The 72,089-nt window shown below is 39.4% G+C and overlaps 4 protein-coding genes across 6 annotated transcripts in view; 1 reads left to right on the top strand and 3 right to left on the bottom strand.

The window, feature by feature from the left end:
* The window catches only part of LOC137045709 (serine/threonine-protein kinase pim-2-like), a 4,974-nt gene extending 3,809 nt beyond the window's left edge, over positions 1 to 1,165 (bottom strand). The window contains exon 1 of one of the 2 annotated variants that reach the window (XM_067422579.1): positions 564 to 1,165. In XM_067422579.1, the coding sequence (XP_067278680.1) occupies positions 564 to 894 (331 nt within the window). In that variant the 5' untranslated portion in view covers positions 895 to 1,165. The remainder of the gene's footprint in view (positions 1 to 563) is intronic. The other variant, XM_067422578.1, reaches the window with a different exon arrangement.
* A 14,776-nt stretch (positions 1,166 to 15,941) lies between these two features.
* Positions 15,942 to 27,711, bottom strand: LOC137045710 (serine/threonine-protein kinase pim-2-like). Of its 2 annotated transcripts, XM_067422580.1 has the most exons (8): positions 26,932 to 27,709; positions 25,451 to 25,702; positions 24,758 to 24,849; positions 24,563 to 24,613; positions 23,735 to 24,116; positions 23,464 to 23,646; positions 17,515 to 17,662; positions 15,942 to 17,279 (listed from the first exon to the last, which is right to left on the bottom strand). In XM_067422580.1, the coding sequence occupies exons 1-7, from the start codon at positions 27,218 to 27,220 to the stop codon at positions 17,559 to 17,561; spliced, it is 1,353 nt and encodes a 450-aa protein (XP_067278681.1). In that variant the 5' UTR covers positions 27,221 to 27,709; the 3' UTR covers positions 15,942 to 17,279; positions 17,515 to 17,558. The 2 variants fall into 2 exon arrangements, with proteins under 2 accessions (XP_067278681.1, XP_067278682.1); XM_067422581.1 differs by lacking the exon at positions 17,515 to 17,662 and having other exon boundaries at positions 26,932 to 27,711.
* A 1,486-nt stretch (positions 27,712 to 29,197) lies between these two features.
* Positions 29,198 to 39,613, bottom strand: psmb1 (proteasome 20S subunit beta 1). The gene is made up of 6 exons (XM_067420713.1): positions 39,444 to 39,613; positions 38,003 to 38,110; positions 35,299 to 35,380; positions 35,017 to 35,146; positions 31,094 to 31,200; positions 29,198 to 29,494 (listed from the first exon to the last, which is right to left on the bottom strand). Exons 1-6 carry the CDS (start codon positions 39,542 to 39,544, stop codon positions 29,309 to 29,311), a joined length of 714 nt encoding a protein of 237 aa, XP_067276814.1. The 5' UTR covers positions 39,545 to 39,613; the 3' UTR covers positions 29,198 to 29,308.
* Positions 39,614 to 45,454: 5,841 nt separating this feature from the next.
* Positions 45,455 to 52,892, top strand: perp (p53 apoptosis effector related to pmp22). The gene is made up of 3 exons (XM_067420712.1): positions 45,455 to 45,783; positions 47,175 to 47,315; positions 51,789 to 52,892. Exons 1-3 carry the CDS (start codon positions 45,579 to 45,581, stop codon positions 51,998 to 52,000), a joined length of 558 nt encoding a protein of 185 aa, XP_067276813.1. The 5' UTR covers positions 45,455 to 45,578; the 3' UTR covers positions 52,001 to 52,892.
* The last annotated feature ends 19,197 nt before the right edge of the window (positions 52,893 to 72,089 follow it).

Raw genomic sequence — 72,089 nt, 5'->3', positions numbered from 1 at the left:
TTGGAAGTTATAGTTTGAGTTTTGAGAAATGGAGCCATAGTTTCAAAAACTTTAAGCAAAAAACAAAACAAACAAAAAACTGAGTAATAATAGTCATTTTATTTCAGTTTTTATAATTTTACTTGCAATTTTCTTGAAAAGAGAGCAAACATTTCCAGAACGTATTTGGCCAATTCTGGCAATGGCAAAGGTCATATGGGCGATATCTTAAATTATATTTCATATTAAATATATTTAAACAAACATTTATACTTATTAACATATAGCAATGTCTTATCAAAGACAACGGACAGTGTTAACATGAATACTGGCCAGTCATGGCCAGTATTCACATAAACACAGTCAGTTCGGTTTTAAGTGAACTTAGACTGTTGAGAAAGAAAACGGACAGATGTGTGTAATGGATCTGTGTGTCAGCTCTTAAAGTGACAGCAGACCTGCTGCCAAATTATGAGATATTTAGAAAATATATGGCAGTTTTCCCTCATCATATCGATGTCAAAATTTTGACATGTAAACACAAACACGTTATGGTCTCAAGTTGAAAATCATATCAGTCTCACCTGTGGAGCTCTTGTTCACAGGTGAAGCCTCCGTGAAGACAGGTGAAGTCTTCTTAAGGACAGGTGAAGTCTTCTTAAGGACAGGTGAAGTCTTCTTAAGGACAGGTGAAGCCTCTGCTGACTCGACGGGGACTTGTCCTGGCAGCGGAGGGCACATCCACTCTTGGAGGCTGTCGGATTTGGACAATCTGCTGGCGTTGGACAATCTCCTGTCCCTGTCCTGCTTACCCTTATTTGATATATTCAGGCCACTCCACCTCCACTCCACGATGTATGTGCCTGTGCTGCTGAGGCTCAACTCTTCACACAGATTGTCCTCAGAGAGAGACATGATGTCCGCGGAGAAGAGTTCAAAAATCTGGAGACTGTGTGTCTAGACTTTCTCAACACTGTATAATCTGCAGATTTGGACACCGTAAAATCGCTGGATGTGGACGAAACTCACTCGATCAGTAACTCGATACTCTGAAACTCGATGTGTGTGTGTTTGCCATAAACCATCGGAGAGATTTTGCGAGTGTGCGCGAGTATGGAACGCTATGATTATGACATCATAGTGCAGAATGCGAGCTAGTGTCGAAGTGCATCATTTAAATTTAAAACAGAACTGGATAATTTGGCGCCTAATCGATGATCGTCATCTCGCTTTTAAACACATGAAGTTTGAGTTAAATATTACAGTTTAACATGAATGGTTGGTAGTTTATTTAACCCGTAAGTGTGCGATTTTTTTTCTTCAGGTTTGTATTTTTGATCATTTTGCCTGTGTTCCTGCTAACTGCACATAAGTGTGTATTTTTATTGGAATTTTACTATTTCACGCCCAGTTTATTTAATAAATCTATTTTACACTGTTACACTCGGGACCTTAAGGGCATATATAATATATAATACAACTATTATGCTGTCGAATATACGAATCAAGTTCGTATTTAGATATGTGTGTGTGAAAAATTATGGGTAAATACACTCATTCCTGTATAGTTAATATTTGCATTCAAGTACTCGTGTGTGTGTGTGTCTATAATTTAAAATACGTACGTACAGGTATACAGTACACACACATTAATGTAAACAAGAACTTTTATTTTGAATGCAATTAATCGATTTGACAGCACTAACACTTCTATTATTTTTTCACATGTTCGGCCTATAAAGTTAATAATCCCTTTATTCCTGTTTTCTGCTCCTGCACATTATAGAGCCAATTGGATAATGAAAATAAATTGTGTGAGAATGAAATTTTATTTGAGAAAAACAGTACTGCAAATTAGGGATCCACTGATATGAACATTAACCGAAAACTAATATTTTTGATATTTGAAAGCCAATATATTGTCAGATAAATCTAAATCCAAATGTTCGTATCATTTTTGAAAGCCTGATTACAAAAACTAAAAAGTCAGAATTAAAATCCATGTCCCAAGCAGACAATCATGATGCTCTCTTTATAATATTACCTATATTAACTTTACTTTCCTTTGATAATGAATTGATTCCAATCATTTAAATCAATTTAAACCATCATCATGATGAACAGTGCTCCTCTGAAGGAAATAATACATTACTTATACTTTAATATATCAGACACATTTTCTGATCGAGCTGATAAAGACATCATTAAAGATGAACATATATTGGCCGATACCGATCCAGTCATAGGTGGCTGATATATCGCATAGACTGCATTTCTACAGCAAATCACAAATCTAAGCATTGTGTACCAGTGGGGCTTTACTGGCATCTAATGGGGACAAATGGGTACTGTTATTGGTAGACTGTTATAAATGTTATTGGTAGACTGCACGTCTGGCCATATCTTAAATGTAGGTAATTGCGACTTTTTGTCTTGCAATGCACTTTTTTTTCCTCATGATTGCATGATATAAAGTTATAAAGTCACAATAATCTTTTAAATAGTTTTATTCTGCGGCAGAAACAAGCTTCCATACCTTTATAAAAGATGATCTCTTTTAAAATAATATAATGAACTTTAATTATGCATTTATCTGTCAAATAAATAAATTAAGCTTGATCGGTTTATATCTTTTTTTGCAAGATGAAGATAACAAAAAAGGACATTGAGGGTTGCTTTATCTCAAGTTATTTTTAGGAATTCTGAAAATGATATTGCATGGAAGACTTTTGTGGAGCAGCATAAACTATATTGATCTTTATCTCGATATATTGCTTGAAAATAAAAGTTTTCTTTGGAGATTTACTCTGTATGTAAAATTTGGCAAGAGATAGTAATACACTGTACATTTAAAATGGGGTCTTAAAGAAGTGTCTACTTTCAGAGTCCCCAAAAACTTTAAAATATTTGCATCGTTTTACAATAAGGTTCCTTTCGTTAACATGAACAGAAATGTTAACATTCTGAAGCATTTATTAATATTAGTTGATATTATCAAATCAAATTTGTATCTGATATCATGTAATGCACCTCAGTATGTCAAGCCGTTTTGACTTTTACTCATTCACAGGATATTAATTCTTGATATCAGCAATTTAATTTTCTCTAGTTAAAACGCTTTCTTGATATCTGTAGTTGTATTTTCACTAGTGAAATCTCACCATAGGCTGCCGTTCAAATTCAGTTGTTGATATCAGGAATTGATTTCTTAATTATTCCAATTTCACATCAGGAATACAAATCTCAACCTCCGTGAAGTTGGCACCCCATAAAACGAAATAATCCCCGAAACTATGTCATTTGTTTGTGCTACGCTTGTGGTTTTGTGTTTGAGATATTAAACATAATTGTTTTGGTTGTGTGACGTCACTCTCCACCCCACGTCCAATCAGGTGCCAATCGTTTGTGCTCGATTTGTGCCGTTACAACGAACACAAACCAGCACAAACGTTCGTTTTGCGGCACAAATCAACACAAATGTAGCACAAACGAATGACATAGTTTCGGGGATTATATTGTTTTATGGGGTGCCAACTTCACGGAGGTCAAATACCTCTAGTAAAATCAACCTTTTTTATATCAATAATTACTTTGTTACTAATAAAAATATAGATTCCTGATGATAGCCAGAATTAAATTGTCACTAGTTAAAGGTGCACTGTGGAACTTTCCGTCCACTGGAGGGCGCCTATTCAAAACAAATGCGTAGTTTGATGACGCAAAGTGTGAGCGCAGCATCTTGGGAAATGTGGTCTTCTCATCACAGCCGGTGGAAAATAGGACTCGGGCAGAAATCACGTTCATGCATGTGTAACCCATGTTACCAAGAGCCCTGTTAATATAAAAGGGAATAAAAACTAGCACTCAAATATGTAAAGTCAGTACTTTATTTTAATAGCAATTGAGAAATAGAAAAATAAATAAAAATAAAATTCATTTGAAAAGTTGATGTTTAAATAAAACAGTGCAGTTTAGACCAATGAGGAGAGTGTAGATTTAGCCCCGCCCTATGATCGGGACTTTGCGGGAGAGATGTACAGGAGAGAATGCTCGATGCATGAGAGAAGCTGCAGTTCCAACGCGGTCCTGAAAAAGAAAGGAGAAACCGAGTAAAAAATACATAAATTAGTGAGTGTGTAAAGAGAAACAGATTTTGAGTGTGCATTGAACGTCGTCAGTCGATCGTCACGGCTGGTGCTAATTCAACTGTTACTGAGGAGAGAGAAACTTCCAGAGGTTGGAGTTTGCCTGATTAGAAGCTTCATAACTAGAACATTTGAATTCTCTTGGTAAGTGAAGTGATTAAATCCTCAACTGCGGATATTTTCTTGTATACATGTTCTGAAAATGGTGTTATATTATCAGATGTGTTATATTATGTCCAGTAGTGCATAAAAGATGCATAGAAGCTAATCCTCTGTTTAAAACGGAGGAATATAGAGTGAATTAGTTAAAATAACTAATGTTCAAGTTTAAAAACCACTTTAAGCAGTTAAAAGTGTTATTTTAATGTCTTTTGTCGTGTATTTGAGTTATGTGAACTGACGGGTGATGACGCACATGTGATACGAGCAAACAAGGCCTAAGCGCGCCATTTTAAAAAATGCTCTTAGCATGTCTATGCAATTTCGATGTATTAATATTAAATGAACATGGAGTTAAATATGTTAAAATGTTGTTAATTTGCAGATTAGCTGCAGTGATGATGTATATCTTGAACAGAGTTGTCTAACTGTATTTTTGGCCTTGCCTTTTGCAAGGTTGGGTTTTTTCCTTTGCTTCCCTTTTCCCTTTTCTTCTCTTCTATTCTGCTATTTTCCTAATCGCTTCCTGAGTCGGATGCTGCACGTTTGCTGCATGCCCATATAAGGATCGTTTGAGGGACACTAGACGAACTCTAAAGAAGATTTTTGAACCTGTGTTGTCCCTGCTTCACTCCGAGAGTAACTCTTGCAAGCAGGAACTGGCGAGCCATGCCCATATAAGGATCGAGCTACGAGAACCAAGAAATGAATGGTATGATTGTGCACACGTCTTTTCTTCGCTTTTCTGACCTGAACTGTGTTGCTCAGAACTAAGTTGCGGAAGAAGGATCTCGTGTAAACAGCATCGAACGTGAGCTGAACTCCAGTGAAACCCTAATCCACATTGGGACTGTATCGTGAGCATTAAGATTTATCCATTGTGATTTTTTTTTTTGTTGTCTACTGATTTTCCACTTTTATTATCACTGTCCTTTTGTTTTATATTTTGTTTTTATATATATTTTGTTTCATTTTATTTCTGTTGTTGTTTTCTGAAGAGCCAGAGTGAAAGAGTATTTCCAATGTAATTTGGGGTAAATTGTATTCATACTCAAATCCAAAGTTGTTCTTTATATTAAGCTAATTAGAAACAAATTGAATTAATAGGTGAAAATAAGATTCAGTTAATTTTATTAGCTTGAACCTAAATAGGTCAAAAATAAATATACAAATAATAAGTAGACTAAATAGAAATTTAAAAATATAGGGATTATAAGAATACATTCATTCCTATATTTATTTTATTATCCATTACCCCCTTTTTGGTCACTATTTCTTTTTTTTCTTTTCTTTATTGTTTCTGATGCATTGAACCTCCGATATTATCATCATTATTGCATTATTAATATCTTCCTAATACAACTTGCCTGTTTCTAATGCAGCCAGTGTTGTCGTCATTCCTTCTACCATTGTTGCTGACACAGTCTCTTGAGCGAATCTGATTCTTCTGATCGCTGGTCCAAATTTAGAGATAGTGTGTTCCTTTTCTGCTCATTTCCGTTATTCACTGTTGGGAGGGAGGGTCGTACTTGTGCCGCGACGCGCGTTACAGAAAGTTGGCGAGCCAGCCAGGAGACTGTTGCTTAGCAACAAGGACGGTGGTAGGAAAGGCAGAAAATTAGACCATTTGAAAAAAAAACAAAGTGCTGACCTTACATCGCAATAATGGAAATCATAGAGAGAGAAAACGTCAACGTGGATAATGCGCTTATAATCAAAGGTCTCACGTTAACTGAGACAGATAGCGAGCTAGAGACATTCTTGCAAAAGTATGGATCAATTAGACGCAATTTGATAATTGATGACCAAACTTCTGAGTTCCATCACCATGGTATTGTAGAATATGCTCACGGCACTCCAATGCTGAATTTAACACCCTTGCTACCCTTAACCCTGGGAAGCCTCTCAAACCCGAGTGTTACATTCCAAGTACGAACTCTGGCTAGCGTCTGTAAACCGACAGCTTGTAGTAAGGTCACTGAAGAGTATCTTGAAACATTGAAGGCCGTTGCTAGGGGAAGTGGGAAGCCTTTCTCAGATGTGCTTCAGGAGGAGTTAGAAAAACTTCAGGGAGCCCACTCCGCTAACCATACTCCAGAAAGAGCACAAAATGCAAGCTTTGATTCTCAGAGTGTAGAAGCGATCGTTCCAGAACCTGTGTTTTGTTCCCCGATGCCCTTGTCGACCTCTGCTGGAACATTAGAAATGCGAACCCCAGAATCAAAAGACCCAACCAAGAGACGAGAGGTCTCTATATCCTTCCCAAATTCAGAAACCGTTGTTGATGGTGTTACCGTGACTACTAACCCTACTTTTGCTGCGAGCATTGCTGACCCACCGGGTATTCAGAGAATGGTAGTAGAGCACATAGTGAAGACGGCTGATGCCACAATGGTACAGCAAACCTCAGTTCGACTTAGGGTTTTCTCAGGGAGGAGCCCGCGTCCTCCAAATGAACCTGATTTTGATACATGGCGAGCAAGTGTAGATCTCCTGTTAAGTGACCCGTCGGTTTCAGACTTGCATAGAGCGCGAAGGATCTTAGATAGCTTGTTGCCTCCAGCTGCAGATGTAGTAAAGCACGTACGACCCCCAGCTTTGCCGGCGGTATATCTTGAGTTGCTTGAGTCAGTCTATGGCTCTGTAGAGGATGGTGATGAACTGTTAGCCAAGTTCATGGGCACTTTACAGAATCAGGGAGAAAGGTCATCAGACTTCTTGCATAGGTTGCACGTTATTTTGAGTACAACGATTAGGAGGGGAGGCATTGCGGAGAGAGATCACGATCGTTGTCTCTTGAAACAGTTCATGAGAGGATGTTGGGAAGATGGTCTCATAACCAGCCTTCAGTTAGGAAGGAGGGAGGCTCACCCACCCACCTTTGCTGAGTTGGTTGTATTAATCCGAACAGAGGAGAGTAAGCATGCCTCCAAAGAAGAACGCATGAAAAGGTACCTTGGGTTGTCAAAAGCTCCTAATACCTACCCGAGACCACGAATTGCCACTCAGCAAGTCTCAGCTTGTTCACATGAGATACCAAATTCTGACGCATTTGAAACTGACCGCCTTAGGGCACAACTTGCTGAAGTACAGGCTCAAGTTGCCACCTTAGGTCAACCCCCAGGCCAGAAACGCTTGAGTGGGTGCTCTGAGAAGGCAGAGTTGAGCACTTTAAGGAAAGTAGTGGAAGAGTTGCGCACTCAGGTAGCCAATATGAAAGCATCCATGGTCCAAGAAGTGAGACATGAAAATTCAGAGGATTCAGAAATCATTAAGCTGCGACGACAAGTTGCTGAGCTGCAGGCTCAGAGTGTTGCTCAAAAGAGTTATAGAGAATACTCCCGTGAGACTGCTAATCCCAGAGATTTTCCACCTCAGAATGTGTTAGAGACAGACACTGGTAAAAGTGCTAGAAGGGCCCAACCAATGACCAATCGGCCTCGCCCTGGATATTGTTTCAGATGCGGAGAGGACGGGCATTTGGCCGTTGCTTGTGATAATGCTGCGAACCCCGCAAAGGTTGAGGAGAAGAGGCGTAAGTTGAGGGAGCAACAGGCTCAATGGGACTCGCTGCGTGGTCATTCTTCTTTGGCTTTAAACTAAGGGAAGTCTCTGTAGCAGGGCATACAGAGACGAGGTGTAAAAGCATCCGCCCTAAATGTTATAGGCAAGAGCCTGTCACGAGCAGCTGTCACAAGACACCGCTAAAAAGCCTGCCCAAGGGATTGGTAGGAGTTAAGTGCACTGCGCAGATCATTATTGATGGAAAAGAAGTGGATTGCCTCCTAGACACAGGGTCCCAGGTTACCACAGTTCCCCAATCGTTCTACGAGGCACATTTGTCTGATTACCCGCTGAAGTCCTTAGAAAATTTGTTGGAAGTGGAGGGAGCCAATGGGCAAACCGTACCATACTTGGGGTACACTGAACTGACTTTAAAGTTTCCTAGAGAGTTCATAGGCATTGAAGTCGAGGTCCCCACGTTAGCTTTAATAGTTCCCGATCTAAAGAGTCTGTCGCAAGTTCTTGTCGGAACCAACTCCCTGGACGTGCTTTACAGCCATTGCATTAAGGAAAAAGAGAGTAGCCCTCGTTCGAGCCTCCACGGATATCAGGCAGTGCTTAAAGTCCTTGAGGCAAGGTGGAGGCAAACCAGCAGTGAAACATTGGGACAGGTGAAGCTGGTAGGGAATTTTCATGAAGTTGTGCCTGCTGGAAGCACAGTAGTTCTGAATGGATACGTTCAGCTTCGGGAACCCTGTATGGAGAAGTGGGTAATTCTTGAGCCACCTTCAGCTCCATTTCCAAGCGGCCTCATGGTTGCGAGCTGTGTGCACACATTGCCTTCTAAACGCTCCTCTCAGCTGTCAGTTCTGCTTAAAAATAGTACTCAGACAGACTTGACTATCCCTCCTAAAGCCGTATTGGCTGAGATCCATGCTATACAAAGCGTTATAGAGAAAACAGCCCAGGATTTTAGCAAAGATGAGTCACCAGCACATAACCATGCCAATCTTACCTTTGATTTCGGAGACTCTCCCTTGTCATCAGACTGGAAAGAGAGGATATCAAAATTGCTGAACTCCATGCCTGAAGTCTTCTCCCTGCACGACCTTGACTACGGCCACACTGAGAGAATCAAACATCAGATAAAGTTGAATGATGAAACACCGTTCAAACACAGAGCCCGACCTATCCATCCCCAAGACGTTGACGCTGTGAGAAAACACCTTCAGGAACTATTAGAGGCTGGTGTAATCCGTGAGTCTGAGTCCCCTTTTTCTTCGCCCATAGTGGTAGTCCGGAAGAAAGATGGTTCGGTACGGCTCTGTATCGACTTTCGGAAGTTGAATCATCAGACGATCAAAGACGCATACGCTTTGCCCAATCTGGAAGACGTCTTTTCTGTACTCACAGGCTCAAAGTGGTTCTCGGTGCTTGATTTAAAGTCTGGGTTCTACCAAATTGAGATGGATGAGGTTGATAAGTGCAAGACTGCTTTCGTATGTCCTCTTGGATTCTGGGAATTCAATAGAATGCCCCAGGGAATTACGAATGCGCCAAGTACGTTCCAAAGATTGATGGAGCGGTGCATGGGTGATCTTCACCGGAAACAGGTACTAGTCTTTGTTGATGACCTCATTGTTTTTTCAAAGACTCTAGAAGAGCATGAATCCCGGTTGTTGCAAGTTCTTAACCGACTTAAGGAGTACGGGCTGAAATTATCACCCGAAAAATGTCGATTCTTCCAGACATCAGTGAGGTATCTGGGCCATATAGTCTCACAATATGGGGTAGAAACTGACCCGGCGAAAGTTGAGGCCTTAAAGACTTGGCCGAGGCCGACAAACCTAAAAGAGTTGAGGTCTTTTTTAGGTTTTGCCGGGTACTACCGGAGATTTGTGCGTGATTACTCCAAGATCACTAAACCTCTCACCGACCTCACGGCAGGATATCCTCCACTCCGAAAGAGTAGTAATAGGAAACAGAAGGGTGCGGAATACTTCAACCCCAAAGAAGAGTTTGGTGATCGATGGACTCCAGATTGTCAGAGTGCTTTTGACTTTATAATTGGCAAGCTTACATCTGCACCTGTTTTGGGTTTTGCTAACCCCAAGTGTCCCTACATACTTCACACTGACGCCAGCACCACCGGGCTTGGTGCAGCTTTATATCAGGAGCAGGAGGGGCAAATGCGTGTCATAGCCTTTGCCAGTAGAGGATTGACCAAAGGAGAAAGTAGGTACCCTGCCCACAAACTAGAGTTTTTGGCCCTAAAATGGGCAGTCACCTCCAAATTTAGCGACTACCTCTACGGTGCAGAGTTTACTGTCATAACGGATAGCAATCCCTTGACATATATTCTAACTTCAGCCAAGCTTGATGCCACCAGTTACCGTTGGTTGTCTAGTTTGTCAACGTATACATTTAAGCTCCAATATAGGGCTGGGAGTCAAAACCAAGACGCAGACGGGCTTTCCCGGCGTCCACATGGTGAGCCTTTGGATGATCTCATTTCTCAGAAAGAAAGAGAACGGATCAAGCAGTTTACACTTCACCACCTGGCGGAGCCTGAAACCGGGTCTGAGGTTCTCATGGCGGATGTGGTGAATGCCATTTGTCAGAGGCATCAGGTGATTGGTTTGCCCGGCTTGGCACACTCCCCAGTTGCGTTGGTTGAATCGCTCACTCATAGCGTTGATGCTTTGCCGAATGAGTTTCAACACGAGGTTGAGCATGGTCTTCCTGATCTCTCTAACATCTCAGAGGCCACGTTAGCAGAATGGCAAGAAAAAGATCCAGAGCTTGAAGTAGTGATTGAATGGATGAAGAACGGGACTAGGCCAGGTACTCTGAGGGGTCAGCCACCCGATATGGTATTGTGGTTGAGGGAGTGGAGTCGGCTTGAACTGAGGAATGGGGTGCTGTATAGGAGGAAACAAGAACAAGGGGCTCTTCATTATCAATTAGTGCTACCAGCTAGGCTAAGGGAGATAGTGTTGCGCAGCCTCCACGATGATATGGGGCACTTAGGTATTGAGAGGACCCTGGACTTAGTGAGGTCCAGGTTCTTCTGGCCTAAAATGTCTCAAACGGTTGAAAAAAAGATCAAAACTTGTGAACGCTGCGTACGCAGAAAAACGCCTCCAGACAGAGCTGCTCCTCTGGTTAACATTCAAACCAGTAGGCCTTTGGAGTTGGTCTGTATGGACTTTTTGTCGTTAGAACCGGACCACAGCAATACCAAGAACATATTAGTCATCACCGACCATTTCACGAAGTACGCCGTTGCGATACCGACCCAGAACCAAACAGCTCGTACGGTCGCAAAATGTCTGTGGGAAAATTTCTTGGTACATTATGGGTTTCCTGAGAAGCTGCATAGTGACCAAGGGCCAGATTTCGAACCCCACACAATCAAGGAATTGTGTCATATTGCGGGTATTCAAAAGACTCGTACCACACCTTACCACCCTAGAGGCAACCCGGTTGAACGTTTCAATCGGACGCTTCTCCAAATGTTAGGAACTTTGGAGAATGAGAAAAAGTCCAAGTGGAAAGAATTTGTAAAGCCCTTAGTACACGCATACAATTGTACGCGCAACGATACAACTGGGTATGCTCCTTATGAGCTTATGTTTGGGCGGCTGCCTCGCTTGCCAGTGGATTTGGCTTTCGGATTGCCAATAGAACCTCCTGCGAAATCCCACTCTCAGTACGTGAAAGATTTAAAAGACCGGTTGCGAGAGAGCTACGAGATAGCTAAGAGGAACGCTGCTAAGTTAGCAGAGCGTAACAAAAGAAGGTTTGATGAACGTGTAGTTGCTTCTACCTTGGAGGAGGGTGATAGAGTTCTCGTGCGTAATGTTAGGTTGCGGGGAAAGCATAAGCTCGCTGACAAGTGGGAGCAAGGTGTCCAAGTAGTAGTTAAGAGAGCGGGAGATTTACCAGTGTACACAGTTCGGCCAGTTGGACAGAGCGGCCCTCTCAGGACGTTGCATCGTGATTTGTTGTTGCCCTGTGGATTTTTGCAGTCAGATCAACATGGGCACCAGCCTAAGCAGAGAGTTTGCAGGCCTAGGACTAGAGCTTGTACAAATAATGAGTTACAAGAGCCAGAGTCTTTGTGTGAGGGCTCTGGGTCTGAGGATGATCAGTTTCTTAGTCCTCTGTTTAGGGATAGGCCGAACTTTGAAACTCGAGTTTTAGTGAATCCTGAGCCATTACCCTGCCCAAGACCCCAGAGCGTCAAAATTGGCCTACCTGTTGTAGAGAGTTTACCTACCTGTAGGTTTTCAAGGGATAGTCTAGAAGAACCTGTAAAGGAAATCTTACCTGATTGCAGACATGTAGAGGAAAGCTTACCTGAGTCAGGTGGAGTAGGAACGTCTTCAGATGAGTTAGAGCTAGGTCACGTCGATACAGGATTGGATCTCTGCTCTGAATCAGTAGGTGAGTTACCTGCTCAAGAGACTGAGATAGAACCATATTGTGAGGGTGAGAACAGGAATAGGGAGAGTCCAGTTCTGAGCGAAACTATGAATGCTGTAGATGATCAGAGTGAACAAGTGAATGACACCGAGTTTGAGCAAGGAGTGTTTCCCAGGCGTTCACAAAGGGATAGACAGCCTGCAAAAAGACTTGAGTATCCCCAATTGGGGAACCCTCTTACCGTGGTGATTCAATCTCTGTTGCAAGGTCTGAGTGCTGCATTCAGCACTTCTTTAGAGGCAGATGTTGCTTCTGCTGATATTGTGCCTGTGGTTGTAACTCAACCCCAAAAATATGCAGATGCAGCGGGACGTGCATGTATTCAGGAGGGGAGGGTGTAACCCATGTTACCAAGAGCCCTGTTAATATAAAAGGGAATAAAAACTAGCACTCAAATATGTAAAGTCAGTACTTTATTTTAATAGCAATTGAGAAATAGAAAAATAAATAAAAATAAAATTCATTTGAAAAGTTGATGTTTAAATAAAACAGTGCAGTTTAGACCAATGAGGAGAGTGTAGATTTAGCCCCGCCCTATGATCGGGACTTTGCGGGAGAGATGTACAGGAGAGAATGCTCGATGCATGAGAGAAGCTGCAGTTCCAACGCGGTCCTGAAAAAGAAAGGAGAAACCGAGTAAAAAATACATAAATTAGTGAGTGTGTAAAGAGAAACAGATTTTGAGTGTGCATTGAACGTCGTCAGTCGATCGTCACGGCTGGTGCTAATTCAACTGTTACTGAGGAGAGAGAAACTTCCAGAGGTTGGAGTTTCGCCTGATTAGAAGCTTCATAACTAGAACATTTGAATTCTCTTGGTAAGTGAAGTGATTAAATCCTCAACTGCGGATATTTTCTTGTATACATGTTCTGAAAATGGTGTTATATTATCAGATGTGTTATATTATGTCCAGTAGTGCATAAAAGATGCATAGAAGCTAATCCTCTGTTTAAAACGGAGGAATATAGAGTGAATTAGTTAAAATAACTAATGTTCAAGTTTAAAAACCACTTTAAGCAGTTAAAAGTGTTATTTTAATGTCTTTTGTCGTGTATTTGAGTTATGTGAACTGACGGGTGATGACGCACATGTGATACGAGCAAACAAGGCCTAAGCGCGCCATTTTAAAAAATGCTCTTAGCATGTCTATGCAATTTCGATGTATTAATATTAAATGAACATGGAGTTAAATATGTTAAAATGTTGTTAATTTGCAGATTAGCTGTAGTGATGATGTATATCTTGAACAGAGTTGTCTAACTGTATTTTTGGCCTTGCCTTTTGCAAGGTTGGGTTTTTTCCTTTGCTTCCCTTTTCCCTTTTCTTCTCTTCTATTCTGCTATTTTCCTAATCGCTTCCTGAGTCGGATGCTGCACGTTTGCTGCATGCCCATATAAGGATCGTTTGAGGGACACTAGACGAACTCTAAAGAAGATTTTTGAACCTGTGTTGTCCCTGCTTCACTCCGAGAGTAACTCTTGCAAGCAGGAACTGGCGAGCCATGCCCATATAAGGATCGAGCTACGAGAACCAAGAAATGAATGGTATGATTGTGCACACGTCTTTTCTTCGCTTTTCTGACCTGAACTGTGTTGCTCAGAACTAAGTTGCGGAAGAAGGATCTCGTGTAAACAGCATCGAACGTGAGCTGAACTCCAGTGAAACCCTAATCCACATTGGGACTGTATCGTGAGCATTAAGATTTATCCATTGTGATTTTTTTTTTTGTTGTCTACTGATTTTCCACTTTTATTATCACTGTCCTTTTGTTTTATATTTTGTTTTTATATATATTTTGTTTCATTTTATTTCTGTTGTTGTTTTCTGAAGAGCCAGAGTGAAAGAGTATTTCCAATGTAATTTGGGGTAAATTGTATTCATACTCAAATCCAAAGTTGTTCTTTATATTAAGCTAATTAGAAACAAATTGAATTAATAGGTGAAAATAAGATTCAGTTAATTTTATTAGCTTGAACCTAAATAGGTCAAAAATAAATATACAAATAATAAGTAGACTAAATAGAAATTTAAAAATATAGGGATTATAAGAATACATTCATTCCTATATTTATTTTATTATCCATTACCCCCTTTTTGGTCACTATTTCTTTTTTTTCTTTTCTTTATTGTTTCTGATGCATTGAACCTCCGATATTATCATCATTATTGCATTATTAATATCTTCCTAATACAACTTGCCTGTTTCTAATGCAGCCAGTGTTGTCGTCATTCCTTCTACCATTGTTGCTGACACAGTCTCTTGAGCGAATCTGATTCTTCTGATCGCTGGTCCAAATTTAGAGATAGTGTGTTCCTTTTCTGCTCATTTCCGTTATTCACTGTTGGGAGGGAGGGTCGTACTTGTGCCGCGACGCGCGTTACACATGCGGTTATTAACGTTACTGTAGTCTAAAGCAGAGCAGGACCGAGTGTTGTGGAGCTGAGCACGGCTGGTGGAGCGATTGTTAAACAAATACCCGCCTCGCGAGCACCGGGACTTTTATTATGACGGGACGGGACACAGTCGCCGGGCGCCTGCACAGATCCGCTCTTCCGGTTATGATTTTGAGGTAATGCTGCTCTGTTTATCATATTAGATACATTTAAGTGTGTTTAAAACGATGTTATGACGTTACTCCGTGCGTTCACTTGTTCACACTGCTAAGAGTAAAGCGCTCCTGCCAAATAAAAGCCGAAACCGAGGGTATAGCGCAGATATGACGCGATTGACAGGCGACTCCCTCAGACGCAATGCTGAAACGTCCCGGTCCTTAGTTAAAATACCAATTTTCTCACAATTTACAAATAGTTGGAAACATTTGGGATATTGTAAGTACTCAATTGAACAAAATATATAACACTGGCCTAGTGGTTTTTGGATATTTTACTGCAAAAATACTACATAGTGCACCTTTAAAATGTTAAATATTGAGATCTATACATGCATTTCAACATATTAATATTACATTTGTTATTTCTGATATCTGTAAATTAATTTCTGTTATTAATAATTAGGAGAGTACTTTCAGATATCTAAAATGGCTTTTAATAACAAACCCATTCATGATATCAGAAATTAACATCTCTGCCAGTGTCAATTAAATTATTGATATAAAAAAAATAATTATTTTTACTAGTAAGATTTGTATTCCTGATGTGAAATTGGAATTAGAAAGAAATCAATTATTGATATCAACAATTCAATTTGATTGGAAGCCTACACTCTAAAACATGCTGGGTTAAAAACATCAATTAAAAAAAAGGTGGGTTGAAAATGGACAAACCCAGCAGTTGGGTTAAATGTTTGCCCCTTGTGCATCCTTATGGACATTTTGTGTTAATGTGTTAATATGTTAACGCTAACTGCATAAAATTTGCCACAGGTTTGTATTTTTATTGGTAAATGGTCAATTGACTGCATGTATATAGCGATTTTCAAGACTTATGGCCATCCAAAGCGATTTAAATCTTGCCTCACATTCACCCATTCACTCTCTCATTCACACACCGACGGCGGTGTCAGGCATGCAAGGCTTCATCCAGACCGTCAGGAGCAGCATATATATATTCCACTAGGTACATACAAACTCGATTCTAAAAAAATGTTGGGACACTACAAATTGTATTTCAAATTTCAATATTTTATTCAGAATAAAAATAGGGAAAATAAGTTGATTTTAAATTTCAAGGCATCAACAAAAGTTGGGACATGGCCATGTTTCCCCCTGTGTGGCATCCCCTCTTCTTTTTATAACCGTCTGCAAACGTCTGGGGACTGAGGAGACGAGTTGCTCAAGTTTAGGAATAGGAATGTTGTCCCATTCTTCTCTAATACAGGCTTCTAGTTGCGCAACTGTCTTAGGTCTTCTTTGTCGCATCTTCCTCTTTATGATGCGCCAAATGTTTTCTATGGGTGAAAGATCTGGACTTTAGGCTGGCCATTTCAGTGCCGGATCCTTCTTCTACACAGCCGTGATGTTGTAATTGATGCAGTATGTGGTCTGGCGTTGTCATGTTGGAAAATGCAAGGTCTTCTGACCTGTAAGGTCAGACTATAATGGACGGCGTCTGGATGGGAGCATATGTTAACTTGTTCTAGAACTTGGATAAACCTTTCAGCATTGATGATCTTTCCAGATGTGTAAGCTGCTCATGCCACACACACTCATGAACCCCACACCATCAGAGACGCAGCTTCTGAACTGAGCGCTGAGAACTTGGCTTGTCCTTGTCCTCATTAGTCCGGATGACATGGTGTCCTAGTTTTCCAAAAAGAACTTCAAATGTTGATTCGTCTGACCACAGAACTTAGTCTCAGCCGATTAATAACCCATAACAGGATCTGAAATGGACCAAAACCAGTTTTAATATTGGTACAGATTCACAGCTTTAAGTAAAGCACATCAACAGTCTTTGACCAGAAACAGCAAAACTGAGCCACACCTGAGCCTTAAATAATCCAATAGGCTATTGCCAATACAGATTCTTAATATTCGCTCTTGTTATTGTATATTTCTCTTATTTGCCATTATTGGCAATACGGTATTTAAACATAGTCACGACAGTTAAGTACAAAATTGCAACTCAGCCATCATTTACCCGTAGAATTAAACAAATCTAAACAAAAGATATATATTTTTGTAAATTCATACAAACTTTGAGATCTTTGATTGAAATGATTTTTAATGAAGTAAATCACTCGTGTGCCTTAAACTGCACTTCATTATTCTGTTATCAATCATCATTTAATGATCAATTCTTCTCAACTAGTCTCTTTCTAACAAGAAAGGCGTATAGCTGCTCTAAAACAATCTGAACTCAATCTGAATCTTTTAAAGCACGAAACAAATAAAGCAAATTGCTTTTAAAACAAAGCAAATGTGTGTGTGTGTGATGGCGTGACGACTTCCCAGGGTCTCTCCTGTTCTCACTCAGACTGATATCCATCCAATCCTGCGTTCAATCCAGTGTGTTTTCTGTAGACTGGATGGTGTGTGTCTAACCCTGAGGAAGAAAAGCAAAAGCATTCTTCACACTGACAGTCGATCACATCTCAGTCTTTAGGGCTGGACTTCTGTTCATTTCCTGATTATTCCTGTGAAGCTGATTTAAAACGATCTGGATAGTATAAAGCGCTGTATAAATGAAGATAACTTGACTATAACACATTTGAAAATCTCACTACAGAACTGCAGATCAGTGATAATAACCCTTCTCTGCCTGTCACACTTCCTCAAACCTGAAATCACTGATCGAGAGACTCTGCTGCTGAGCTCCTCCGATCTACAGTCCTTCATTTCTAATCCAGTCGTGTTGCTGCAGCTGCGCTAATGTTGGCCGTTTGGTGGGATCCCGGGTTAGGCACTGTCTAATCAGATCCCTGCATTCTGTACACATTTCATGAAGGAGAGGCTGGTTAGTCATGACCATCATGTGACACGAAAGTTGGCATCTATGAAAACTGCATCTGAAAGATGATTAATACAAGTCAAGTGTTCTTTATTGTCCTTTAAAGGTGAAGTATGTCATTTTCACTCTTACTGGTTCTTGTTTCAGGTCCTTCATTTCAGGAACACATTTATCTGTTACATTTCTCTTCATTAACTTTTAGCGTGTGTGTAGCATCGCAGTGAAAGTCTGTTCGCTTTGACGTGTTTATGACCTGTTTGAGCTTTGAAGGTATAAATGCAGCGAATTTTAGCTTTCACTTCTGTGACTCAGGACCCTATCCGTATCACACACCCGTCCCGACACAGTTCTCATTTTCACGTCCAGCTCCACGTTGTTTAAAGGGCAGGTGAAATGCTGTTTCATGCATACTGATCTTTTTACACTGCTAAAGACTTGGAATCCCATCCTAAACATAGACAAAGTTTCAAAAGTTAAGGTGGACGTTTGATGGGAGTATTTCTTTGTCAAAAATACTACTTCCGGTTAGTCATAAGTTTCGGCAAGTTTTTTGCGATCATGCGTCCCCTTTGAGGTTAATGGGGGCGGAATTTCCTTGTATGGGCCTTACGGACAATTCTACCGGAAGCGCGTGAGAAAGAGAGAGAGGGAGAGAGCGAAAGCAACAGGCTACGCCCATCAAAGCGCTGGCTCGTAGGCTGCTGCACAGGTGATGTGCACAATTAACAATGACATCAAAAAGTGCGTTTTTGGTTGCCAGACCAAGACAGTCCTGCACAGATTCCCCAAAAACCCCGCGGTAAGGCAACAGTGGATGGAATTTGCTTTTCCGGATCAGCAACTGAGTTGCGCGAATGTTTATATCTGTTTGCTGCATTTCGGTGCCGACTGTTTCATAAACAAGGCCCAGCTCGACGCCGGATTTTCCAATCGCCTAATGCTGAAGGATGGAGCAGTCCCAACGATAAAGGTCCCAACGTTAGAACCGGAGGCGGTGAGTGAGACTGCTTCAAATGTCTGTGTTTTTGCCTATGCTCATCAAGTAGCCAAACATGATCACGTATAGCTAATTGATCAATGGAGCATGCGATGTGTAGTGCGTGCACATTTGTTTAGCTGGCCACTATATGTGTAACTTTATGTTTGTGTATTGTAAAAGCACTCCAAACAACAATACACAAAGAGTGGGGAAATATGTTGAATTAAATAAGCGAGCTTCTTCATTCAAATGCGCTACTATTCCGTGTCTTTCTATGTAAACACTAACTTAACCTGCCGTGCAAAACCAGTCCGCTTAATAACGTTACAATTGTCTACACAAACCACGCGTAAACACACAAACACACGTCCACAACTGCACTTCTCACACGTACACCTTCAAAGACAAAAATACGACGATATAATTCAAGCATAAATATGTAAATAACACAAGCCGCTAAGCATATTATATAGTTAGTGTATAACTTGTACCACATACAGACGTCCTGCTCTAGTCGTTTTTGCTGCTGCTCCTGTTCAACTGCAGCCTCTGGGTCTGATTCCGGATCATAGATGTATGGCTGTATCTGATTAAAAGCCATATTTTTATTTTGAATAAAGTTTTTTCCCGCTGTTAGGGATGACACAGCTTTACAACGCACTCGACTCAACACAATAGCAGCAGCGAGCACACGTCATTATTTAGCTCCGCTCACACGACACGCCCCCACCCGCTCGGCTTTTTTCGGAAAGACTCGGAACAGCGCATCTTTCTTATATAATTATAAAAAAAAAAAGAATTTTCGGAGATATGCAGGATGCAATGCTACTCTATAGGTACTCAAGATTGACATGACACTGACTGAAACTGAGTGTTTCACCCCCCCTTTAAATATCCAGTGCACTGGTGTATCTGTTCCCTCGTGGGCTTCTGGTCTAAGCCAGGTGTGTTCAGGAGCACTGTTGGCGTGTTGTTATTTTGAGGAACTGAAGACGACTGACCATTGAGCAACAAAAACCTGCTCTCAAGTCAAAAGTGCAATATTTGTTTGTGTTATTTAAAGGTGTGTTAGTAATGTGTGCATATAGGCGGTGCACAACTCAGCATAGATGTAGCAGCACACACACATTTAAATTAGGGGTTGAACGACTTCCAATTTTTTAAGTTGACATTTATGCGATGAAAGTCGGCGTCGACTAGTCGCTGATGACGTCATCAAAGAACAAATAAGCCTGATCCTCGAGCTGAGAGCATAGACTGTACAAAAATATGGACGTAGTGTCCGTGACGTCCCCCATAGGATTCCGATAAGCCGTTCTGATTCTGAAGCTTAAAGTAAGGGCGAGCTGGGCGTCGGGGGCAGGTGCCCCCCCATTCCAGAGCCTTGCCCCCCCCAGCTGCCCCCCTAACTTTGATGTTCCAAAAACTGTAGTCCTACTTGTAAAAACAACCCGAACTGCCAGTATGTCCAATACATTTACCAAAAGTAAACCATTTAATTTTTAATTTTAAATGTATTAAAATTAAAATACATAAAATACCCCTCCCCCGTGGCCCCGCCCCTCAAATACGTCCCTGATTCAAACGTGCAGAGAGGCGTTCCTTCGCTCAGTCTGGCTCTCTCTCACACACACACACACACACACACACACACATAGCGAGTCTGGGAGCGGTGCAAAGCCAACAAACCCACTGGAGAGACTGAGCTGTCCCAGAGCCCCTGAAGGTGAAGTGAGTTTCCCCAGGTGTAGTTTAAACACACGTTTAACCTAAAATTGAATTTGTAATGAATGTGTGCTAAAGACGATTCAGCATCAGCAAAAACAGCGAGGCAATTGCGTTAGCCAAAATCAGCGCCGGTGTTAGAGCAAGTTAACTTACTTTTGAGTTTTGATATTTAAAAAAAAATCTCAGCTCTCAGATTCTGTCACTTTTATTACGAAATTCAAACAATAAATGCCGTTTTGGCGCTTGTAAATGTTACGTGACAGATCCCTAGCTAGCTGCACTTGGACCGATCATTTCTAACTTAACTTTAGCTAATAGTAAATAAACACGAATGAACAATGTTGAAAGAAACAGTAGCCTACAACTTACCTAAATATATATTCCTCATATATAATATCGACCAATCAATCTAACAAATGGGTCAATAAAACAACTGGAGAACAATTGTCACATAACATTTACCTCAGGAACGCCATTAAATGATCATGATAGGCTATAGCACATTAGTTGGCTAGAAAAAAAAGAGCTAGAGTATTTTGCTAAATATGTATAGTGTACCATATTGCATATTTATTATAGCCTATTTGTATTCATATCATTAAATAAAGTTGTTATTACAGTATTTTTGTTGTTGTTGTTGTTGTTTACCTTAAATAACACTGCCAGCTGATAGGGCTTTCTGTATGTTTACAGCATTTAGGTGAGTTGTTTTTTCTTGAGATTAGGGACATCTTGTGTGCCTAATATTTATCCAAATGAGTCAATATTAAATCAAAATCACAATAATTTAACTGAATTGAAATAACAAAAAGCATAGCTTACCAGAAATTGTACCATGTAAACACTGTAACACGTTTATGGACTAAACCTAATAAATTCAGTTGTTGCTAAAATGTTAGTGACAATCACAATGCACTTATTGTGATGCTATAATTTTTTATTTTTTACATTTGATTTAGCTAAGCAGTCCTATTAAATCCAATTCCTCTTAGATATCACAGCAATGAAACCAGGTTAAAACTGGGGAAATAAATACAATAGGATTAAGTAGTCTAAACATAACTGGTGTGTGCATGTGATAAATCTTTCTGATTTTATATTTGTTATATAGGCTACTTATTAGCTTCATGGCCCTACAGTGTAATGTAATACAAGGATAATCAGAGGTTTTCACATATTGACTTTTGCAGGCAAGAGTAGTTGAAGAAAGTAGCTGGAGCCTAACCATGAAAAGGAAGGCTAAAAGTGGGGATATTACTAGCTTTTTTTGCTAAAAAAAAAAAAAAAAAAAATCCTAGAAGTACACAGGAGGAAGAGCATGAGGGAAATGAAGGAGAAGGCAGTCAGCTGGAGAGACCAGGAGGGTCAGAGCAGGAGAAGACAGAAGGAGACAAGGAAATAAGTGACAGAGAAGAGGAAATAAGTGAAGGAGACAAGAAAATAAGTGAAGGAGACGAGAAAAAAGAAGAATCAGTTAGAGATGAAGAGGAGGCTCCAGATTCAGATAGAGGGACAGAGGTAGGGAGTGATCAGGAGGAGGAAGATGACGGAGAGGAAGAGAGTAGACTTTCAATTCCCACAATTCTTGTACTTTTTATTTTATTTTCATTTAGCTTTTTATACTGTTTTGTTTTGTTTGAACACTGGGCTTATTACTGAATTAAACACCGTTGTAGTATGTAAGGGCATGATTAAACAATAAGTACTGTAGTTTAAAAGTGGTTTTGTGTTTGTTTTGTTAAAGCAATTCACATAAAGGGATTTCCATGTGCCGTCTACCCCTGCCACCCTGCCAAGACCTCTTGCCCCCCCATGTAAAATTTTCTAGATCCGCCACTGGCGGATCATGAGCGCGCCTGCGGATTATTGAGCGGAGTCAAGTCAACTTTATTTATAGCCTATAGCGCTTTTACAATGATGATTGTTTCAAAGCAGCTTCAAAGTGTTAAACATAAAAATATTGCCACAAAATGTTATTCGGCTGTACAGTCGCTGTGGAGAAAACTGAAAACTAAATGTAGTTTTATCATGAGCCTCACCAGTCCGCTTCGCTGCACTTTGCTCATTACAGGCTCGTTCTCGTCAAAACGCCCATGTATTGAACAATGGTCGGGTTTAAATCGGGCTCGGGCTCATAATTAAAGTTAATGTGTCGGGCCGGGCCGGGCTCGGACACAACGTGCACGGGCTCGGGTAGGGTCGGGCTTGATTTTTTGAGCCCGCTCTAACCTCTAATGTGGGCGGAGCCGAGGTGACGCAATGACTATAGACGGCGGATTAATGGCTATCCACCTGTCACTCAAAGTAACCACGCCCTTAATTATGCAGAACTTTAAGGCTTTATATAACGTAAACGAATGAGTTATAAAAAAATGTACCCCCTCACAGTTGTCATAAAGGGCAAAATTAGCCGTATAGACCAAAACCGCAATTTGTCCCAGGCTGTAAACATGTTTTTTTCTGCTGTAAAGTTGGGAATTTTAACATGAGGCTCAATGAGATTCTGCTCCTTCTGGAGCCGGTCCCTAGTGGCCAGTCGAGGAACTGCAGTTTACATTACTTCCGTGTTGGCTTCAAGAGAGATCGCGGGAGGTTGCCGCTTGGCTGACACGGGTCTTCTTGTGCACAGGACAGCTATGGCAAATGACACAGCACTGCCCATAAGGTTATTGCTCCTTCATAACAGCTTCTGTATCAGTTCTTTTGTCTTATGGTCGTTATATTTCTCACAGATTTCTGCTCTTCTGAATAAGATACAGATAAAGTAGCACAATAAAGATTACATGTGACTGCATTAGTGAGTGGTTGCGTTGTGTGTGTGTCAGGACATTCACAGACAGCTCATGTTCTCTTTTGTCTTGTTACACTTGAATGGTTTAAAAGCATTTGCATGAATAAGAGCGTGATCATATAGTGTAACGCCAGCCCGAGGCAGAACGGATGCTGTGTTAACTGCATTAAAACGTGTTAAACTACAAAAATCTTACATACTTCACCTTTAGCTACTGTTTCTCTACAGATCCATGCTTTACGTGTGTGTGTTCATCAGTGTTATCAATATTATTCACTCACCTTCAGATATGCTGGAGTTCTTAAATGTCACTTTGGCTTGTGTGATATCTGTTGAAGTGAGGAAAGGAAGAGCGCAGTCGTTCATTATCTCGTACAGCAACACCCCTAGAGACCAGACATTGGTTGGGACGGCGTGGTATAGAGGGTCAGTGAAGACTTCAGGCGGGCAGTAATCCGCCATTCCTGGAAGCAAGACATTTGGGCATTGAGCAGTTTTTTCAAAAGCGTCAAATAATCCGTCACCACATCCACACACTCCAGAAATGCTCACCAATGTATGATTTGCTATCATAGCCATCGCTGCTGAGCAGGTGACCGGAGCCGAAGTCGATCAGCTTGAGCTGTAATGTGTTTGTCGTCAACAGGAAGTTGTTTGCATGAACGTCGTTGTGAAAAACGTCCCGATCGATGCAGTGTTGAACCGCCAGCACAGCCTGTCTCATGATGACCCGAGCGGTGCTTTCGTCCAGTTGAGGGTTATCAAGGATGTACTGCAGCAAACTCTCGCAGGGCTCAGGGAACTCCATTATGAGGGTGAATTTTCGCGGATGCTCAAACCAGTCATAAAGTCGTATGGCGTAGGGGCTCATGGGTTCCTGCCTCATCTTTAGCAGGAGCGCCACTTCTGTGATGAGAGGTTTGGGATGGCCGGGCTGGAGAAAAGTAGTGGACAGAAGGTTAGCTGGGTAAAAATCCTATCATTTATAAATATAAGTTTCTTTGATCTTTGTAGATATGATCAACAGAGCCTTCATTTGCACCTAATGCTTCCTCTACAGGTGTATTGACTACAGTCATCAGCACAACACACACACACACACGTCTGGTTCACTATGTTTTTGAGGAATCTCCATAGGCGTAATGGTTTTTACACTGTACAAACCGTAGTTTCTATCCCCCACTACCCCTGCCCCTAAACCTACACTCAATGTAGGTGATCTCAGGATTTACTATCCTTATGGGGACATTTGGTCCCCACAATGTAATATCAACAAGGGCACACATACATACACACACACACACACACACACACACACAGTTGTATTGACTACAGTCATCAGCACAACACACACACACATTCAGCTTTTGACCAACTCACAATGGAAAGATAAACATCGCTGTCTTCCTTGCGCATCCGCTTAATTGCAACCTGTAAAAGAAAACCGTGCTCAATAACAGTAACATTATTTCAGCGTCTGACCTAGCAAATAACGTATGATTTGAGCATCTGAACCATCTGTATCAAACATGTTTGGATGCACGCAAGAGCAAAATGTTCAATTTTTAGCTTTACCCTTTTGCCATCAAATTTCCGCGTTCCCTCGTACACTTTGCCGAATCCTCCGGATCCTAACATCTCTCCAGCGTCATAGAGAGCCTCAAAGTCTGAAAAACAGACAGAAAAATATTGAGAATATATACAGAATACGTTTATTAGATCCTTTGTTGTATATTAAAAATATCAGTGCTGGTTGTGTCGAGAAAATTATATTGATATTCTCCAAAAACAAGCCTTAAAATCCATTACAAGCCATTATTGTTATTTTAAAGAGGGATGTTTTTCTGGGGGAAAAATGAGGAAATGTGTCGAATATGTATCAGAAAGAAGGGCTGATTTTGCTTCTATATAAAAGAGGAAGATTAATACAGATGTAATATATATTTAGTGCTGACAAACTGATTAAACGCATTCAAAATAAAAGTTTGTGTTTACAAAATTCATTTGTGTATGTGTATTTATATATACATTATAATTACACAATACACACACGTATATTATGCAAACACAAACTTTTATTTTGGATGTGATTAATCACGATATAGCACTAAATATATTCATATAATATATCAACATATTAATATAATGTATATTTGCAAATATATATTCATGTGGAAACATGTAATCAGGTTGAATATCTACATACATATGTACGTATGTTTATTTTCAAAATAGTAACATATTTGACAAAACATGTTAATAACACACCTGTAGATTCACCGTTACTGGTGTTGAGGGCGCAGTGACCCGGCACAGGGGGCTCCGGCTCCGGCTCCGGCTCCGGCTCCGGCTCCGGCTCCGGCTCCGGCTCCAGCTCCGGCTCCGCTGGAGGAACAAACGGCTCCACCACATCCACAGCTCCACCCCGACTACAGCAGAGGAAGGGATACTTCACAGCCTTCCACAGCATCTTCATGAAGGAACCGAAGCCTTTCGCCTTCTTACATTTTTTTGTTTTTTCTGAAACAAAGAGAAATAATTAGAATGATCTCAAAATCAGACATTGATATAATGATGATATTACTTATATTTTACTGTTAAATTCTTATCTGTAATGTTACAAATCCAAAATAATGCAAATATTCCCTCAGATATCCGCCTGACGGCAGCCCTGCTTCTTCTTAATACCTGCGCTAATGTACGGAAGCTCGTTTCCGCCACAGAATAAAAAAATAATTCTGACTTTTTATCTCACAATTCTGACTTTTTTCTCCTCAGAATTAGACTTTATAACTAGCAATTTTGAATTGGAAGTTATAGTTTGAGTTTTGAGAAATGGAGCCATAGTTTCAAAAACTTTAAGCAAAAAACAAAACAAACAAAAAACTGAGTAATAATAGTCATTTTATTTCTGTTTTTATAATTTTACTTGCAATTTTCTTGAAAAGAGAGCAAACATTTCCAGAACGTATTTGGCCAATTCTGGCAATGGCAAAGGTCATATGGGCGATATCTTAAATTATATTTCATATTAAATATATTTAAACAAACATTTATACTTATTAACATATAGCAATGTCTTATCAAAGACAACGGACAGTGTTAACATGAATACTGGCACACAACAGCCATTTTGACATCCTTTTGTGTGCATTTCCGCAATAAGTCGTGAAATAGAGCTCTAGGTTTGAGAAGAATATGATATTTTTTCCAAGTGTAGTCTTTTAAAAAGGCGTCTGAAATAATAAATTACAAGTACAATGTAGTGTTATGTACCGATGCGGAAATATCTGAAACACTTCCAACCTCATTTTCTGCTGAATAGACACACAATACCAGCGTCTCTTTCTCTCTCTCTCTCGTTTCATTTGCTCTGGATGAATATTGTACATCATTTTACTCATTCCTGCAGATTTTGTTGTCACACTGTACTAAATTGAGTTATTTTTTGCTGTTGAGCTAAAATGTCAAACACACACAAAATAATGTCAAAACGCCAGTCATGGCCAGTATTCACATAAACACAGTCAGTTCTGTTTTAAGTGAACTTAGACTGTTGAGAAAGAAAACGGACAGATGTGTGTAATGGATCTGTGTGTCAGCTCTTAAAGTGACAGCAGACCTGCTGCCAAATTATGAGATATTTAGAAAATATATGGCAGTTTTCCCTCATCATATTGATGTCAAAATTTTGACATGTAAACACAAACACGTTATGGTCTCAAGTTGAAAATCCATATCAGTCTCACCTGTGGAGCTCTTGTTCACAGGTGAAGCCTCCGTGAAGACAGGTGAAGTCTTCTTAAGGACAGGTGAAGCCTCTGCTGACTCGACGGGGACTTGTCCTGGCAGCGGAGGGCACATCCACTCTTGGAGGCTGTCGGATTTGGACAATCTGCTGGCGTTGGACAACCTCCTGTCCCTGTCCTGCTTACCCTTATTTGATATATTCAGGCCACTCCACCTCCACTCCACGATGTATGTGCCTGTGCTGCTGAGGCTCAACTCTTCACACAGATTGTCCTCAGAGAGAGACATGATGTCCGCGGAGAAGAGTTCAAAAATCTGGAGACTGTGTGTCTAGACTTTCTCAACACTGTATAATCTGCAGATTTGGACACCGTAAAATCGCTGGATGTGGACGAAACTCACTCGATCAGTAACTCGATACTCTGAAACTCGATGTGTGTGTTTGCCATAAACCATCGGAGAGATTTTGCGAGTGTGCGCGAGTATGGAACGCGATGATTATGACATCATAGTGCAGAATGCGAGCTAGTGTCGAAGTGCATCATTTAAATTTAAAACAAAACTGGATAATTTGGCGCCTAATCGAAGATCGTCATCTCGCTTTTAAACACATGAAGTTTGAGTTAAATATTACAGTTTAACATGAATGGTTGGTAGTTTATTCAACCCGTAAGTGTGCGATTTTTTTTCTTCAGGTTTGTATTTTTGATCATTTTGCCTGTGTTCCTGCTAACTGCACATAAGTGTGTATTTTTATCGGAATTTTACTATTTCACGCCCAGTTTATTTAATAAATCTATTTTACACTGTTACACTCGGGATCTTAAGGGCATATATAATACAACTATTATGCTGTCGAATATACGAATCAAAAATAAAAGTTCGTATTTAGATATGTGTGTGTGAAAAATTATGGATAAATACACTCATTCCTGTATAGTTAATATTTGCATTCATGTAGGCTACTCGTGTGTGTGTGTCTATAATTTAAAATACGTACGTACAGGTATACAGTACACACACATTAATGTAAACAAGAACTTTTATTTTGAATGCAATTCATCGATTTGACAGCACTAACACTTCTATTATTTTTTCACAGGTTTGGCCTATAAAGTAAATAATCCCTTTATTCCTGTTTTCTGCTCCTGCACATTATAGAGCCAATTGGATAATGAAAATAAATTGTGTGAGAATGAAATTTTATTTGAGAAAAACAGTACTGCAAATTAGGGATCCACTGATATGAACATTAACCGAAAACTAATATTTTTGATATTTGAAAGCCAATATATTGTCAGATAAATCTAAATCCAAATGTTTGTATCATTTTTGAAAGCCTGATTACAAAAACTAAAAAGTCAGAATTAAAATCCATGTCCCAAGCAGACAATCATGATGCTCTCTTTATAATATTACCTATATTAACTTTACTTTCCTGTGATAATGAATTGATTCCAATCATTTAAATCAATTCAAACCATCATCATGATGAACAGTGCTCCTCTGAAGGAAATAATACATTACTTATACTTTAATATATCAGACACATTTTCTGATCGAGCTGATAAAGACATCATTAAAGATGAACATATATTGGCCGATACCGATCCAGTCATGTGTACCAGTGGGGCTTTACTGGCATCTAATGGGGACAAATGGGTACTGCTCCTGCATTGACAAATAAAAAAAAACACTGGATGCGTTTGAGAATAGACCTGTAAAAACTGAGCTTTTTTCTCTAGTAGTGACTGAGTGTTTTAAAGCAACAGCCAGTTTTCAACATCAGAGAACAGTAATAGCTGGAAATCAGACCTTTAAAGGGATAGTTCACTTTAAAATAAAAATTCTGTCATCCTTTACTCACCCTAAAGTTGTTTCAAACCTGTATGAATTTCTTTCTTCAGCTGAACACAAGGAAAGATATTTTGAAGAATGTCAGTAATCAATCAACTGGAGCAATTGACTTCCATAGGAGAAAAAAAAAATACTATGGAAGTCAATGGCTCCAGTTAACTGTTTGGTTACTGACATTCTTCAAAATATCTTCCCTTGTGTTCAGCTGAAGAAAGAAACTCATACAGGTTTGAAACAACTTGAGGGTGAGTAAAGGATGACAATTTTCATTTTGAAGTGAACTATCCCTTTAACATCTATCCCTATCAATTAGCAAATGTGAATTTGTTTTGCTCAACAGTTTCTAATAAATGCAGTTCTCAAAGCGACAAAATTCTGAATTAAAAGACAAAAGAAAGACACTAGTGATATTGTTAACGCATTTATTCTTGAGAAGGAATATAAAAAGAACATCAGATTAGAGGATGCAACTGGAGAAGAACAGAAACAGGCTAATTTTGGCGTGGCAGAGAAGACGTCTCAGTCCTTCCTGAGTGGCACGATCTCTTCTCGAATGCCTTCCTTGGTGATGATGCAGATCTTGAGAGCATCTCCGGTGTAGACGTCCCTCTCGGCGGCCGAGATGAAGACGTCCTTCACCAGCTGCACGGCCTTCTCCTGGCTCAGGGGCAGATGCTCCACGTTCTCCATGTTCTTGAATCCGATCTGAGAACAAAAGAAACTAGTTGAAGCCTTTAAGAAGGAACTAAACTTCAAGAAGTTTTCTCGAGAAGAAAACATCCTGCAATGACGCTCCATGAGTGATTATGTAGTACTTTCATTTTATGTTCGAAAAAGAGGGAAAGGTGTCCAGCATACAATTCTGTATTCAACAAATCTGTATTTTGCTCAATGAAAATGAAGCCCATTTTAAGACCATTACGACTTTTTGAATTGTGAAATTTCCACGACAAATAAGCATTTTACAAATACTGACATGATATATAAATAAAGGTCATTTCAACCTGCAACAAAAAAAAAAATGTCAAAACACAAAAAATGCTGAATAATCCTGGAAACAATCTTTATTTTGTTTTTTTTTAATTTGGTAATTTTAGTATTTGCTTTAAAATAGTAAGCAATCGGTTGACTCTAGGTTTAGCGTGTAATGTTTGTACTTGAATCCTTAATGTTCAGCATAGCCTGCATAGGTTCATTAGCTGTATTTGTTTTCATGGGCTTTATATTAAACATTGATTTGGTGGAGATCATTGGGCAAGATGCGGAAAAACATGGTTTAAAATAATGGATTAAAACTGAGTTCTAATAAAAAAAAATTAAAAAAAATCCAACTAAGCAAGAAAAAGAAAATCAACAGGTTAATTGATTATCAAAATAATCATTAGTTGCAGCCCTACATCTTTTGTAACACGGACGCTATTTTCTCAATTTATTAGCCACTACAGGAAGGGAGCTAAATGAATAAAGTGCAGTAAACGCTAAAATGATTTGTGCTACAAATCAGTGTTTTTAATTACAAAAACAATAAAATATTATGATAAGAAATTCCTGTTTGCATTGCTATATCAAGCAGCATATTGAGCCGTAACGTGCAGCTAAAATGCCTGGAAGCGAGTGGAGGACTCAGTAAAAATAAGGTGGACAGAGACTGAACTAACCTAACCTGAACAGTCTTACCTATAGGCGGCAAAAAAAATATGGACAACTCAACATCATCCGTTTTCCGCTTGCCCGAGTTGAAGCTTTCAGGCGGCCTGCACAGCGCTGACATCTCGGGACCGAGTCTGCGCAGTAGCGATCTTGGGACCGGAGTTGCGCAGTAGAGCAGGAAGTACAGTCGCTATATCAAAAGCCCGCCCACACTCTCACAGATGCAGAACAATTAATTATGTTGGTGTGAAATAAACAGTTATTGAAATGGAGAAATTAAAGCTAAAGCGCCAATCTGCTCCCAAAAATCCTGAAAAAAGCCCGTTAGTGCCTCAGTGACAACTTCACTCAGAGAAGATGTCGAGCTCAGCTGTCAATCATGACGTCACCCCCCCCCGTTTTTATAGCATCAAATAACTAACTAAACTAAACTTATTTTAAACATGAACACTTGAAATGAAATCATCGTGATGATAACTGCCTTCAATGACATTAACTTTGGGGAAAAAATATTTGAGGTGTAATTTTATTGTTTAGTTTGCCTCGCCTCCTTTAGAAAACACAGAGGGGCGGTCAGGTGGGACCGGTCACCGGGGGGCGATCGAGGCGCGAAAGCTTCAGTATCTGAGAGGGGTGCTGCAGGCCTGGTCTTACCTGGTTGTCCAGAAGAGGCTGCAGCATTGCACTCGCTGATCCTCCGGCTTTGTAAGAGTCTCTCTGGTAGGAACCAACTGGATCGAAACTATAAACGGCACCTCGACCTGGAACGAGAAAAAAACAGACCGGCTATTGAAAGACAATAATGTTTATTACAGCAAAAGCATTCCTTTTCATGCACTGGCTAAATTGGCTTTTCATTTCATGTAGTGTTAAACAAGTGGAAGTAAAACATCCAAATTACACTTTAAACTTTCTATATTCTGTATTTATAATGCATCATAAGGGTATTCTTAATGCCTTTTAAACAACCTTATAATATGTTGTATCATCTGATAAATAATCATAATTTACATGCACTTACCTATTTGTGGCTATAACTTTTAAAAGTACAATGCATTGTTTGTAACACCAGAAGCAGCCTGCATTCATAATGCATCATAACAGTATTCGTAATGCATTATAATGCATGCATGAATAATACAACCATATAATGTGTTGTCATCTCATGAATAATAATTACAACAGTAATTATATTTACCTACTTTTTAGATTTAGCAAAGCCTTGTAAATTTAGTTTATTACGAATAAAACATAACTTACATTGTGAACGTATTGTTCTTTTCCACATAATTGCTCTTTGATTTAACCCTAAGGAAAATGTCTTATCACTTCATGATATCTTATAGCTGTTAAAAAGATGACAACTTTTGTTACTTTACTTAATATAAATATAATGAGCACATTATAAAGCTTTTTAAAAAAGACTTTGTTTTTGTCCCTTACTTTAAGCAGTAAAAGACACTCATAAGATGTAGTCAGTCAATCAATCAATCAATCAATCAACTTTATTTATATAGCACTTTTACAATGACGAATGTTTCAAAGCAGCTTCACAGTATTGCAACAAAATTTGATTTGGCAGTACAGTCGTTCTGGAGAAAACGGTGAAGTTATCAGCTTATATGAATTTATCATACAGCGACAATGTTGGCAGATCAGTATTATAGTGTATAGAATGAAATAAGACCTCATTAATTAATTTTACTTGTATATTTAGTTGAATAATTTGGATCATAATTTTTGTGTCCCCTGTAGTGTGTAAAGCCTTTTCTCGACGCGTCCGCATGAGCAAAAATGACGTCGACGCGGAGGGGGCGGTCGTTTGCGTTGGATTTTTTGTAACTCCGCATCCGAAGCTGAACGAGTTTTCGGCGAATCTAGCCGAGCATGACATCTCATCACACCGGCACCAGTTTGCACATACAAATTAGGTGCTTATATTTACAAAGCCTACAAAAGCAGAAATAAGCAATCTTAAATAAAGATCCAGGTTTAACCAAATAAATCACGACACTAAAGTTTAGTGAAATTAGGAAATATTTAAGAGATCATTAATTTAGTGCATATTTTGTTCTCATGTCACAAGTAATAATATCAAGCTAAGGTTTACTGAGTTTTACACGATTCTTTTGTAGTGTGGTTTTTGGTGAAATGTACTAAAATAAATATCATCACCTGTGTGCATTAGCCCACTTCTTCTCAATGCTTTTTCCTGTTGGTTTATAGAACAATTACCCTGAGTCGCCCTCTGTTGTTTCAAAGAAGAGCACAACCGCGAGCGCGGCGAGTATAAACACCTCGTCCGTTTGGGGAGGAGAACGCGCACAGTCAGTGGAGGCTCGCACCGCGGAGACAGGCGATAGTATAAACAAGCCTTAAATGTAGTGTGATACTGATGTCAAGATATGAAACTATGGGATATACAATCAATTATAACTTGAGTGGATACAATTATCTTAATTCTGTGTTATAAATCATCATACTCTTAATAGTTATAACCCCAAATAGGTGAATACAGCAATCAGACATAACATTATGACCTGAAGAACACTGATGATCTCTTCATCATGGCACCTGTCAGTGGGTGGGATATATTAGGCAGCAAGTGAACATTTTGTCCTCAAAGTTGGTGTGTTAGAAGCAGAAAAAAATGGGCAAGTGTAAGGATTTGAGCGAGTTTGACAAGGGCCAAATTGTGATGGCTAGACGACTGGGTCAGAGCATCTCCAAAACTGCAGCTCTTGTGGGCTGTTCCCGGTCTGCAGTGGTCAGTATCTATCAAAAGTGCTCCAAGAGGAACAGTGGAGAACCGGCCACAGGGTCATGGGCGGCCAAGGCTCATTGATGCACGTGGGGAGCGAAGGCTGGCTGTATTTTTAGCTACTGTAGCTCAAATTGCTCAAGAAGTTAATGCTGGTCCTAATTGAAAGGTGCCGGGTCTGACCCCTGTCCACAGCTAAAAGCACCAACAATGGGCACGGGAGCATCAGAACTGGACTTCACTATTGAAAATTTAACAGTGACGCACTGAGCTTGAATTAAATATGCAAATAAAATGTACTTTTACTAACAACAAATTTGGTGCAAAATCCAAATTTTTATAGGGATTTTTTTATCATTCTCTTATAAAATGTAGGGATGCACGATATTGGATTTTTGCCGATATCCGATATGCCGATATTTTTCAGCTCATTTTGGCCGATGCCGATATATGTTTATTTTTTCCCTTTGTTTGGAAACAACACCATTTTGAGCAAAAACTATTTTTTTTCATTCTGGTTTCAGATTTCTGAGGTATCCTTACTAAAAGGATTCTTGTTGAAGATAAATAAATGTTAATAAAGTTCTTTTTATGATAAGAGTATATTAAAAGCTCTGAAAATAACAATAATAAAGTCATTAATTTTTCACCCCAGATGCAGCTGTAACCTAAATATTGTATTTTTGGATTTAACGTTTGTGCACATGAAGTGGGGGTGGCATGACATCCATTGATGCTGTCTATTAATTCTACAATTATTGTAGAGCTCCTTGGATTATTTTTCATCATCCATTTCGTAAAATTTTATTACAGATTAATACACTGTATATAAAAGTATTTAATTTACAAGTGTCATGCTTGTGATTTATGACATCATTACTGATTTGTTTATTCAGAACAAGAAGTAACTTCAATTTATTTGTGTATTCTACTTTTCATTGTATTACTGTAACAACAGCGCCCCCACTACATGTATAAATATATAGCGGACTAGCTGGAGGGCACGAGGACCTGGAGGAGCTTCTGCTGCTGTGGAGGCTGCCGCACCCGCTAGAGAGTGGGGAGACGCGATTGGGCTTGTTTTGGGCTAGTTTTATTGTGAAAACGTGGCAAATCTGCTGCTGACGGTCACGTCCTTCTGTACGTGCATTCAGAAATTCAAGGCAGCATTTAAAAACAGTCAATATAAATCACTGTACATGCAATGTATTTTCTTGTTTTCGCTTGAAGAAAGACCGCAGTGCTGACATGGTCTTATCGCTGTAGCACTCCTTGCACACGTGAGTTATTGCAGGCGCATATCAACACGTTATCATATCGGCAAGGCATATCGGCATAATGTTTTCATATCGGCCGATGCCGATTTTTATATTTTAAGCGTTTATCGGCCGATTGCGATGTCGTGCCGATAATATCGTGCATCCCTAATAAAATGTTCACTTGTTATAGTCTCAAATTGAACTGACCGACAGCTTTAGTGATTATAAAAGGAGAGCTTGTTTTCTGTGTCATTTAAAGAAAAGATTTTGTTTTTCATAAGACTTCCCACATTTTTCCATTTATTAAGGAGTGGAAATGGCTTAATAAGTGCTCCTCTGCTGGCTATAGTGGTCATTTCATGTATTTTTAAAATAAAAATGCTTGTTTGCCACAAAGTCATAGGGACTATTTCTTCCACGATACCATGTGGCGTTACTACAAAAGCTTTCTCACAGGATCTATCAGCACTGTTTAGTAACTGTTTTAAGCTTTAACAAACTCGATCACACGTTTTGGAGAAAGAAAACTGTACAAGCAATCCCGTTGCCAAACTCACCCTCCTCATCGAGACCGCCGATGATGTTGTACACATAGTAAGGGAAGAAACGCCTGCCGTACAGAATGGTCGACAGCATGGCTGCGATGGCTCCACTGGTCATGCTCTTATTATTTGAATGCTTGTACATCTGTAAGGGAAAGAAACCCACCGCTCATACAAAATGTCATGATGCATGTAAACATTTCTGAGCCATACTGTTAGTGCTGCCCGAACATGATCTGACCAGTAAATGCTATGACACTTTCCATTTTCCTCTCTAAGTTCTGTTGTCAAACACACCTTCAGTCTGGCCTCAATGATTTTGGTTAGCGTCAAGCAGTCGCCATGGAAACCACTGCAGCCGATCACCGTAGTGTCTGTCCTGTATGGGAAAGAGCGAGAGATCAGGTTCAGCCATCTTGTCTTTCTCTTGATATACTCCTTACAGCTACAGTTCAATCAGAGCACTGTAGCCACATATTGTCGCGGTCAAAAACTACAGAAAAAAATTCAGCACCCACATACTGTAGCTACAATAAACTTTGTAACCGTTAAGTTGATAAAAGCATAATGTTATGCACTTACTGCTTCAGATGTAGGGCTGTCATGGTTCCTTGATTCAATTAGATTACTTGATTTAGAAAAATCCAGCAAAATCCCGGAAGTGGTGCATTATAAGATCATTTTCTAAGCCTGCACAATATACTAAAACAATTTAAAAATCATAACATAGCAATGCTATTGTGATTTAACAAAGGCTGCGATTAAATGAAACGTATGCGCTCCAGGTTTAATAGCCTATGCACTTTAAAGGGGTCATGAATTGAGAAATCAACTGTCCCTTGAGTTTTTGATAACAGTCATGGTAATAAAGGAATACACTGTAAGTTTCAGAGCTGAAAACTTTGGTAAAAGAAAAGCTTTTATAGACACCAGGCCCAGAAAACGAGAGATCTCAGAATGCCTTGGTCATCGTGTGATGAAACGCCGCCTCAACAGAAGATGATCAACGCCTGATTCTGTAGCTCCGCCCACCCGGCCGTGCTTGGCATGACACAGGCCTACATAAAGCTAAACCGGATCCAACTTCTAAGCAATAAAAATACGGCATAAGCTTCATTCTGATTCAAGTATTACAAATGAATGGATGAACTTTATTTTTAATGAATATCCAGCTCACTTGGGGAAGACATTGCACGTTTCTTCATTTCACCACGGATTTGTTTGTAAACAAGAGACTAGATTTGCAGACAGGATGAGATTACATGAATGAATGAAGCAACATGCTAATCTGAGTAAAAATGTTTTATGTGATAGTATTGCATTGTTACAGATCGTTTGACATCTATTGTGTGTACGTGCCTAACAGAACACACCTTAGCACGCTGTCACAGCCTGAAGAATCCTTTATTTGTGGTGTTGTTGGTTTATTGCGATTTGGGATCAGACTCGGACATGTATGGGCCAGGGTTTGCAAAGCCCAGCACCCCAGGGCTGTGTGTGTGTGTGTGGTTTGCGGTTATATTCACCGATCGGGCGGGCCAAGTAATAAAAACATAACATTCCAATCAATTGCGGGAGGATGAGAAAAATAAATTGTGTTTGTTTGATAAAGACGTTTTGCGAGCTGGGCGAATCTTTCCGGTTGCCGTTTCCCACACACTTTCAAAACAATCCCTCACATTTACTCAAAGGGGAGCTGAAGCTCATTAAATACGCAAAACTTATCCAATCCAATCGTTTACTTCCAAATCTCCAGTGCAGCACACCCATCAAAACCCAGCGTTCAGGAGAGAGCCTCAAAGCCAGTGTAGAAAATAGCCTATTACTTATTAGTGTACACACAAATATCATTAGTTGGCCTCAGACAACAGTATGACATTTTTTTTAAAGTCAGTTCATGACACCTTTAATTAAGGCATGCAGGTTACGTGCATCTCAGAGCGGCCTAAATATTCACTATATTTGCTTACTAAAGGCAGTGTAATCCATCAGTATCACGGTTCTTCCTTGTCTTGCAACGTACAGCTACAAGAACATCGAAACAGAGATGGTTTATTAAATATATCTCTGATATCAACTCCAGCAGAGTTGGTAAGTCGTTTGGTTGGTTAACTCAGTCCCCACCATTTAAAAGAATAGATTCAAAACACTGATATAAATATATAAATGTCGCTCTAGAGAAAACTGTGATGTTATCCAGCCCATTTCAATTATCATATAGTGTCAATGTGGGCAGATCGGTAATATAGTTGAAATTTAAGTGTCCTCAACTGAGCAAGCCAAAAGCCAAAGGCGAAGTGTCATTGTTGATGTTGATGTCATTGCTCGTGATGGACTTTAAAAAGGAAAGCAGTCTAATAAGAGCAGAATTTTTGATGTGAGACAACAGGAGTGAGGATGTGTGTGAGCTCTGCTTCCACTGTTCACTAATCATTGGAAGTAGAAGAGTTTAATATATACGTGCAGTGAATGGCAAAGAAAGCAACAGAAATATGCGCACATGAGAGAATAAAGTGCGGTGCGGGACGAGCTCGTGTTGCACTGTTTTTATCATATTGTTTGTCATTTGCATTTGTTGCCAACCTGTTGAGAATAGTTAAAGGTTAGTGAATGTTAGTAGGATTGATTGATCACGTGATTGTTGCAAACATCTCTGTAAGGATGTTCACACTGGCAAGTGATTATTACTGCAATAAGAGGAGTGATGGTCAAAAACCAGGGCAAGATGAGTTTTTAGTTTTAAAAAAAATATAAAAATGAATAATAAGTTCTGTTGTCCTATTAATCAATTACTTTAACTGGGGTTTTTTGGCCATGGTATCGATTTAGTATCGGTATCGAGGTATTTTCGTCTGGTATCGTATCGAAGTCATAATTTTGGTATAGTGACAACAAAGTACGTATTATAAATTACATTTTATATACATTAAATGTGCTCAAAAAGCTAAAAAAAAAAAATTATAGATGTCATTTTATGTGAATAATTGAAGTGATAACTTACAGTTTGTAGCATTTCGGGGAGTCTCTGCTGTGGATACTGTATCCCTCGCTTAAACGTGTGTCTGAAGCCACGAGAGCAAAGTCTTCACCAGCCACCGCCAGCACAGTCCTGAGGAGAGATCCAGAAAAACACTTTAACTCTTTACAATTTATAGCAAGGACAACAAATGGCATGTATATCAGGGCTGTCAAACGATTAAATCACATACAAAATAAAAGTTTATGTTGTTTACATTTATACATATGCCTATACACGTGTCATTATTATATATATATATATATATATATATATATATATATATATATATATATATATATATATATAGATAAATGCATGTATATATTTAATATATATTTGCAAGTGTGTGTGTGTGTGTGTGTGTATATATATATATATATAGCTGTGATTTTCAGCATCATTACTCCAGTGTCACATGATCCTTCAGAAATCATTCTCAAATGATGATTTATTATTAATGATAGAAACATTCGTGCTGATTAATGTTTTTGTTTTGTTTTTTTGGAACCTGTAACACTTTTTTTTAGGATTCATTAATAATTAAGAAGCTCAAAAGAACTAGATAGAAATATTTGCTAATAATATAAGTCTTCCCTTCACTTGCTAATGAGTATTTGTCTTATTTAAAAAAAAAAACTTTTGAATGGTAGTGAAGGTTGTGAATATATATTAAATATATTTTGTTACAAAATATTTCTATTTTAAATAAATGCTGTTTCTTTATATTAACTTTTTTATTCATCAAATCATCTTGGAAAAAAGTATCACAGGTAATAAAAACATGATAAATCATCATATTAAAATGATTTCTGAAAGATTGTATGACACTGAAGAATGAAAATTCACCTTAAAATCACAGAAATAAATGATAGTTTAAAGTATATTAACATAGAAAACACATTATATTAAATTATATATTTTCTGTATCTTTTATCAAATAAATGCAGCATTGGTGAGATTACAAGGCTACTTTCAAAAACATTAAAAATAGTAATGTTTCCAACTTTTGACTGGTAACGTTAACGTTACTGTCTGTGTAGCCCAAATTATTTCTAATTTCACAAATTAATCTGCAGAAATCAAACAGCAACATCAATACACCATTCATTAAATATATCATATTGTTAGAGCAGATATTTCGACTTTGAGAAAGTTATTTTATTGTCATTCATATGCTGCAGCTATGATAGTGAAAGTAAAAAAGCACACCGTTCATAGCAACTTATTTTATACTTACTGAATTTATACCAGACTGAATTTAACTCCAGAATGGGAAGCTTATTATATGTAGAAACTTACAAAAGCAGGAATCAGTAAATAGACTTAATAAAGAGTTTCTGAGTGCATTTCTGCTGTGAAGTGAACTGTCATGTTCGGCGCGTGAGGAAAATGAAGACAAGGCAGAAAATCCTGCGCTTCTTACCCTCCGTTGAACGCATAAGGAGAGAATTTGTGCTCCACCGGCCCTGAGTAGTGATATTCCTTCATCTTTCCATTATCACCATACGCTTGAGAAGAAATCATGATGGAGCTCCCTCACCAAAACTCGCTGTATCACCGCAATATGGCCGCCGGAAGTTGACAGTCCTTTGTTTCCTGCTCGCTTACGTCACATGGCTGTAGTAGCGTACACCGCCGCCTGCAGGACGCCGCGTTTATTCACCGAAGCTGCTGTGCAATGCAATGGGTTTCGTCGTAAATGTGCGGGCAGTTGTGTATTTACGGTCTATGGTATAACCCAAAATATTGATACGTAAACCAAGTTCCCAGTGTATTTCATTGCGCCCAAGTGAAAAGGGACAGGGAAAGTAAAGGCCACTATATCTGGATAAAAAACTTTTTGATAGATAGATAGATAGATAGATAGATAGATAGATAGATAGATAGATAGATAGATAGATAGATAGATAGATAGATAGATAGATAGATAGATAGATAGATAGATAGATAGATGGACAGATAGACAGAAGTAACATAACATTATTAAGTAAACTACACATATATAAATATTATGTACAGTGACAAATTCTAATTTTTTAAATTTCTTTTGTTCATATAACTAAATTTTTATTTTTATTTGTAAAACTTGCTCAATATAGTTGTGTGCGACCATTGGCGCATCTTTTTAAAAGTAAATTCAACAAGTCATTTGAGTGTACCTGTAATTATTCTTGCTGTTAATGATTATTTAGGCTTTTTATGTAAACTTGTGATAAACGTATAAACTTCAGTCACTCCAGCCTGCTCAAAATGTTGAACTATAATAAATTACAAGATTTAAAGGGTTACTTTAACCAAAAATGAAAATTATTTTATCTCTCATTAAGTTTAATTTCAATTCCCATTCATCATATAAAGCAATATTGTCTCTTCAGAAAAGCTCTTTATGAATTTTTTTGAAGCATCAAAGTGGTAAAGTGTAGCTGGAGGGACAGAAATGTCTCAGATTTCATCAAAAAGATCTTCATTTGTGTTCCAAAGATGAACAAAAGGGATGAGCTGAACAAACAAGTCAGATCCGTGAATGCCCTACCTCACAACTTACAGGACTTAAAGGATCTGCTGCTAACATATTGGTGCCAGATACCACAGCACACCTTCAGGAGTCTAGAAGAGTCCATGCCTCCACGCGTCAGGGCTGTTTTGGAAGGAAGAGGGGGACCAACACAATATTAGGAAGGTGTCACAATGTTATGTCTCATTGGTGTATGAAAATATCAAAGATAACATTTCTGAGGGAACAAAAGGGACATGGTGATGGAAAAAAATACATGAGATGGGATGGAAATTTCAATGCTTTTGCATCCAAAACTTTTTTTTGGGGGGGGGGGGGGGGTAACGCAAAGTTACTTATAATGAATGCAAAACATTTGTAAGAAACTGCAAAAAGCATTGAAATAGTATATTTTTCCCAACCATGTCATATTTTTTTTCATATTTTTGTTGTGTTATAATGGCATCAGAATATGCAACAGACAACAAAAGAGAACACAAGCAATAATAAGCCAAGGAAGATGCCGTCGCAAATGATAATTGAATAGATCAGCACTGGCGCCGTGGTCTGGTCTTTGTTGTAAGATAAAGAAGGCTGTGTCATTAGTGAGTCGTGAGTGAGCTATAAACAATTCCTACCAGTTTGCATGAATGCTATTATTCTGAAACGTGCATGCTAAATTCTGATGAAAACACTCTTGCCAACATGAGATGAAATTCAGGGTTGGGTGTGACTGACACCTGCAGGCAGGGCCGTCCCCTTCCTCTCACACCGAGACCCGCCCTGTGGCTTCAAAACCTGTCTATCCAGGGAGTGTGAGGTGATATTTTCTCCACCACCTTGCCGAAATGGTAATGTGTCTTGAGTCATTTGAAAATTCGGTCTGTAAGAATTAGCTAGAGCCGTGTCTCATCAGCTGGCAGTGAGAAAAAACACACCCACCAATGCGCCCTATTGGTCATCTCTGAGTCACGTGAAGTCGTGAGCACGGGAATCAGACATGTTTCATCATGGATGTATGAAAAGGGTGGACGTATGAGTTCCCTTGAATTACTCTGATTAGGCAGTTTCAGGACTTAATGAGCACGCCCTTTGATTCATGCAAAGACTGCAAAAATCACTAGATTAGGCGATTAGACGTCTCAGAAAAGAAAGCATGCAAGATTATAAAGTTAGAACGTTTTTCACGCTAGTCATGTTTTGTTCATTCACACAGTGCATCTGTTTTTACACAGACTATATATATTTTAGGGAGAGCTGAAGGTAAGGCCAATAACGATAAAGATATAGTAAAAAGTGTCCTACGATAAAGAGTAGGGGTGTAACCTCGGCATCCTGGCCAAATTTGCCCATTGGCCTCTGTCCATCATGGCCTCCTAATCTTCCCCCTATCCTGATTGGCTTCATCACTCGGTCTCCTCTCCATCAATCAGCTGGTGTGTGGTGAGCGTTCTGGCGCAATATGGCTGCCGTCGCATCATCCAGGTGGATGCTGCACATTGGTGGTGGTTGAGGAGATTCCCCCTTCTATTTGAGAGCCTATATAAATGTAACAAATTATTATTCTTATGATTAAAAATTATTCTAAATATAAAAGAATACCACAACTATAACGATAACGGCACAGATGAATGATATCGTTGAATCACTTTCAAGCGTTTTTATCCCGCCGACGAACGAGCCGATGATTTATCCAGCCGATGATCAGAATCCATCCTGCTTTTAAGAGTTTGAGCATTTAAAGTGGCAGACCACAAAACTGTCAACAGAACAATATCATTCATTAGTGTGTGATGGGCCTTTAGAAACACCTGCATTCTTGCAATCAACAGCACTCTAAAAAAATAATAAAATTGTACACTGTAAAGCTGATAAACTACAGTTGAGTTATAAAATTCCCAAATTTAAAGGGTCCATAACACAGTTTCTGCCAATCTCATGTTAATCTTGAGTAGACTACCTATAGAGTAATATTGCATCCTTCATATCTCAGAAGAGTCTTTAGTTTTATCATATTTATAAAAGACATATATGCTGTATACCAATTTGTTCTGAAAGCAGCTGAACTCGTGTAGAAATAAAGTGGGCGGAGCTAAAGAGTCATGGACACACATACACACACACACTCCCTGGATAACTTTTGATTCACAATTCTGAATGTTATTATTTAAAATTCTGCCGCTCGTGTGCTCACTCAAACTTCTCCTGGTGAACAAATTACACCGGTTCTTTCACAATTGCACTGGCTTCCCATAAATGTGAGAATTGATTTTAAAATTCTTATTTTAGCATACAACTCTCTAAAAAATGCTGGGTTAAAAACAACCCAAGATGGGTTGAAAATGGACAAACCCAGAAAATGAGTTGTTTAAATGGGTCCACTGACTGGGTTTAAATAACCCAATTTCTGGGTTTGTCCATTTTCAAGCCAACTTGGGTTGTTTTTAACCCAGCATTTTTTTTAGAGTGAAGGCACTTCATGGGACTGCACCTGAGTATCTTTGTGACCTCATCAGTCCTTATACTCCATCACACTCTCTTCGCTCCGCTAACTCTCTTTCACTTCATCAGCCTTCATGTAAGCTAAAGACCAAGGGGGAAAGAGCCTTTTCATACAAAGCCCCCAAGCTATGGAATGTGCTGGATCTGGATCAGTTTCTCACCGCATTCATTTTCACAAAATCAGTTCCGTTAGAGAACAGACACTACAATTAAAAACTGAACGTGTCTGTTTCTATATAATGTGAGTGAGCCGCTGAGCAAAAGTCACAGCACAAACGCTGCAGGAGTCAGATTACATTTACCGTGATGAATGAGCTCTCGTGATGAGAGCTGAGGTAAATGCGACCGCGACCGCGCTCGCGGCAGTAGTTCTCAGTGTTCAGTCTGACGCGTTTTCAGTTCATGCCTTTGGAAGCTTAACTTTCATAGAAATTAATTAGAGAAGTTGAAACACTTACATTGGTCAGCATAGCTCCGTTTACATGAATGCCTGCAGCTGCGAGCTGAGCTGAGCTGTGAGTGCGATCTCCCATCCCCCATGGAAATCTCTAAATACTAATAGTTTAACTGAACTCATTAGTCGCTATTTTTATTAATCTCACTCCCCCCACACTTTTGAACAGGGCCGTGCCCACCATTGAGGTCCCCGAGGTCCGGATCTCGGTAATTCTTCGTGGTGTACATAATAGTAGTTGCAAAATAATAGCCTATTAAGGCGGCGTATACAAACAGGTGTTCTCGCCTCGACCGGCGTATGTTTTCAATTGTTTCCAATGGATGCGCCGCACTATTCAATAGCACCAATGGAGGAGAGGCGGGACAAATGCCACAACCACCAACCAGCGCTTCGAACACCGACTGATGTTTGACATCACAACACCGCGAGAGCGCTTTGTAATCAGGGATGCAAACTTATAACGTTTTTTTGACTTGGTTTTCTTGGAAGCCTTCAGTAAATTTACATTTACAATTTTGTTTGTCAATCATAATGTAAATCACAAACATTAACTTTAGCTAGGTTTTCAAAGACAGAGTCGCACATTTGTCGTCTTTGGCTCAATTTAACAACAAAACAGATTTTCTGATTTTCTAATTTGGAGTCAAATTTTTTGGCAACATTTAACCAGATTCTCATTTATAAAAATCTGTTGTCTTCTTAAAATAATTTATACTGCACACTGACATGGTTTTAAAGCTACAGTTAGCTGATTCTTTGATTTTCTTATGTTCTAAAATGCATATGTAAAAGAGGGAAATGTTTTTTTTTTCAAACCCTCCAAAAATCATATTTGGACCTCGGTATTTAGAAAATCCTGGGTACGGCCCTACTTTTGAATAAAACATTTCTGTAAAATTATTGTTTTTGCACTTTATTCGAAATAAGATATTTTACTTTAATTTTAAGTTTTTAGATTGGCAGCCGTAGCTGCCAGTCATTTACCATGTTTTTATGTTGTTGTTTTTTACAGTGTGCTCAAGAAACATTTATGATTATTAATGTTAAAGGTGTGATTTTTTTCCAGGATTCTTTGACCAATTTATTATAAATATAACTTTTTTTAAAAAAAATATTTATTACTTTTCATCCTTTTTAACACTTACCAAACAGTTGAATGGCAGTGTATCATGATTTAAAATAAATAAAACAATTAAAAATTAAGTTTTCAACATTAATAATAATTCTGAAGGAAATTCTGAAGGATTTCAACATTAATGTCTGAAGGATCGTGTGACACAAGACTGGGGTAATGATGCTGAAAATTCAGGAATAGGCTACACTTCATTTTAAAACATATTCAAGTAGAAAACAGTGAATTTTAGATCACACGAATAGATTACAATATATTATATGACAACAGTAATACAACATTAACAGTAATAATATTTCACAGTATTACTGTTTTTGCTGTATTTTTGACCAAGTGAGTTTAAGAGACTAAAAAACATTTAAAAACCTTAATGTTTCCAAACTTTTGACCCCGTCACCTAAAATACACTATTATCCTAGTAAAAGAGCCTAATGCATTTAGATGTTTACTATAAAATAAACTCATATCAACACATTAATGTAAAAAACAAAACAAACAAAAAAGAAATAGGACAAACTATAAACGCAGGGCTATGTCGCATGTAAATAGATGTTATTTTAGTTGATTTTCACACAAATTATTTGTTGACGATATAAAAACGTAGAAGTCAAGGCTAATTCTTTCAGACTAATCTGTTGATATTAAGAAAGCCAATCTTTGTGATTACAGAAATTCACAGTAGCCTACTACGCAGATGTCATGTATCGCATCACTACATAAAGTATTGCAAAAGTATTACCAATTAAAAGTGAATGTCTTCTACCATGTTAAAAAGACAGCATGACTGATGAAGTGTTCAGGCCCAGCCCTGAGAGGATCCATTCAAACAGGTCGAGCCTCTCCAGCAGATCAGGTTTCACTGAAGGGTGGAGCTCTGGGAAACTTTCGGATAAAGAGTGGCACGGAAACATTCAGAGAGCTTCTTCACACTCGGTCAGGATTCAGGAGACACAAAACAGCGCAACTATCCACGATGTTTCGTTGCGGAATCGCCTATCCAAGATGCAGATGGATCCTGCCTCTCCTTCTGCTGTTCGCCGTCATTTTTGACATTATCGCCATCGCGGCGCAGTCCGGATGGGTCGAGGACGAGAACGCCAAAACACACTACGCCAGCATGTGGAAGCAGTGCCGAGGCCGCAACGACCAGTGGGACTGTAAATCTCTCATGGAGTTTCGTAAGTTTTGACTTCTAGTCCTGTTTTACATTAAAGCGTTCACCAAAAACACATCTGAGAGCCTTTCTCTCAAAGTTAAAAAAATGTTTGCAGAATGGAGCGTTACTTTTTTAAAGGGATAACGTTAGTTCACCTAAAAATGAAAGTTCTGTCATTGTTTACTCACGCTGTAGTTGTTCCAACCCTGTTTGAATGTCTTCCTTTTACCGAACACAAAAGAAGATATTTTGAAAAATGTTTGTTAACCAAACAGTCAATGGGTGATTGGTTCCCAGTGTTTGGAACAACACGAGTAACTGATGACATAATCTTCTTTTTTCGGTGAACTAGCACTTGCATAACCAAGAAAACGTTTTATATGTTCAGTCTCAGAGAACATTCAGAAATAATGTTTTCATAACGCTGTTCTTAGAACATATTTGGGTTACACTTTATTTTTAGATGTCATTGTTACAATGTAATTATATATTTAAGTACTCACTCATGTACTTACTGTAGGGTTAAGGTTGGATTGTTGCACGTCTTTACTGTTATTACTATGGTAAGTAGGCTACATATAACAATAACACTGTAAAATAATAGGTGTTTTATATTTTTATGTTAGCTCAGCTTGGTTGTAACGCTCTTAGTAAAGTTGATTGATCGGAAATAAAAGCTCATGGACGAATGCCATTTATATAATTGTTTTAATTCTCTGGGCAAATGAAAATAGTTTCTCTAAGTTTGCAAATGGAGCCACATATAACCAGTTGAACCAGCTTTTAGCCTCCAGGCAAAACCTGCCGTTTTTTTGTTGTGTGTGCAGTCCTGCACCTCAGCTGTTATTTTCATTATTTTGCCAATAGCGCATGTCTAAACTAAGGCCTGTTGGTAAAGATCTCCCCATTACTGGAGGGGTTTAAATGCACAACAACTAGGTTATTCATAGGCAGGAATATTGCCCAATTCCTCGGTTTGCACTTCATATTTATAATGCTTTTGTGTCGTACGTCAAGTATGTGTCATAAAAAATAATATTGTATTCTGAGGAAATTCCGAAGATCACTTTAGTTTAGTGATGAATTGATTAGATATGGAGGCAGACCAAATAATAATACCAGTTGCATCAATCATAGTTTTGCTGAGCCACCACACCCTTCCAGCGGTCTCTGGGTGTGACTGTATTGAGACTTCTGGAGCAAAAACACATTCCTCTGCTGAGTGTTAGGAAGCCAGTCAGTGTCTCTACAAGTCCGGCGCTGATTCACGGCTGAGCTAAACTAGGAGTTAAGCATTGCTGGAGATCTGTTAATGTGCAACCATACACACTGCCTTATCACTGAAATTCACCTCATGTTGAATAATAAAAGGAAAGTGACGAAAGCATGTCTTGTTCCCTGTTCTCCCTCCAGCTTGGGCTCAGGCGGTCGCTGCTCTGATGATCATAGGCCTCATCATCCTCATCATCGCCTTCATCATCTCATTCGTGGCTCTCTGCTGTTCCCTCAACATCCCTCTGCTGCCTTTCATTGGAGGCCTGCTTATTTTGGCTGGTAAGAGACTTTGCTTTTTGGTCTGTTCGGAAATCAGGGAGTAAGCGCTGCGGACGCGTTCATATTCACACTGGCCAAAACTCAAAATCGTCCCCGCCCCAAGCCCCTCCATTGTCCCATTAAATCAAACCCTTTTCTGAGGAAGTTCAACAATACGATCATTTCCTGCACTTTATCTGTGACGAACTGAAGGGTTCGTGGATGTCGGGCTGAGCGGTGTGATGGTGTCACATGTGACTTATTTTAGGATCTTTGAGAGAGATTTTATTAATATTTAGAGTTTTTTTATTTTAATGTTTTCCATTTAATTTGAATAATTTAGTTGGCAAAGTTATTTTAAATTAATTATTTTATTTTAATGTTATTTTAAAATAATGTTCTCTTTTCCATTTCATAAAAATGATTGATAATTTTATTTTTTATGTTTTTCATTGTAAATTGTTTAATTGCCATTTCTATTAGTGTTTTTCTTAATATATCTATGTAGTTATTATGTTTTATTTCTATAGTTTTAGTTTAGTCTTAGTTTTAGTTATTTAATGGCAAGTTAAACTAAATGAAAATGAGAAAATTGCCTTAATTTAATTGTTTATTTTGCATTATATTTTATTTTTTGGTAACACTTTACCTAAAGGCCTTATGTATAATGCATTATACAAGTATTTTAATGCATTAATTATGCATTATATGGTCTCATTAATAATTGCAACCTTGGTTACAATTATGAAAATGTATAATGTACATCATAAATACCTTTCATGCATTATGCATAAGGGCTTACATTTTTTTAAAATATATTTTTAGTTAACTGAGTCATGGAAATGTCTGTAACTCTTTATTTTGATAGTCTTAGACATATTCTACCAACTAAGTAACTTTAAACTACACGTCAACTTCAAACCTAAACTAACTAGTACTCTACTGAGGTCAGTTGACATGTTGGTGCAACATAACTTATAGTTAGTAGTCTGGACTATAGAAATAAACTAACTGAAATGTCAACAAGTAGAGATTGTGCTAAACTGAGGTTAGTTTAGGTCATTAATACAGAATTTAAAACAGTACAGTGCTGTAACCTCATTCAAACAAGTCGAGACACCCTCAGGGGTGTAGAGTTTAAAGATAAACCATTGCTTTGTACAAGATATGCGATTTTGGTCTTTCCGCCCTCTACTTAGTGCCTTTTGTTTTGCTGTTGCTATGGGATGGAGTGTCAGTGTGTTGCGATCACAAACCGCGCCCCCCCCCCCCACCCCACACACACTACACACACACACACACACACACACACAATCCTCTTGTGTTCAGGTGAAATTTAAGAGCTGCCGTCGGGACTGCGTCACTTATTCATCACAAACTTCTCTTAGGAATGTTTTCTGATCTGATCTTACTATTAGATGCTTATTGCTGACTTGGAATTACAGAATGTATTATTATAAATGTTTTTTTTAATGTTATTTAAATCAGGATTATTATAGTTCACTAAAACTTAAAACACTTTTACTCAAATATTTTTTTTAAAAGAATATATTTTATTTCAGCTAACCGCCAAGGCAAGTGATTTGTTGATGTACTAAAATTAAAACAAATAACAAAAACACACAACAAAAGTATTAACTTTAACTACAATTAAAATTATAAAATAAAAATAAAAGCTAATTTAAATTAATGATATAACATATGTGACCCTGGATCATAAAACCAGATATAAGGGCATTGATATGTATACATAATCTAAAAGCTGGATTAATAACCTTTCCATTTGGATTATGGTTTGTTAGGATATGACAATATTTGAAATGAATGAAAATCTGGAATCGGAGGGTGCAAAAAAAAAAAAAACAATTTTTTTTTTAAATGAAATATTTATATAGTTTCCTTAAAAGTAGTCCAAAGGAAGTCTTTAGCAATACATATTACTGCTATTAAAGAGATAATTTTAATTTTTGGGTGAACTTTGTCATCATTTACTCACTCTCATGTTGTTCCAAACCTGTATGAGTTTCTTTGATCTGCTGAACACAAAAGCAGATATTTTGAAGAATGTTTATAGCCAAGCAGATAGAGCAACCATTAGTAGGGGAAAAATACTGTGGTAGTCAATGGTTGTTCTATCTACTTTGTTACAAACATTCTTAAAAATATCTTCATGGAACATGATCTTTACTTAATATCCTAATGATTTTTGGCATAAAAGAAAAAAAATGATCATTTAGAGCCATGCGATGTATTGTTGGCTATTGCCACAGATATACCCGTGAGACTTATGACTGGTGTTGTGCGGGTCTTATATTATCTCAGTGCTGTGGAAATGGCTGTGAGCCAGCAGCCTCTGTGACCTCTGTGAGCAACAGTGTGTTCTGTTTCAGATTAGAGTATTACAGTGTTGTCACTTGAAGCGTCAGACTCAGCTCTGTGTGAAAGTTCTCCACACCCAAACAGGGCTTGGCTTCACTTGCATGTCTCCGCAACGCTCTCAGTCACGCCCGTCCCTCCCACAGGGCATGATGGGTTTATTGAGCTGTGCTGTACACTACTGATTAATCATGTTTATGACAGAAACCGATTGCTGCCAAGTTTACAATAGTGCAGTTGATCAAGAACCTGTTGGACCATTTAGCCGAATGCAAACTTTTATATTTTTATATGTAATTACCCTTAAAACATATTTAATCCATATTGTGTGAATGTCATTGCATAAAATGATAACATATTAGACCACACGGACGGATTTTTTTTCAGTAGCACATGATTTAACATAAACAGGTTTGAAATGATAAAAATCCTTAACTCTTTTCCCTGCCAGCATTTAAAAAAAAAAGTTTCCAGCCACCACCAGAGTTTTTGACCATTTTCATAAAAGTTTCAAAAGTTTTGTTGTATAAGTGTGTGAACATGCAATATATCAAAAGAAAGAACGGTGCCTCTGTTTTTAAACAAAAAACGTTTTATTCTAGCTTCATGCATTATTATGTTTTAGCAACACTTTAATATGGGTACGTTTCATTAAAAAAAGCAACGCTTTGAACAAAAAGCTGTGAAAATCATGTTTTTGTGAAGGACTGTATCCAGATCAGATTCAGAGCGATGATCAAATGCAGATGGTGTAGATCGAGTCCATCAACATCAGTCCTATAGCTCGTCTTGGTCCACATTTCATTCAGTAACATTAGATAGTTTTGATTTATATTATGTTTAATGTTGATGATCGCGTTATTTTACATATGCATCTGCTTCCATATGATATGGCTTGTTTCTGCTTCTTCTTCACCTGTGTTTTGGTCAGGAGTTTCTGTACTTGTTCTGAAGATGTGTAATAGTGCTGCCTACCGTATAACAGTGAAAAATGGAAAGCTGGAAATTTCCATCAATACCGGGGTAGTGTTTTCTATCAGGGAAAGAGTTAAACATGCTAATTTCACATTCTTCGCTTTGGAATTGTGTTCCTGTTGGTCAAACAGTATAATGAGGCCTTAACAATATTCGCGGGTTTGATTTCTTGGGAATTTAGCCCTATGTGTTTTCCGCATATAGATGTCAATGTTATCAAAACGATCCCGTTCACATGGATCTGTGAAAACGACTAAAACACTCTAATAATCATGCCAGGCCAGTAGATGGCACTGTCACTATATAATGAAACACTACACGCAATATAGACTAGACCCTTAATATGCATGACACCTCTGTTTTTGTAGTTTACACACGACAATAACAGTATAGTAAAAAAAAGAAGCATTTTCATGCCCCCAAAACGACGTTACGGTGCTTGCAAAATGCATAAAAATTTTCCTTTTTAGTTGAAAACAGCCTCTGAATCATGATTTGAATTGCGATCTACTCATCCTTCCTGAATTTCATGAATAAATGCCTGTAAATGGTTATTTCTGTTCATACCAGTGGGTAAATGAAATACACACTACCACACCCGATCAATCTAATAAATGCAGCAACAACAATCTAACCTATAAGCACCGCACAATGACACCGCTTTATATTCTCGGAAAAATTGTGAATTTGGCAGAGTCCGTCTGACTGACATATGAACATGTTAAGTCAGAGACCGGCATGCATGAATAATAAATCATTCATTCAAGAACATCATGCAAGTTTAGTGCAAACTTCACATACTTTCTTCAAAGCTTTCTTCTTCCAGCTTTGTCTCCAAGCGGGCCGTTAAAAGAACAAGACACACACGTTTCCCAGAAAATCCAGGAAACTGTTCCCAAAGTGTTTCCCATTATGTATGTTTTGTGTCCAAATACTTTTTGGGCCACTGGAATATGCCTGATGAAGGTCATGAGACCGAAACATTGCCGATAAAAAGTTTCTGATTTTTGCAAGTATTGATAGTGTGCAGGATTTCCTTTTGTTTGTTTATTGAGGGCCACTGGAATTGAAATAAATTGTGTTGTAAACTGTGCAGTGCATATCTGTTGTGCCATCGAGTGACAGTGCTTTCTCTCATTACAGTAATCGTGCAGATAATCGCTCTGATCATCTACCCCGTCAAGTTCAACGAGCAGATCTACGAAGGTTATTACAACTACACATGGGCGTACGGCTTCGGCTGGGGCGCAACCATCCTCATGCTGGGGTGCGGCATCCTCTTCTGCTGCCTTCCTCGCTACGAGGATGAGATTTCTGGGATGGCCAAGACAAAATACATCTACACCTCTAACTGAAAGCCCCAAACCTCTCATAAAGGACAATATTAAGCCACCCAAGACTAAAGGTCAATGCTCGCAGATCTCCAGAAGCATTGTCATTTTCCCAAAGCAACCGTAGGACTATATTGACTTTGATAAGGGCTGTGATGTGCAGCCAAACTGTGGTCATTTTTATAACCTTTGTGGTTATTGCAAATACCTGTTATTTTGATTTTGTTTTCTTTCACAAACCGATTGGGTTTTGATGCTTATTTTTAATGTCACTCAACACAACTTCTTGTAAACGTAATTAATTATAGACGTAATCGCATTAATACCGCTCAGAAAAGAATTGAAAGTAGTTTGCTTTCTTATGAATTTTACACTGTAACATGAACACTGTAATGTAAAGTGTGATATTTGTATATTTCTTGAACATCTCTACATATCAACACTAAGTAAACATTTTTACGATGTATATAAATGTGTCATTCCATGTCGGCCTGTTGTTGCTTATCACAGTGGCATACTTGATCGCACACTTCCCTAAAGTGCTCTTACTGCCAGCTAAGACTGTGTGCTTTGTGTTTGGCTGACTTAAGTGAACGTGAATGAAGAGTTTCACGAAGATGCTTTACAGCAAAATAGTGGGTAAAAATGCTAAATGCATTTGGCAGTAGCCTGACGCTTTGCTTTGAATCTTTATAGATCTTTATGCAGTCATCCCTTGACCAAATGAGTCAGCTTGGTGCATATGCGGAAAAAATGAATAAATAAAAAAGTATACTTTGCCTGTAAACTAGGCATCATGTAGGGTTTTTTTTAAGTGTTTTACTAGATTCAAAACTTTCACTTTGTCACTTGTGATTCTTTGTGATATAAATTGGTAACTAATCTTTAATAAAAAGTCTTACTATTAAAACACCAATCGGAAGTATTTTATTTATCTATTTTTTAGGAAATTAAAGTTAGTTCTACCTGCTAAGGGGTCCAAGCTCAAAAAATGTTTAGGCATACATTCAACGTGTTGGGTATTTTAATTTGAACAATTCTGATTCTTTTTTATTTTTTTATTCACATTTATTAAAAGTCTTTTCCCAACATTTCATTAAAGCTGAATACCATGAACAATAATCAACAGGCTAAAGATCATTGCACAAGGATTTAAAATGCCATTGCACAAACAACTAGCTTATCATACATTTCAGGCATTATTAAAGACAAGTAATTAAGAAAGAACAAATAAAAAAAAGAATCAATTGCAACAAATAAATACAACTGAACAAATACATGTTTGAAATACACAAAGATTTTCAGGCACAGAACCTTATCAAATGTAAAATAACACTGCACTTTATGAATAAAATATACATTACAATTATAGTTACAAAAGTTATTCAGTCAAGAACAGACCTTTTGTTGTTTGATAGAGATGGCAGGCAGCAATATTAGTAAAATAATATTCTGCTGTCACTTTAAGAGTTGCACGGATCCATTATACTGTTACACACACGTTTTCTTTCTCAACTGTTTATGTTCATTTAAGACAGGACCAACTGTGATGACGAGAATATTTTGAGATATTTTTCAAGTTCACGTACAAAAAGACGAACTTCAGGCTGGTGGTGGTAAGAAGAACTCACTTCAGTATTGCACACTATTCAGTATGAGAGCGGCTTTCTGTGCGCACTAGGGATGCTAACGAACGATTAATCATCGATCAATTATTTGCCAAAAATAATTTAATCTATAAAACTTATTGACCGTCGATGGGCCATGCGCATGCGTGCTGCTCAGCCGTCAAACATGTAAAGCAGGCATGAGGAAAAATTAAGCGAGCGAGTCATTATGTTTCAGACTATTTTACAGCTGGAGTTGTGATCTCCATCATGACTATAAGTTTGTGTGTGCATTCACAGCCTTTTGTTTTGTGCAAATGCAAGTTGTAATATTGTGTTACAACAATAATGTTATATTATAACCTAATATTGTGTTGGCCTCCTTTTGCTGCCAAAACAGCCCTGACACCTTAAGGCATGGACTCTACTAGACCCCTGAAGGTGTTCTGTGGTATCTGGCACCAAGATGTTAGCAGCAGTTCCTTTAAGTCCTGTAAGTTGTGAGGTGGGGCCTCCATGGATCAGACTTTTTTGTTCAGCACATCCCACAGATGCTCGATTGGATTGAGATCTGGGGAATTTGGAGGCCAAGTCAACACCTAAAAAACGTTGTTGTGCTCATTAAACCATTCCTGAACAATTTTTGCTTTGTGGCAGGAGAATTTTCCTATGAACCAGCATTAACTTCTGGAGCAGTTTGAGCTAAAAAAAAAAGACTTTGAATGAACATAAAAAAATAATGGAAAGTATTTCCACATAATTAACTTGCTTTATTTCAGCATTATGCAATTCTGTTATTCCAATTTAATGTACTTACGTTGGGTCAACTTAATTTTTTAAGGTTGATTCAACTTATTTACTATGGTTGGGCACAGCTTAATTTAATAGTGTCAGCTTAACTACACAAATTTGTTTTTACTACACAAATCTTGTTATATTAACTTAATTTTTTTTTAGTAGTTTTGATTAAATTATTGTATGTCAATCCATTTAGATAAAGTAGGATAGAGAGGGATAGAACTGATGGCCATTCTTTATTTCTATAAAAATTATTAGTCAACAACACTTGATCAATTGCTAATTGTAACATGCAAGTATATAATCAAGTAAAGCATCTCTCACTGGCATTAGCACAGTTTCAGAACAGCATAGCTTAACCACAAGATCTACACTTCACGATAATGGTAACCTCAAAAAAAATGAACACTACATAACTTTTAAATGTCAAATTTAACTGTCAAATATAACATGAAAACATTAACAGGTCTTTCCCTTCACTAAAAAACACATTAAACACATTAAACTTCATTTCAACATTTACTTGTAGATGTGAGACATCCCTATGCAAAGCATGCTGGGAAATAGAAATACACTGCCCAGTTCAGTCAGCGCAACATAAATGATTAATGTAGTCTCAACACAAATGGTTTAGGTTAACTTAACATTTAACACATTTTATTTCATTTAACCTAATAAAATCAAGTAAAATGACACTTAAGTAAAAAACTAAAGATTTGTGTGGTTTCAGCTTATTTTATTTAAATAAACTCAGCAAACAGCTAGAATCATTTTTTTGAGTGTGAGCTCCAGTAGCTCGTCTGTTTGATCGGACCACACGGGCCAGCCTTCACTCCCCACGTGCATCAATGACCCTGTGGCCGGTTCTCCACTGTTCCTTCCTTGGAGCACTTTTGATAGAGACTGACCACTGCAGACCGGGAACAGCCCACAAGAGCTGCAGTTCTGGAGATGCTCTGACCCAGTCGTCTAGCCATTACAATTTGGCCCTTGTCAAACTCACTCAAATCCTTACCCATTTTTTTTTCTGTTTTATAACACATCAACTTTCAGACCAAAATGTTCACTTGCTGCAAAATATATCCCACCCACTAACATCTGCTGTGATGAAGAGATAAGACCCAGGTCAACATTGACAAGATTTCCCAGATTTCCCGCAATCATTGCGAGGCTGTTTTCGGGTGAGTGAAAATGATTCTGACTCATTTAAGTCCCTCAATATGGAGCCAGATCAGTCTTGTTAACACGATGCACACATGCGTAGCCAATTGTACATGCATGAAACCAAATACACGTGCACAAAAAACAATTCATGTGTGCAAAATAAAATGATATATTCATAAACACAATTCATAGATATACAGCTGTGCACAAAAACTTAAAATGTACACATTCATCCTTGAATGTGAATGTGAAAATCGCCATTCGCATGTGAATGGCCTAGGATTTGTGTGTGTGTGTGTGTGTGTGTATTTTTGAGACTTTCCTGGCAATGCTCTCCTCCCACCCGGATCAGTTCTACTCTTTTGCCAAGCAGATTTAAGCTTATTGACCAATCATAATCGCGTGAGGGCGTGCCTATCTGGGTGTTACGTCATCAGCTTTCGACCACAGTTCAAGTCATAGCTGAGCAGAGGTATGCGCAGTATGATCTGTTCATTTCTGTGTTTACTGAAACTAAGTTAGAGTGGTTCGCCCGAGTGGTTCAAAAGCAACTTCTATTGAGACAATCCTAACACCTCAGTCTAGACCTCCATGATGGAAATCACCATGTTTATTTATCTTGCCATGCTTCCATGTAGTTTTGAGCCAGTGATATGACACTAAATGATCAGCAATAAATCACTTTGTATCTGCGGGGAATTACATGATGACGGAGTGGCCAATGGTACCATTCAGTTCCAAGTGAACTATTCTTAGCTTTGAAAAGCAGCTCTGACATGAACAAACATGTGATCTTAGAATTTAAATTATAATGCAACAGTAACATTGTAAAAATGTTTAATAGGTATGGGAGTGGCATGTATTGCCATACTAGTCATACTAGTATGAGCAGACCCATCTCTGGCGTAATTGAATCCATAGTCGCTTCTTCCAGTGATAACCTTAATTTCTGTTCTGTTGAAATGTTGAAATGCAAATGTCTTTGCTATATACCACTACCGCGTAAATACAAATGAAAAGGAACACAGGCACACAATAGGAGGTGTGTGTTTCTGCGGAACATGAGTCATCGTTGACATGCGAGGACACACCTAAAGAGACACACCTGCTCCATCTCTCTGTCTAAACAGACACAACGGCTGCTTCACAGAGTTCTGGAGTAACTGATGACAGAACAGCACAAGAAGGGAAACAAACTGACATCATGTCTCATTGCTCACAGGAAGTTTACACACAGAGTTCACTTTCTGGCTGCCAGTTTCTGAGTTCAGCTTACAGTGAGAGTGAGAGTTTAAGAGGAGTATTGACACAAACCTCATGATTCCATTGCTTGTGATTCGATTTCGATGTCAATTCAATATTTATTCATTTGGATATATACACACACCTAAAGGATTATTAGGAGCACCATACTAATACTGTGTTTGACCCCCTTTCTCCTTCAGAACTGCCTTAATTCTACGTGGCATTGATTCATCAAGGTGCTGAAAGCATTCTTTAGAAATGTTGGCTCATATTGATAGGAGAGCATCTTGCAGTTGATGGAGATTTGTGGGATGCACATCCAGGGCACGAAGCTCCCGTTCCACCACATCCCAAAGATGCTCTATTGGGTTGAGATCTGGTGAGTGTGGCGGCCATTTTAGTACAGTGAACTCCAATCTGAAATGATTCAAGGTGATTGTGACATGGTGCATTATCCTGCTGGAAGTAGCCATCAGAGGATGGGTACATGTTGGACATAAAGGGATGGACATGCTCAGAAACAATGCTCAGGTAGGCCGTGGCATTTAAACGATGCCCAATTGGCACTAAGGGGCCTAAAGTGTGCCAAGAAAACATCCCCCACACCATTACACCACCACCACCAGCCTGCACAGTGGTAACAAGGCATGATGGATCCAGGTTCTCATTCTGTTTACGCCAAATTCTGACTCTACCATCTGAATGTCTCAACAGAAATCCACTCATCAGACCAGGCAACATTTTTCCAGTCTTCAACTGTCCAATTTTGGTGAGCTTGTGCAAGTTGTCGCCTCTTTTTCCTATTTGTGGTGGAGATGAGTGGTACCCGGTGGGGTCTTCTGCTGTTGTAGCCCATCCGCCTCAAGGTTGTGCGTGCTGTGGCTTCACAAATGCTTTGCTGCATACCTCGGTTGTAACGAGTGGTTATTTCAGTCAAAGTTGCTCTTCTATCAGCTTGAATCAGTCGGCCCATTCTCCTCTGACCTCGAGCATCAACAAGGCATTTTCGCCCACAGGACTGCTGTATACTGGATGTTTTTCCCTTTTCACACCATTCTTTGTAAACCCTAGAAATAGTTGTGCGTGAAAATCCCAGTAACTGAGCAGATTGTGAAATACTCAGACCGGCCCGTCTGGCACTAACAACCATGCCACGTTCAAAACGGCTTAAATAAATCACCTTTCTTTCCCATTCTGACATTCAGTTTGGAGTTCAGGAGATTGTCTTGACCAGGACCACACCCCTAAATGCATTGAAGCAACTGCCATGTGATTGGTTGATTAGATAATTGCATTAATGAGAAATTGAACTTGATTGGTGTTCCTAATAATCCTTTAGGTGAGTATATATATATATATGTGTGTGTGTGTGTGTGTGTGTGTGTGTGTGTGTGTGTGTGTGTGTGTGTGTGTGTGTGTGTGTATTAGGTCTACTTTGACAATGACAATAATTATAACTAATTAAAATGAAGATACTTAACTTTTACAAATCAGAAGTTTGAGTACCTGATTTGATTTTTGTAATAAAAAAAAAAGCTTATTTAGTCTTACTTATCCAATGTGGAATTAGGAATTTGATAATCGTAACATCATGCCACTTCTGTCTTCTCTCTGTATGTGTGTGTGATATTTTTATAATAAAATCCTTTTACTCCACAAGACTAAAAACATGTTCAGAAACAAACCAAAACTAAATATTATAAATCATTATTATAAATTATGTATTTTTACATTTTCATAAACATAAACTTTTATAACTTTTTTTCTATTTATAACCATAGGTCTATATTCCAAAACATTCTTGAATTACAGCCATTTAAGTTTGGATAGTGCATTTTTTATGTCTATGCGAAAAAAAAGGGTTACAGTTATTTAAACCTGTTTTTCCTTGTTATTTAGACCTTCCCCGTGCTGCATCAAATATTCAGACAGCGTTTGCTTGCACTGAAATTAAAAGGAATATCTTTACACCATCTCTAGTCAAAGCAGTGACACCAGCGGTTCCATTTTCCTCTACATCTCCATCTTTGTACACTTTTTACACTTGCCACAACCGTAACTCGGACTAGGCCAGCCGAGCGCCTGACTCCCCCTCTCTCTCTGTTGTTGAGAATGTTTGAATTCATATTTTCTTGCTTATTTAATGGTTTCACCACTTTTTTTTATCATTTAGTATGGAAAAACATTAGCCTACTTAAAAACATGCAATGAATAGTCATATAGTCAATAGTATAATAACATGACTGATAGATAATATTTTCTATTTTGAGTATCGGGGAGCGCCGGGCACAACCTAACGCGGGGTTAGTTCAAGATTTAAAACTTTCCAATCCACAAATGCCAGGATGACGATGTCATGCTCTCTTTACCTGGGTTGGTTTATGAAACAAGAGATAAGAGCACCGTGACTGTTTGAGACATGAAATATATGTCTTACTTGTTCTCCAATGTGTTATAAAAATGAATGTTTTTAATGCCGCACCGAACACACACATACAGGCCGTAAACATCCTATGCTACAACTGCTGTAACGCCACTGCCCTCTAGCGGGACACTGCTGTAATAGCATTAAGCAAACATGCATTACTACTACAGGATATACAGGTCATTCTCAAAAAATTAGGATATTGTGATAAAGTTCATTATTTTCCATAATGTAATGATAAAAATTAAACTTTCATATATTTTAGATTCATTGCACACCACCTGAAATATTTCAGGTTTTTTATTGTTTTAATACTGATGATTTTGGCATACAGCTCATGAAAACCCAAAATTCCTGTCTCAAAACATTTGCATATTTCATCCGACCAATAAAAGAAAAGTGTTTTTAATACAAAAAAAGTCAACCTTCAAATAATTATGTTCAGTTATGCACTCAACACTTGGTGGGGAATCCTTTTGCAGAAATGACTGCTTCAGTGCGGCGTGGCATGGAGGCGATCAGCCTGTGGCACTGCTGAGGTGTTCTGGAGGCCCAGGATGCTTCGAGAGCGGCCTTAAGCTCATCCAGAGTGTCGGGTCTTGCGTCTCTCAACTTTCTCTTCACAATATCCCACAGATTCTCTATGGGGTTCAGGTCAGGAGAGTTGGCAGGCCAATTGAGCACAGTAATACCATGGTCAGTAAACCATTTACCAGTGGTTTTGGCACTGTGAGCAGGTGCCAGGTCGTGCTGAAGAACGAAATCTTCATCTCCATAAAGCTTTTCAGCAGATGGACGCATGAAGTGCTCCAAAATCTCCTGATAGCTAGCTGCACTGACCCTGCCCTTGATAAAACACAGTGGACCAACACCAGCAGCTGACATGGCACCCCAGACCATCACTGACTGTGGGTACTTGACACTGGTCTTCAGGCATTTTGGCATTTCCTTCTCCTCAGTCTTCCTCCAGACTCTGGCACCTTGATTTCTGAATGACATGCAAAATTTGCTTTCATCCGAAAAAAGTACTTTGGACCACTGAGCAACAGTCCAGTGCTGCTTCTCTGTAGCCCAAAAGTGTCTTGACCTGGGGAATGCGGCACCTGTAGCCCATTTCCGGCACACGCCTGTGCACGGTGGCTCTGGATGTTTCTACTCCAGACTCAGTCCACTGCTTCCGCAGGTCCCCCAAGGTCTGGAATCGGTCCTGCTCCACAATCTTCCTCAGGGTCCGGTCACCTCCTCCCCTTGTTGTGCAGCGTTTTTTGCCACACTTTTTCCTTCCCACAGACTTCCCACTGAGGTGCCTTGATACAGCACTCTGGGAACAGCCTATTCGTTCAGAAATGTCTTTCTGTGTCTTACCCTCTCGCTTGAGGGTGTCAATGATGGCCTTCTGGACAGCAGTCAGGTCGGCAGTCTTACCCATGATTGCGGTTTTGAGGAATGAACCAGGCTGGGAGTTTTTAAAAGCCTCAGGAATCTTTTGCAGGTGTTTAGAGTTAATGAGTTGATTCAGATGATTAGGTTAATAGCTCGTTTAGAGAAACTTTTCATGATATGCAAATTGTTTTAGATGTTTTAGGTTTTCATGAGCTATATGCCAAAATCATCAGCAGTAAAACAATAAAAGACCTGAAATAATTCAGTTGGTGTGCAATGAATCTAAACTATATGAAAGTTTAATTTTTATCATTACATTATGGAAAATAATTAACTTTATCACAATATACTAAATTTTTTGAGAAGGATCTGTATGCAAATACTACAGACAAAAATTTTTGTGTAGCCTATTTATTTGCCATGTCAATATTACTTAGAGAGAAAATGCACCAAAATTTAAAACAAATCTTTGGAAGATATTACTGAACATTTATTTAACCATAGCAAAAGCATAGCATTTCTTACGTTTATTTTTCATCTATATTTTTTTGTGTGTTTATTTAAAATAAGACAAATCTGATATTATTGTAATCTTATATCGGTTATGTATCAGTTGAGATGGTTCTTTAAAGCTGATCTAACAGCAGAAGACACGAGCAGCGGTTTAATCCCAGTGGAGCAGGCGGGGCATGTTGTCACACTGCTACAATGAGCCCCTATTAGAGCTACGCTATTATATTCTATACTTTTATGAATTGTTTTGAGAAAACATGAGAAAGGGGTGAATAAAGACTGAGAGTCAATGTTCAGAAATGATTCATTATTATTATGTTTTGAACTATGCTGTATAGCTGTTTAGCGATGTGTTTGTTATCAAACAAAGAAGCAAAAAAGTTTATTTCTTATTATTAAAAAATGATATTATTTTAGGTTACACTTTATTCCGATGGTCCACTTTAAACATTCTACTAGCTATAAGTAACTTTGCAACTACATGTCAACTAACTCTCATTAGAGTATTTGTAGACTGTCAGTATACTGGTAGGTTATAGTTAGGTGTTAGGGTTTGGGTTAGAATAAGTTGAATTGTAGTATCCAAGTTACTTATTGTTAGTAAAATGTATATTGGGGGACCAACAAATTAAAGTTTTTGTAAATATTAATCAGACAGTCTACAATGACAGTTAGTTGACATGTAGTTGCAAAGTTACTTATAGTTAGTAAAAGTGGACTATCAAAATAAAGTGTTACCCAGGTAACATTTGAATCTGTCATTTGGTCATGTTACATGGTCCCACACACATAATTCAGTGGCTTAGTAAATATCACAGTAAACATTAACTTTATTAACTTAATAAAATATCTAAATATTATTTACTTGATGTTTAAAATAATTAAATTAAAAAATAATTGACTAAAAATGTCGTCTAAAATGTACAGTTATATTTAAAAAAATTCACTAAAATAATTTATTAGGCTATTTGAATAACCAATTATTTATTTCAAATATAAGGCTTACTTAATATATTTGTGAAATTTTTATCAAAATATTTGAGAATGGAGAATTAAAATATTATAAAATAAAATACTCTAAACCAAGTGGATTTACACAAACTGAGACAGTAAGAAAGCGATAGGTTGTGTCCTGCTCTCCCCTAAATGATTGATTTATTATGAATATTTTAGACATGTTAACCGTCCGGGACGGACTATATTAAAACCAATTTTGCAACCTGTACATATTTAATAAAACCACTTAAATGCATTGTTTCAGCAGTTGAGAGATTGAAGTTTATAATATAATAAATTGGTTAATCCAGTATAAATGGTTTTTGATGTATTGCTAAAAATGCCAAAAATTGTTAGAACTGTTCCTGGTCTCCCCTTATCTAAAAATCTAAAAAAGATCTAGCTAATAGTCACCCAAATATTACCCATATTTCCCGCAATCGTTGTGAAGCTGTTTTCGGATGAGTGAAAATGTTTCTGACTCATTTATTAAATCAGTCACTGGAGTAATGATGTCATCTGAGACCAGACTTTAAAATCCCCACACGTGAAGAAGAAAAATATCACAGATCAAATGTCTTCAACCACGTCGCCTGGTATTTGATGAATTTAATATTTTTTCTTTCCATTACATTGCTTAGAGCATAATAATCAAATAGGGTGAACAAATTAAAAAATAAATAATTGTCTTGGACATTAGAACTCGGGAAAAAAACAATAAATTACATGTAGGCAAAACGTCTCGGTTACGTATGGTAACCCTCGTTCCCTGAAGGAGGGAACGGAGACGTACGTTGTGACCGACAAATTTGGATCACTTCTGGGAGCCCTTATCAGCTTCGAGATATAGAAAATGGGGCAATGAACATTGGCGTGCGTGCTTTGCATATCGCACCCCGCCCCGCTGCACGGGTATAAAGTGGAAGCGATCGCCACGCACTGTTGTTTTTCACTGAGGAGCCAAACCCGTGGCTCGAACTGCAGTGATGGTACAGCAGCTGTGCCGACAGGACGTACGTCTCCGTTCCCTCCTTCAAGGAACGAGGGTTACCATACGTTACCGAGCCGTTCCCTTTCAGTTGGTCACTACGATGTCAGCGTCGTGACCAACGAATTGGGATCCCTATGGAAAACGCCACAGTTACTACCCCTTCCAGCGCCCTGCCGGAGTCCCTTTATACGGGCGGGGAAATTCCTGCAGGGAGAGTCACACTGCCATCCCCCAAGACCCAATCAGTGGACTATTGGATAACGCTGGGAAAGCATGCCCCTGGAAGCCGCTGCGGAAGCCACACTACCCCGAAGGGGGATGTCATGTGGAAATTACACGTATGAACTGGCCTTGGGCAGTACAACATACGGAAGTCCCAGGTGTGGCCACAGCCCTCTTGGGTCGGGGACAGTCACCGCACTGAGACGGCAGAGGGGGCTGCCGGGGGAAAGACACGGGCTCACCGTAGGGAGCTGTACCGTGGAGAATACACATATGGGACCGCCGTGGGGGTCACTACATATGGAACCCAGCCTTACACAAGTTCCACAATGCATACGAGTGTTAGACCTGGCGTCAGATGCTCCGCGACATCTGCAGCCGCGGGTTGCGGAGGACTCGACAGGGTTCGCCTACTGGGGAACTCGACTGGAGCATATAAGCGCACGTATCCGTTCCATGAGGAAGGGAGTGCCGCAGCAAGCCGACACTAGAACGGGCACTCTGGTGCTACCGACTATGAGAAGTGAGTACACCGGAAGATACCGGCTCTACATGTAGGCTATAAAATCTAGCGAACGTGTTGGGTGTCCCCCAGCCCGCAGCTCTACAAATATCTGTCAGCGAGGCACCACGAGCCAACGCCCAGGACGAGGCTACACCCCTGGTGGAGTGGGCTCTAATCCCGAGCGGGCAGGGCATCATCAGGGCTTCATACGCCAAGACGATGGCATCCCCTATCCAGTGGGCCATCCTCTGCTTGGAGACAGCCTTTCCCTTCTGCTGGCCTCTGAAACAGACAAAGAGCTGTTCTGAGGTCCTAAAGCTTTGCGTTCTGTCCACGTAAGTCCGAAGAGCTCGGACAGGACAGAGAAAAGCCAGGGCTGGGTCTGCCTCCTCCGAAGGCAGCGCTTGCAGGCTCACCGCCTGGTCCCGGAAGGGAGTGGTGGGAACCTTGGGCACGTATCCAGGCCGGGGTCTCAGGATTACGTGAGAGTTGTCCGGCCCGAATTCCAGGCATGATTTGTCGACTGAAAATGCCTGCAGGTCCCCTACCCTCTTGATAGAGGCCAATGCAGTCAGGTGTACCGTCTTTAGAAACAGGATTTTTCACTCTACTGACTGCAAAGGCTCAAAGGGAGGTGTCTGCCGTGCACTCAGCACCTGAGACAGGTCCCAAGAGGGTATAGAGGGTTGGGGCGAGGCGGATTAAATCTCCTCGCGCCCCTCAGGAACCTGACGATCAGGTCGTGCTTCCCCAAAGACTTACCTTCTACTAGCTTGGGATTGGCAGCGATTGCGGCCACATACACCTTGAGGGTGGAGGGAGACAGCTTTCTCTCCAACCCATCTTGTAGAAAGGAAAGCACGGCCCTGACCGAACATCTTCGGGGGTCTTCTCGATGAGAAGAGCATCAATCGACGAGCAGGTTCCACTTCAACGCATAGAGGGGCCTCGTAGAGAGAGCTCTAGCGGAAGTGATGGTGTCTACCACAGCCTGTGGCAGGCCTAAAACCTCCGCGTTCCGTCCAGGGCCCAGACATGGAGCGTAGACCACCCTGTTTGTTGATGTACACTACGGACGCAGTGCTGTCCGTTCGGACCAGAACGTGCTTGCCCTGGAGTGGCATCTTCAAGTGGCTCAGGGTAAGACAAACTGCTAACAACTCCAGGCAGTTGATGTGCCATTGCATTTGAGGCCCCGTCCACCGACCCGAAACTGCAAGCCCGTTGTACGTGGCACCCCAGCCGGTGGATGAGGCATTCGTGGAGACAATCGCATGCCTGGATACCTGTTCTAGGGGCACCCCCGCCTGTAAGAATACAGGGTCCGACCACGGGCTGAAGGTTTGGCGGCACCTCGGTCTGACTAAGACACGAAGGGACCCGCTGTGCCACGCCCACCTCGGGACTCGGTCGTGTAGCCAGTGTTGAAGCGGTCCCATATGGAGTAATCCGAACGGCATGACCGCAGCTACGGATGCCATATGCCCCAGGAGCCTCTGAAATTGTTTCAGTGGGACCGCTGTCCTGCATTTGAATGAATTCAAGCAGTTCAACACCGACTGGACTGGACCTCGGTGAGGCGAGCTGTCAGGGTGACCAAATCCAGCTCCATACCGAGAAAAGAGATCCTCTGCGTAGGGCAGAGTTTGCTCTTCTCCCAGTTGACCCGAAGCCCAACTGGCTGAGGTGATTGAGCACCATGTCCCTGTGTTCGCACAACTGCTCTCGCCACTGTGCTAGAATCAGCCAGTCGTCGAGGTAGTTGAGAATGCGAGCACCACGCTCTCTCATGGGAACAATGGCTGCCTCTGTGACTTTCGTGAAGACACGGGGTGACAGGAAGAGCCTGAAGGGTAGGACCTTGTACTCATATTCTCGTCTGTCGAACGCAAAGCGTAGAAACGGTCTGTGTCGACGGAGGATCGAGACATGAAAGTACGCGTCCTTCAGGCCGATCGCTGCAAACCAATCTTGGGGACGGATGCAGCTGAAGATGCGTTTCTGCGTTAGCATTCTGAACGGTAGCCTGTGAAGGGACTGGTTCAATAACCGCAGATCCAAAATCGGCCGTAACCCGCTGCTTTTCTTGGGTACAATGAAGTACGGGCTGTAAAAGCCAGTCTTCATATCGGCTGGAGGGACCGGCTCGATCGCGTCCTTCACCAGTAGGACTGCGATCTCCGCCTGAATCATCGGGGCGCCCTCCTTCAACACAGAGGTGAAGTGAACACCCCTGAACTTGGGGGGACGCCGGGCAAACTGAATCGCATAGCCGAGTCTGATGGTACGGATGAGCCAGCGGGACAGGCTGGGGAGCGCTAGCCAGGCCCCAAGCGACTGAACCAGTGGGACCAACGGCACCAGAGACGTACCCGCAGCGGGGCATCGCAGCGGCATGAAGAGGCCCGACCCAGATGGAGCGGTGGTGGCCCATGGCGGGGTCTGCGTGCGCGTGGCAACACTTACCTGCTTCCGCTGAGGCGATTAGAGAGGCACCTGAGGGTGACAAGGCATGGGAGCATCGAACACCACCAAGCACGCTCTCTTGGCACCCAGAGATTTTGGAAACTGCTCTTTCTGTGAAGTTTTGGGTACCCTGGGGCCAGTGGCGGGACAGATGTTATGGTCACAGGGGATCCACGGGGGGAGGAAGTGGTGCTGCTGCCACTTCCTGTAGAGCAGACTCCTCCATCTCTGGGTGGCCCGTCTCATGGTCTCTTCTGACGACGCTTGCCACCTGGCTTGGCAGCGGCCTGAGCGGGCTGGACGTCCTTCCAGTGGCCGGCTCCACGCCTACGCCCGGCTGGAGGCTGCTGCTGGGCTGCGGTGGGGGTGGCGGCGGGCAGGTGCCCTCGGCTACGAGCAGGCGGAGGTGCTGCCGCCGGCGGCGGGGTGGAGGCAGCAGTGGACCGCCAGGGCAGAATGTGCCGCATGGCCTCCGTCTGCTTCTGGGCGGCCGAGAACTTTCTTCCCGGAGGTGCATGAGGAGCTGACTAGGTCGTGGAAAGCACCGTTTAGCGCCCGCGGGCGACCTGGTGGCTCCTCCCTCCTCACTACCCTTGACGCCGGGCAGGCCAGGGGGTATGAGGGTCTCCTGAGATAGTTCCCGCAGTGAGAACACGAGCTATCCACAAACGCCGCCTCAGTGTGCTCTAAGCCCAGGCACGTGATACAGTGCTTGTGACCGTCAGCGGGCGACAGGGAACGACCGCATCCAGAAACGCACGGTTGGAAAGACATCCTAAAAAGGACGGCACGTCACCAGTGTAGCTCTTTTTATGAGCTCATTTAGAATATTACAATTTTTGGTCTGGTTTTACTAAAAATGTACCACACCCGCAAAAGGCAGTATTCTTATAACAGTACGTCAGCTACTTGCATTTATTGTGAAAGTTGCTTATCATCATTTTAATATCATTTTAATTAAAATGTTCTTCCTCAGGTTTATACACCCAACATTAAGTAAAGCCAATTTAAGTTTGGAAACGATATGTTGTATTTATAATGGCACTCTTACTATTTATCCAACAGTTTAAATGTTTTTCAATACATATATAGATGAATTTTAGGAAGGGATTAAAGCTTTATCATATTTCGGGGTCCTTGATAAACTCATAATGTTTAAAAAGCCCTGCTTCACAGGACATCTCGACTTAAAACTGTCATGGTGTTCTAGAAATTCACTAAAATATAATATCCACTAGGCCTACGGATAAAAGCCTATTTAGGCTCCCAGTCTTTGGGCTCTCTCTGAAAAACTAATGGACATTCATGCATGATATTTCTTCCTAATTCTAAGACTAAACAAGCACACACTCGCATTATCACACCACTAGATGGCAGCATATCATACACAAACACCCACAGTCGTCCTTTGTGTCTGGATTATTACCCATGGATGATGTCATGTCACCTCTTTACCTGTTGACTAGCAGAAAGCTCTTTTCTTTTCCCCTTACTAATGCAAACTGAGGTGTCATAAACTCAGAGGTCATTTTGCGCCAGCGCCAAAAGTGCTACATCTTTTAAAGATACTAAGAATTTCAATGGGAAATGAATGATACGACGTATTAAACTTATTTTGCAAACGCAGATATGGCAAATGATATTCGTGTGCAAATCAGTGTGAGATCGAGCGGTCCCAGTCAGGTCGGACTGTATCTCAGCTCGTCTTCTTCACACTGTGATAAAGAAACTAAAACACTTCAGCAATGAGTCGTAGTGCCACATCCTGCCTCTCCACAGCTGCATTTTAAAAAGATTTCAGATAAAGTGAGCCTATGATATGTCATTTATAATTGATTTCATTATATTTAAACCCCAATTCTGCATGTCTTAATTATTACTATGTCACATTTTTTTGTTGGTTTAAATTAAAAAAAAGTAAGTAATCTGGTTGCCTTAAAATTGTGAGATTATTGAAATTTGAGTTAATACAATGAAGGAAATTGGTTTAATAAATAGAAATTTAAAATATTATTATATGTGAACCACATAAAAATGTGATGAATCATGAAAATAGTATAATTTGGCATGTTTCACTGCGTCATCACAAATAAAACACACAATTACCCAATATGCTTATGAAATCTTTTATTAATATTTGAATAAAGGTTGTTGATTCTCAAAAATGTTCATTGTATTAACTCTGTTAACTCTATTAACTCTAAATGTTAAGGAAACCAGGTAACTTATTTTTTAAATAATTTTGTACAGTGTATTATTTTGTTTTTATATAAATAATTTGTCTTTAAAACTCTTGTAATATGTTCCTCTGACCTAATAAATAGGCATTAATAACTGATTAATGGAGTTGAGCTATTAAAGGGTCTTGAGATCTCCTATATCCAGTTGTTCAGAAAGTTTAATCTGGATCAGAATGATCTGGATTAGGAAAGCACATCCGTTTTACTTTTCTTTTTCAAAGCAAAATTGGACCTGATCCAGATACACACCTTTTCAGATTACCAAATCTGGTTTACTAGTGCTCTACAGAGGCCATACAGGGACATGTGATGAAAAAAAAAAATGAAATGGGAAAAAAAAAAACCTTAAAGAGAAAAACTGAGCGTTCACACAAAAAACTTCACAAAAATAACTTTTGCCTAGTTTATCTCTTATTGTGCCAATGTAGTTTACAAACAGTGATAAAACACTGTAAATTAAATATAATGTGTGATATTTACAGCTGTTTGTTGATATTTTATGGCGCGAAAATCTCTCTTTTACTTTACAGTATCGAAAGGCTTAATATGTAGCCTATGTCTACTTCTAAATTATCACTTTAACAGTTAGACTAATCAAGAGCAAAATAAGACGTGTGTGTGTTTATTACAGGATACTAATTTTGTATTTCTTGACCAGTTTTAAAGTTGTATTATATTTTTGTCACTGAAATCCACCCTTCTGCGGGGATCAGGATCATCCGGATCAAAGGTGTCCCAATCCTACTAAAAGTTCTGAACAACACAAACTGATGATTTGATCCAGATCAAAACCAAGATTGGGTTTTGTGATCTAATCTGATTTCAGAATCCTGTTTTCCTTTCAAACGACTCATTTTTAAGATTTGATCCAATCCGATCGTGACGTTTGAACAACTTGCCCCTAGATCTCAAACAGAACATAAAAGTTAATATGAATATGTATCAATTCCAATGAAACGATGCTTAGAAGGTTTATAATGTTGTCATCCAGGTAATTCCATCCACGTCTGTGTTATGAAATCAAAGCATTTTCACCATTGTTGCTGTTTGAACATTGTCTGGCATGATGGGTGAGTGGGTTTTTGAATCATGAGTCAAAACGGTAACTTACTGAAAAGTTACAAAAAAGAAAAGAGAAGAAAAAACACCTGAAAAGTGATTTCCCCTTGAATGTTTCCTATAGCTTCTTTGAGTCCACACCCCCACTTGAGCTCGATGCTTTAACTCACTCCAGTCCAACTCAAGCCTGTAGTTTTGGGGGCAACCCCTGAGCCACCAGCACTGTGGGGCCGCTGAAATCACAACTCAATGATGATGAAATTTACGGGATCTATCCTATAGATCGCTGGTAAAGAATGAGTCAGCGCATGAGCCGAGGGCACTCAACGTGACGTGACCATGCAAATCACACCTGTTCCCACTATCAGTCTCTTGGTCGCTAGACACGTGAGAAACTTTCAGTTTTGTTCATTGAATTTAACATCACGCACTCTAAAAAAATGCTGGGTTAAAAGCAACCCAAGTTGGGTTGAAAATGGACAAACCCAGAAATTGGGTTGTTTGAACCCAGTGAATGGACCCATTCAAACAACCCAATTTCTGGGTTTGTCTTTTTTTTAACCCAATTTGGGTTGCTTTTAACCCAGCATTTTTTTAGAGTGCACTATAGACCTATAGACTTTTGACATGCTTATTCAAAAGAGGCCAATGAATATATATATATATATATATATATATATATATATATATATATATATATATATATATATATATATATATATATATATATATATATATATATATATATATATATATATATACATACAATCTAAAAAATGCTGGGTTAAAAACAACCCAAGTTGGGTTGAAAATGCACCAACCCAACAATTGGGTTGTTTTAACCCAATGGTTGAGTTGTTTTAACCCAGTGGTTGGGTTAAATGTTGCTTAAGACAACCCAATTGCTGGGTAAGAACAACTCAACCATTGGGTTAAAACAACCCAATTGTTGGGTTGGTGCAGTTTCAACCCAACTTGGGTTGTTTTTAACCCAGCATTTTTTAGAGTGCATACATACACAGTATATACATACATATATATATACTGTTTACAGTGGAGTTATAAAATGCCCTGTTGAAGAAGCTTGTAATAACAGTAACAAAAAGACAGGTATTTTATGAGCTAAGGCCTTCAGGAAACTTTTCTGGAATGCACCTGAGGTGACAAATCATCTTGGAACTTTTCCTGATGTACAAAAATGACTCATGGGATCGAGTCAAACACACACTCTTCATGAACAGACGTGTGGAATTCCCTCTCCATTCCAGCATGAGACAGTAGCTGAGAAACTATGCACCGAAAGAGCCACCGTCATCATCCTGCTTTTTGTTTTATTTTCCTTTTTTATCTTCCCTGGCGAAGCAATTTTCTTTGTTCAGTTTCTTTATCACTCACTCAAACACACTTGAGGTTCAAAATTCAACTGCCTGTTGTAAAGTAGTGGCCAAAAGTGATTTGTTTTTAATGACCCTACAAGTAAACCATCAAAATATGATTAATAAATCAATAGGACAAATCACTAAGCTTTTTAAAGGTATATATCTGACAAAATTATATGACAAAACAAGAAAAACTTCAGCTACAGTTTTTATTTTACAATGCAAAACACAAAAAGTTCATAGGCAAAACTGTTGTTAATGTTTCATTGATTCTCTCGTTTTTAACAGCCTGGCCAAAAATGATGTCGGCTCAATTTGTCATGTTTTTATTTATCACAAATAAGCAATAGACTTCAAACAACTCAATATGCTTACAAAATCTTTAACAAATTGGGAATAATATTTGGATAAAGGTTGAAGATATCAATTTTCCTGTTGGCTGGACATCACTTTTGGTCACTATTGTATGTTGTATGCTTACTGATTAGACAATAATTAACTTATTAATGATTTCCCATGTTATCTGATTAGCAAGGTGGAAATAAGAAAGTATATAATTAACAGGTTATTGTATACACTCACCTAAAGAATTATTAGGAGCACAATACTAATACTGTGTTTGACCCCCTTTCGCCTTCAGAACTGTCTTAATTCTACAGGGCATTGATTCAACAAGGTGCTGAAAGTATTCTCTGGAAATATTGCCATCAGAGGATGGTACATGGTGGACATAAAGGGATGGACATGGTCAGAAACAATGCTCAGGTAGGCCGTGGCATTTAAACAATGCCCAGTTGGCACTAAGGGGCCTAAAATGTGCCAGGAAAACATCCCCCACACCATTACACCACCACCACCAGTGGCACAGTGGTAACAAGGCATGATGGATCCATGTTCTCATTCTGTTTACGCCAAATTCTGACTCTACCATCCGAATGTCTCAGCAGAAATCCACTCATCAGACCAGGCAACATTTTTCCAGTCTTCAAATGTCCAATTTTGGTGAGTTTGTGCAAACTGTAGCCTCTTTTTCCTATTAGTAGTGGAGATGAGTGGTACCCGGTGGGGTCTTCTGCTGTTGTAGCCCATCCGCCTCAAGGTTGTGCGTGTTGTGGCTTCA

This window comes from Pseudorasbora parva, chromosome 17 (assembly GCF_024679245.1).
Source record: "Pseudorasbora parva isolate DD20220531a chromosome 17, ASM2467924v1, whole genome shotgun sequence".
Taxonomy (NCBI): Eukaryota; Metazoa; Chordata; class Actinopteri; order Cypriniformes; family Gobionidae; genus Pseudorasbora; species Pseudorasbora parva.
This window is presented reverse-complemented; position numbering and strand designations above follow the sequence as displayed.

Excerpts from the sequence above, each read along its gene's own strand:
- LOC137045710 (XM_067422580.1), bottom strand. The coding sequence starts at position 27,220 with ATGTCTCTCTCTGAGGACAATCTGTGTGAAGAGTTGAGCCTCAGCAGC. Across the intron at positions 25,703-26,931 it reads TGTGAACAAGAGCTCCACAG|AAAAAACAAAAAAATGTAAG; the intron begins GTGAGACTGATA and ends TCTTTGTTTCAG. Across the intron at positions 24,850-25,450 it reads CAGTAACGGTGAATCTACAG|ACTTTGAGGCTCTCTATGAC; the intron begins GTGTGTTATTAA and ends TCTGTTTTTCAG.
- psmb1 (XM_067420713.1), bottom strand. The coding sequence starts at position 39,544 with ATGATTTCTTCTCAAGCGTATGGTGATAATGGAAAGATGAAGGAATAT. Across the intron at positions 35,147-35,298 it reads TCATTGAGGCCAGACTGAAG|ATGTACAAGCATTCAAATAA; the intron begins GTGTGTTTGACA and ends TTTCCCTTACAG. Across the intron at positions 31,201-35,016 it reads CGGCGGTCTCGATGAGGAGG|GTCGAGGTGCCGTTTATAGT; the intron begins GTGAGTTTGGCA and ends TTCTCGTTCCAG.
- perp (XM_067420712.1), top strand. The coding sequence starts at position 45,579 with ATGTTTCGTTGCGGAATCGCCTATCCAAGATGCAGATGGATCCTGCCT. Across the intron at positions 45,784-47,174 it reads TAAATCTCTCATGGAGTTTC|CTTGGGCTCAGGCGGTCGCT; the intron begins GTAAGTTTTGAC and ends TTCTCCCTCCAG. Across the intron at positions 47,316-51,788 it reads AGGCCTGCTTATTTTGGCTG|TAATCGTGCAGATAATCGCT; the intron begins GTAAGAGACTTT and ends CTCTCATTACAG.